The following is a 72,089-nucleotide window of genomic DNA, read 5'->3' as shown; positions in this document are numbered from 1 at the left end:
AAGTACCACTTCTAGTTCGTAAAATAAAACAAAGTATTGCCACGTTGCTGCCAAATAGAGTATGAATGAACTACAATATTATATCATGGGATGGGCCTAAACATTCCAATGTTCTATGGGTTGTACCTTCGAAATTATTAGTCATTAAAACTTTAAAAATAACTTCCCTTTACGTTGAACTCGACTCACAAACGCGGGCGTCAGCATTCTTGGCTCGACAATGCAGCTGTAGTTGGAAAAGGAGAAGATTAGTAGACCGGAAGTCTAAAACATAAAGTAATTGGGCTTGAACTCTCGAGGAGCGAACTGCAACTCGCCTAAAACAAAATCGCGACGGTATTAGCCATTTATCGAGACAACTTATAATTACGACAACGTGGTCTCGTCAGAAGGACATCGCCATAAATATTATTCAAGTTGATTTGCCAAATAAAACACATTCAAGGTAGTTATTTTACAAGTTATAATTTTACTTTACATTACATTCCAATTTAGATGTCTCGCATGAAAGGGCTAACTTATGATACAAAAATATAAATTTTTACTTACGGACAAGGCGCGCGAGATGTTATTCAGCAGTAGGAAAGGCTACAAAATTCCCAAGAGAAAATACGCGTGCCAATTAAGTTATCAATCCGCCAAGAATTTAGTTCCCAGAACATCGGATGTAACTTATACTAACCAGTAACAAGTAACTGGGTTGCGAAAACAAGTACTATATACAGTACAACACAAATAAAATATCTTCTCCCTTTGGAACAAGCTGCATTTTATGGTTCAAAATAATTAACATTTATGAATCGAGACTTATATATTTACATACTCCCTAAACTTTTTTTCATTAATTTCCCAACACTCATGAACTTAAACTGACACGAATCACACTGGTAAGTATTTAATACACTACTACCACGAACCACGAGTAGGCACTAAAACATGACTATCAAAATTTATTCAGCTAGACACAAAATCCCAAAATATAAATAAAAAGGTAAAATCTAGTTTTTCTAATTTTTTTCTGAAATTAATATAAGTGCATACATTTTATATATTTTCACATTGTTACTTATGATCCCTCAATTAAAATAATTATTTACCTTAAACTGTTCAAAACCTTCCATGGTATGAATGTTTATTGTTATTTATCTTTGACAAATGTACTTAAGAATAGTGAACCACCTATATTATAGTTGAAGCTTTCAGTGCGATTTCCTTTGTAAGTGAGACAATTAAAAAAAAAAACATTTCTTAGCTACTTGCTCACTCGGAAACCTTGATTACGTCAATGCACTAGTAATTGAAATTTTGTATTACATCGATACAATAACAGAAGCTGTCTCTCCAAAGTTACGTATTACTAATATTATCTGTATTCGGATTTCTATGGAAAACTGTGTGTTTATTACACTGAGGGCCAATTCAAATCCAAAATAACAATATAACATCCAAATTACATCCAAACCAACCTCAACTGCATGAATATTAGTTCTATTATTTCTGTAAAACTGATATCAATCCATACTTTTATGAAATTAGTGATATGGTAAAATATCCAGTAGTTAGTAAACGTCAACTCTAAACCCCTGATAAATGAACATTAGTTAATATTACGTCAAAACCGTTGTAACTATCACCGATAGATCAGCTTTGTAAATCATGCAATGTTAAAACTGTAAAATATCCAGTAGTTAGTAAACGCCAACACTAAACCCCTGATAAATGAACGTTAGTTAATATTACGTCAAAACCGTTGTAATTATCACCGATAGATCAGCTTTGTAAATCAGGCATTGTTAAATCTGTAAAATATCCAGTAGTTAGTAAACGTCAAATCTAAACCCCTGATAAATGAACATTAATTAGTTTATATTACGTCAAAACCGTTGTAGTTATCACCGATAGATCAGCTTTGTAAATCAGGCATTGTTAAAAATTTAAAATATCCAGTAGTTAGTAAAACGTCAAATCTAAACCCCTGATAAATGAACATTAGTTTATATTACGTCAAAACCGTTGTAATTATCACCGATAGATCAGCTTTGTAAATCAGGCATTGTTAAAACTGTAAAATATCCAGTAGTTAGTAAACGTCAACTCTAAACCCCTGATAAATGAACATTAGTTTATATTACGTCAAAACCGTTGTAATTATCACCGATAGATCAGCTTTGTAAATCATGCATTGTTAAAACTGTAAAATATCCAGTAGTTAGTAAACGTCAACTCTAAACCCCTGATAAATGAACGTTAGTTTATATTACGTCAAAACCGTTGTAATTATCACCGATAGATCAGCTTTGTAAATCAGGCATTGTTAAAAATGTAAAATATCCAGTAGTTAGTAAACGTCAAATCTAAACCCCTGATAAATGAACATTAATTAGTTTATATTACGTCAAAACCGTTGTAGTTATCACCGATAGATCAGCTTTGTAAATCATGCATTGTTAAAATTTTAAAATATCCAGTAGTTAGTAAACGTAAACTCTAAACCCCTGATAAATGAGCATTAGTTTATATTACGTCAAAACCGTTGTAGTTATCACCGATAGATCAGCTTTGTAAATCATGCATTGTTAAAATTTTAAAATATCCAGTAGTTAGTAAACGTCAGCTCTAAACCCCTGATAAATGAACATTAGTTTATATTACGTCAAAACCGTTGTAATTATCACCGATAGATCAGCTTCGTAAATTATGCATTGTTATTGTTTCTGGTAATCTGATATACTTATACGTACAATACTATACATCAGATAATCCTTGTAATATCTTTGTGTCCGTGTTTCCCTTTGTACAACAATGCTAGTATAGATATAAATATAAGATATACAAGTTGTGTAGGTATTGTTACCATAGTAACAGAACTACGGAAGAATGGAAGGGAACACAATAGATGTCCAGTATATTTCACTGTACCACTTACTATCACAATACTATCAGTGTGGTTACCGTGTCGAGTAGCTATACTGAGCTTTATTACCGAACATTTCTACTTTTGACGCAAACAGAACAATGCATCCATGTTTACCGTATGTTTAGTGCCACGCTCTGCACAACATTGTGAGTATTTCACTACAACTATAAATCGTATATATGTGTATCGCGTATAAATCCCTTATTATTTCATTCTTGTAACGACAGTTGTTAATAAAGACAAAATATATTCTCCACAAAAATTCTAATTAACTATAATTTTATCAATATTTTTCTAATATTGCTGTATAGACTTAATATTGAGTCTCATTTTTAACAAATAGTGCTTTAATATATCACATTCATGTCATTTTATATTTTTGTAAAAGACGTTCCCCATAATTTTTGTTTCATATTAGAGAGATATAGGAGCCCTAACATGGCTTATGCAGCTTTTAACAAAAACGTCTCTAACTGATAGGCAGAGCTTTGATAACGCTTAGTTATCACCTGTAAGACTAATATTAATTACAGCTTCTTTAAAAAAATATTTATATTTTTTCCGAAATTTACATGTCTAAAACATCTGAGTTCACTTTCCAGGAATCAGTATTTCACCAATTCCACCAATAAGGTTTGACCAATTGTGATTTATTACAAATATTGTTTACTACTAAATTACAATGATTTATAATATTTCTTAAGCTTTTAATAACGGTTTGATTTTTTATTGTTGTTGTAACGACGTCCCTATCTATTACTACACAAATATCCATAATGGGGGATGTTGGTTTTAAACTTCTACCTCCATGGTTAGGTGAATGGAGTGAAACATGCTGTTTATGTGGAACACAATCTCGATCATCGCCTTTCTGTCTCATTGTTTCATGTCATACCGCGATACCACAGGAAATTCCAAAGTTGATCTTCTTGTTCTCTCCTAGTGCTATGTGATGTGTGTTTGTGCTTTTCAATTTTGTGCAAACACCTGGGTTATTTTTTCTAGTCTAAACTTCAAGCGGTTTTTTAGTATAATTCCTTTATTTTCATTGGCAGTCCATTGCCACACGTTTTAAGTTTCACGTATATGTTTTGGAATTGTATTTGTTACCCGTGATGAAGAGGGTAGATTTCAATTTTAGAAACGTAGTGCTATTCATTTTGTAACATATAACAATGTCAAATGTCCAACATCCTATAATCCATAAAACCTTCCATCATCAATAAAAAAAATAAAATCAAAATACATTTTTCCTGAACTACTTGTAGAAAAATGTATATTTATATTATATACTACTTAATCCTAAACTTGCATAGAAAGAGATACGTTAAGGAGGATGACGAGTTATGTGCAGATTTCCTGGTCCAATTTTCAGAAATAGTTTCTGTTGTGGATTAGCATACAAGAATGATATTAACCACCGTATTCCAACAAGAAAATATTAACCGTGGTAAATGATTATAGCTGCCGATTTCTAGATTAAATTTCTTTTTATAAGTGAGTGATTTCTCATAGGAAAACTCTTTTTAATATCTGTAGGATAAAATGTTTCTTTTTGTTACTTGAACGTTGGTGAACATATCAGATAATTATTGGCGTAAATGGAGTATTGATTGACTGTATTGTAAAGTATTTAGCTGTAAACTATAAACCTATTGTTGTCAGACGTGCTACTATACAAAACTCTATCACTTAGGACAAAACAATGACAAGTTATAAAAGTTATAACTCTTTCTAGAGTAGTTCACAAGAAAGTAGTCCGATGGTGGATGGTGCGTCTGAATCCCCCCTATACACCCCGCGCCCAAGTCTGTTGCCAGTTTTTTAGTGGTTTGGAAAGTTACATATCCGTCTCAACTCTGTTACAATAAACAAATATCATACGCTGTTGCCTTAAACAGTAACATTTGACGATATCAGTATACATATAAAATAAAATTTATATTCGTATACAATTGTGTATGCTAATACATAGTTTACGTAAGTTTGATTTCATTTTATGGTTTGCAAACAGCATACAATTCAAACAAATAGTACATGAAGAGGCAGTTATAATGTGAACAGCTGGTCAATAGCAGTATGGCAATACCGTCTCAATTATTATCGGACTATTTTTGTGCGAGCTACTATAATAAGAGTTACGAGTTGATCTATTTTGCCATAAAGTATGCATAGTAGTAGAAAACAAAACTATAATGTCCATGTTAGAACTACATAATGTACCTATAGAGTCAATGAATATTCCATCAAAATCAAACCGATCATGTCACGAGAATTATATGTTATGTTTACCAACCTGTGGTAGAAAACATTAGTTAATGTAGTACCTATATCTAGTGAATTCAGGAACTGCGATTGTAAAGCATATTAAATAGATTAATCGGCACCGTGATCAACTTTCTGGTTTAACATTGTTGATGTCTTAGAATATACTAACGTTTTATATATGCTACTAAACTAAGCAAATTCACAAAATATCTTTATGTTTGTCGGTAAGGTATTAAAATATAAAAAATACGGTTACGCAACAGTCTTTTATAAGTTTTAACCTGCAGTTTGCCAATCGCCTGCATGTTTGATCCTTATATTCAAATGTTATATCGCTTCTCCGTAATTGTCAAACAAATAAGAACTTTCATGATATAATGGCTTACAAAATAGATCTTAAATACAGAACTCCTACTCCTAAGAATCTTTAGACAAGGTTATCGCTGAAATTTCGAGATTTATTTAGCAGAACTTTAGATTTTTTAGTGTAGGATTATGTTATATAAGTAGTGAGAGGATCCGTAATATAATCACTATCACAATGGTTATTATTACAAATTGTAAAACAAATTAAAGCTAGTAAGTAATTGTAAGTAGTATTTCAAGCTAGAGTATTTATATATTGGCCAGCTTGGTTAAACTCTGAACTAAAAGCATTAATGAAGCTACACTTCAGAAAGTTAATATAGGTTATAAAATGGGACGCGAGAGTTACAAGATTGCATTACGTCTAATTGCCTCTTGTCACACACTCAACCACATCTCATTTACTGAGAGCAGCTCAGCTCAGGTGAATTCCCAGCTTCTGAGATACTGCGTCAAATTTCATCAGTTCATATCTGCTTCCATTAATATTACGTGTAATGAAAGGTTGTCTCCTGATTCAATACAATAATGTACGAATATAACAGTACGGTTCATTGAAATATACGGGTATAGAATATGTTAAAACTCCCAGTAAAACTCGTTTACTCTGCATAGTAGGTACAATAGCATATGCTTGTTATGTACTGTCGTTCTACAACTTTAAATATTAGAAGATTGTTGCCAATTGGTATTGTGATTTATCTTTACGTTATCCTTCATTATTACTTACTTCAGTTTACTGTGAGTACTTAATATAAAAGCACTCAAACACGTTATCCTATATGTACTCAATATGAAACATTTTACTCTTTGCTTTTTTCGAAAAGCAACAGTTCTCTAAGTATTGTTACAAATATATTTAATGCAAACATATCAAGAATTAACCCCTGAAGAACTGGTTTGCCAAAAATAACTGTACATTTGAATCTATTTGAGCTTAAAATTAATTATGTTTTATTTACAACAGAATATTTCACAACAAACTTGAACATTCTCTGGAAATTTTAGTATTAGTTGTAAAAAGCTTATAAAATATATCCACATATATAGGTGTGTATATATTTGGCTGGCACTTTATTTTACTTAAAGTCATGCAAGCCATAATATTAAAACGTTTTAATATTACGGCCCGGATTAAACCTATGTAACAGTATGTAATTCACTGTTATATTAGACGACGGGTCAGATGAATAATTTTAGGATATTATTAAAGCTCTAATTAATTTAACTTAATTCAGTTTATTAATTAACCATGAACTTAAGATAAATTATCTTACTTAATCTGGTGTAAAGAAATACTGCTTGCCTGGTAAATATGAATGTTAAATGGTTAATGACTCAGCAACTGTTTCGAGCCGGCTGCAGGTGAGTTTTGGTTAAGGCGTGAATGAATGAGGGGTTCGGTTACATTGCTAGGAGCTTGTATGCTTGAGATTATAATCATTCAATAATTAAAAATATACATATCCTGAAGTTACTATGCAGCTACATAATTATAAAAGATGTAACAGTAGAATGTACCTCAATGTATTCTTAGCGAATACAAAGTTATACTGTTTTGTAATAAAATATGTAAAGGAATTTATCTACGCAGAGTATTACAGAGGCTTTGGAATACCAGCATCACAACCTTCGTGATACTATGAGCCTTTAGGCAACTATCTTAATACAAAAAATAAGCACCGCTGATTGAATATATTATAAAAGTTCTAGGTTTGATACACTAAAAATATTTTAAGTTTAAAAATCAGTGTTAAATGTTTTAATTTACTATTAATATACTAATAAAGTTTCTAGGTTTGATGTACTAAAAATATTATAAGTTTAAAAATCAGTGTAAAATGTTTAATTTAGTATTTATTACGGTATTTACTAAACAGTATTATTGTATATTGATATTGCTAAATCATGGAGGGGGTTATGCTTTAATTTTGTGCATATAAAAATATAGGATAAGTTAAATCGTGGTATTTTAACTGAGTATATTGAGTAGGAAGAACCTTTTATATTTTCTTTAGATGATCAGTGAACCGAAGAGCGGCAAACGAAGCAGTAATCCGTAACATGATGATGGTTGGCGGGGGGGGGGAAGCTTGTTTGATGGTGGGAGGAGGTGAGTAGGAAGGTAAACTGAGGTAACTAGTAGCACAGAATGGAAATTTCTCATATAATACTGTTGTTGGTAATTTTTGAGGCCATACGCATGAGTGAATTATGCATTCCGAAACACAAAATTACTACTTTATGGACTCTATAAGAAAACGTATATTCTTTTTACATTCCGCTTGCTCTATGTTTCTATTTCTTTTACAACATAACAATAAACAAATTTACTGAGCCGACATTTGGTATTTTTAGTAATTTTTCTGGTGTTTCTACGATTAGTCTGAGACTAGGTTTACTTTCATCATTCCTTAATAAAAACAGGCAGTACTGTTTATGGTAAAACATGTATTATTGCATTATAAAGTTGTATTTGTTGTTACAAGGTTACTATCGTTCAATGTATTTAAATATATTAAGCAAGAAATTAATTTCCTTTTCAAATCAGAAATACAATACATATATTTTATAGCAATACTGACCGTACGAGATATAAATTATATATATATATATATAAACAAATTTACAACATAATTAGGATTAATGTCTAAGTGTTGCAAAGAAAATTTATTAAATAAGAAATATCCATATCCGATCTCGTATTAAAAGATTCATTTTCACGAGTATATAACGTTTTAAAATGGAGATTGAAACAGTTCTTAAATTTTAATTACTTTAAATGTACCGTTCTTACGTCAGAGATTATAAAAGAAACTACAATTCCTATTAAAATTGTAAGTAGTGAGAAATGTGCCATGTTTATTTTATATCATATTGAAATTAATGTTTATAATAATAAACAGTAAACAATATCCCTAAAGATCTGCAGTAATCGCTCTACTACAAGTATTATAGTTACATAATAATTTTGGCCTTTAAATTTTTTAACTCTTGATTGTCATTAAATTCTGTTTGAAAATTTTAAAACATTGTATTCTCACCAAATAATTGTATCGATGTATGAAATCGTTAAATTAGGATACGTCGTGTAAGTAACTGTCAGTTCGTTGTTATAAGGATTTGGATTACTACCGGATGCAAAATAATACGAGTAATAACAACAACGTGTATTTAGATATTGTTTTTTTATCACTTTATGAAGAATGTGTCCGAAATAGAACTGTCCATAATGTTGTTTTTTATACTATCTAGGGAATAAAAATGGCATTGGCACATTTTTCTTAAAAATGTGTTTAAAACATATTTAAAGCTACTTTCTACGAAAAACTTTAAACAAAATTCAACAAATTTCGTTAATAATTTTAAAGTGCCTTTTCGGAACAAACAGTATATATTTAGAACTTTAAGGATTAAAAGAATATCTTACTTTGTATTCATTTGTGATTGTTACTCTAACGTAACTTACGTAACTGTATTAATATTTTAGTAAAGACAACAATTACATCTTAGCTTAATACCGCTTTTGACTTGAACCAATTGGATTTTTGAACTCCATTTTCTGTATATAAACATAGCAAATGTTTTTTTTAATTACGTGGCAATGTTTGTAGAAGGTTAAACATTATATACTACCGAATAATGTAACTAGTCATAACAAAGGTATGTGACATCAAATGGCAAGCCGCTACACAAATTGAATGTCGACCATGCGTTGAATATAATGAAGGTTGATTCCAAACATGAGAGGGTGTGAGTTAGGGAAATTCCTCGCGTTACTACGTAGGCCTACATTCCTGGCTACTGGGGAACTGCCGGGGGCGGACTGTATCTATATAACCAGCCAAGCTCTCTCCAGCATACATAACTCTCTGTGTCCACAGTATAACACACAAAATAAATACAGAAATTTGTGCGTATTTTGCTATATTTAATTGGATCAATGTTTTATTTATTGTTGTGCAATATTTGAAAAATATTATTCACCTATAAATAATTCACTATCAATTATAAACAATAATTTTATTTCATATACATAAAATACGTTTAATGAACTAATTTTTATTTAACTAGTAACTGCGGACTAGCGTATGCATCGCATATTATAAGTTATTTCTGATCAGACTGATTATTGCTGTAAGACGTTATTTTTAATTATTTATCTTATATATTTCCTTTAAGTTTTTTTTTACATGCCTACAACTGAATTTTAAACAAAAAAATTTAACAAAAAGATATGTATTAGGAAAGTACAAAATATGCGAATTTTTTATTAAATGCACAGTTGGAATTCAATAAAGGCCAAAAATAAACTATTAACATTAACTATTTTTGAAGTGTAAGAATCATCCACTGTCTATGCTTACTGTAACTGCTTAAATAATGATATAAAATTGTACCTTGTAGATATGATATGAAGCTAAAGGAATTTAAACGATTAATCAGTACATTGACGAAATGTCATGTCCTCAATATACATATACAGAATTTCATCTCTTAATTTGTCTATAAATGAAATTTTATCCCTTGGTTTGTACACTCATAGAATTTCGTGAATTATGTAATTTGTACGTTCTGATAAGCTGTAATAAGTAATTTCTACTCGTGCACTTTACAGAAAGGAACGTTTTTTAGAGGAGTTCCCAATGATATGATTTAAAGGTTTTTAAATATTCAGTGGATGCTTCAGACTCAATTAAAGCAATGGTTTGATAAAACGTAAATAAAAGAAAACACGAACATATCTGCAAACAGATTATAGACTAGATCTACATAAAGAGTAGTAAAATATTTCAACGCAACAGAGGTACTGTAATGTAACATTGAAATACGGCTAGTGTTGTACTAATGTGTTTAAATTAAATTCCATCGTTAGACAACCATGCATTTTATTGTAAAGTCACAGTAAGTTAACTGTAATTGTTCTCGCTGTTAATCATGAACATATGTTTTCACATAATTATGACTCAATTTGAAAGAAACACTGGGAAAATCGGGATTAGTGGGTGTACATTATGCTTGTAGAAAATACATTTTTGTAAAAATAAATAAAACAAGTACTATAGAAGCAACATAGAGATAATTTAATATAATTAGTCCACAGGGCCAATAGAGTTAATCTATCACTTATCCTTTTGAAAGCAGTGATTTTGCTCAATTGAAAATTGTATATGGAGTCTTTATCCAACCACTTTGTGTCCACGTTGTAAAAATATTTGTTTTGTACGTATTTTAGTACAATTGTTCTTTCTGAGTTCAAAATTAACAGAATACTAATTCTGAGATTAGAGATAATAATGCAATACGAATTTTGCAACCAGAAAAGTTTAAAATCAATATGATAGTACAATGATAGTTGAAAATTTTTAAAGTTATATATACTGTATATATATATATATATATATATATATATATATATATATATATATATATATATATGTTGTTGGTAGTACCAGTTTTTTTCATTGCAAGTTATTGACTGATTCCAATAGTTTGCTTTAAAAAAGTACGTGTTGTATACAGAAATATCCTCATTTTATATTTATTTGAATATACTTAAAAAATTTTGTTCTTTCTTCATAAACTTATTGAATTAAAACAATATTATTACTAATAAAATAACTATATTAGAACTTCCAAATTATACTGTTAATCACTTTATTTATAGCACTTGAGCCTTTACAAATGTAATTGGCAAGCACGTACCTACAATGTAAATACAACGTTTAACGTTTAAATAGCAATACAAAACGGCGATGTTTCTTACTTGTAGGCTGTTGAACTAGGCTCTCATATTAATTCACATTATTATTGAAAGGTTACAGCTGTCATTCTACTGCCTGACAGTTAATTAGCTGACACACGTCAATATCCACATTAACGCGAGAGAATGTAGGCGAGCCTCTGGGCGGTTCTGGGCTCGACACTTCCATTTACATCAGCCGCTGATTGACTCCGGGCAGACTGTATTGCGCTGTCAGCTTTTTAATTAGACTAATAATGTAGAAAATGTAAAGTAAAGATGTCTTATTTTGCCAGGCGAAGTTTTAACACAACCTGGGGACCATCGGCTTAAAGGTGACTTCCGAACAACCACCAATGGCCGGGCAGGCGGGCTGCTTGCAAGGACAGGAGCGCTCAGCGGTCACCCATCAAAACAGCAGCCACGCTCGACGTTGCTCGATCCCGTTATCTTATGATAAACGTGGTACCCGCTACACTGCGCCATTGGCGATGATAAGGAGAGTTAAATGTCTTATTATATACAAAGTATTATGTCGATGATGATAGGTTTTACGTGTTTAAGACGAGTTACATACTAGTGTATATGTAACTAAATCAACAATACACAAATTATATTTGACCCATAAGATTTCAAAATAGAATTACGACAGAATAAAGTGTATTTAACATTGCATGTAAAGTTGTGAGGTCTATATTCAGAAGTAGTGTATTCTGGAAAGAACTGACTAATGGTGTTGAAACTGCTAAAATAACTGCTCGTATGCTCCTTAAATAGTTGAGTAACAACAAAGTTCCTAGTCTTGATAGAGTTAACAGACGTCAGTCAAGCACTGTAAACTTCAAGTCTCAGAATGGTTGCCTAATTTAGTTCATCACTAATTTACTCTTTCCAAAGCTATTTCTGGCTTTGTGTCAATTTCTGTACACCACGACATCGTCCAAATGAAAGGTTGCTGTTTTCCTTAAATAATTTTGTTTCTTTTCGTAGCAATTGCAATTTATAAGTATATTTTTATAATAATTATTTCAAATGCTAAATTTAACTGTGTTTAAAGACTAAAAGGAACTAGTCTATAATTTAAAAACAGTTACAGTGTATACTATTATCACTAATATTAATTTATTTGTTATTGGTGCAATACGATAGAAATTATTTGATGTTATTATTAATTATTATCGTTTTTTTTTCATATATAAACTAAAATAAAACTTAAGTTTTAAGTAGACATATATTTATTTGAATTATTTGAATCAATATAAAAGGATAAAAGGGACGATTTGTTTCTGTTTTACTATCCTCTTTTAACTGTGACCGGCCGTGCTATAGGTATTGATATAAAGATTGTCAGCATAATTTGTAATAGCCTTTGTTGGTAGACTATTTCCAAAAAACTCGGACTGCAGGATAGGTTTCTTCTATTGAACACAACCACAACTGATTATGTAATTAGTCCTAACTACCATGTAAACATTTGGAAAACTTGCATTCGCAATATTGAACTGGCGTTTGGAAAGGATCTTACAAATTTGCATCCCTACTGTTACTCTTTTCAAGTTGACCTTCCAAATACTGTGTTTGTTTTGGAGAATGTAAGTTTGTATCTAATCTCTGCCAAACCATTATTGTTTACTTTACCGCTGGATGTCAGTATTCATTCATGTACCAACCTATCTGGAAATCTGAATTATCCATTATGTTTACAAGTAGATTTCAAGGATGAAGGATATTCAAATATTTAATGTCCTACGTTCTATTTGGTTAATATGGAGTCTACCGATGTTTTGGTGAACATGAACAAAGCTGTACGAGTACATCGTGAGCCCCCGTTTTCCATCCCTCCCACCGTGATTACGATATTTTAAAACACGATGTTATTAGCATTGGATTAAACCAGTATGTATGAGTAAATTATCGTACCAACACTTTATATAGTGTATAGCATATTCTTTATCAGGCATAAGGTCCCCTCTGATATATTCTGATATACTGCTAATAAATTTAACATTTACCATGAACTTTTACGTACTGTAATATCTTTATACTTAATTAATTACATAGTATATATTATAAAGATTTTCTATGACCGTATTACTTATAATACCAGACTTTTATGATACTTATTTAGTTATGTCAGATATTATATTTATTTAATATATAAAAGAAAATTAAAATTAAAAGTATGACAAGTTAGACTATATGAATTTAACAAGTCCTATGCGTAATCCGTCACGAAATTTGCCAACGTGCAGGTATAGCATATGGTATTCAATAATTGTTTAAACATTTATTCATCTGATAATCTATTTGTATTTTTTGAGATTATGATCACTGGTATATTTACTAAATTCCAAGAAGGTTATTTTTATTTTTATTCTGCAAATATGGTTATATACATTTACGCATGTTGATGTTAACGGTATACTCGGGCAGGGCCTAGTAACTAGGCCCTGATACTCGGGTGATATAACTTTGAATACACGATGTGACAAGCAATGTAGTATCACTTATAAACTTTTTTTGGAGAATTATGCCTAAATTCTCTAGAACTTAAAAAGTTAAGGTAACCGTGCTAGTATACAATAATACTCTAGTTTGCTCCTCTATGCCTAAGATGCTTAGTTTTATTATCATGAGAGGTGTCATTCCGGAGGAAAAATGTGGTATTTGTTTCTGGTAACTACGTATTGCAAAATAAAGAAGAGTTCCCCTGCTCCATATAAATACTCAATAAAGAATATATAGACCTGCAGACTATTTCCTACTTCCCAATAAATGGTACGTAAAATTAATCTCTATCTATATAAAACTACCTCTTGTTATTAGCTTTTTTTATTATCTAAATACGTTGAAAAATTACCTGATAAATTTGTATTTTCAAAATAGGAAAGATTTGAAACAAATTCATATTTTTTGTGACCAATAAAACAAATACATTATTTAAAAAAAGGTTATGTGGCACATGTTAGACCCTTTGTCAATGTCAATTTTGTATCAGTTTATAATTTGAATTAGTTGAAGAACAAGGAGCAATTGTATTTTTTTTATACAAGTTAATAATTAGATACGTCACCTTGGTACTTTCGTTATCTACCCACGATTATCCATACATGCCTAAAGCATTTTATCAGAAAGAAGTACATTTAAATAATACGGTTCATTGAGATGCAGAAACCTCTATCACTCTAGAGCTGATCATTGAACTGAGCAGTACTAAACGAAGCATAAAATATGAAGTTTGTTAAAGTCTAAGTTCAGGATAAAAGGTGAACAGAGGTAGTCTACTTGTAGTTTATATGTAATTTATTACATAAAGTTCCATTGGTAGGTGCTACTTATAAAGTAAAGAAACGCACAATACATTCTATTGGTGGTGCGTAGTGTATGATTAAGTTTAAACCAGTCTTTAGTATTATTTATACACATAGGCCTGACCTATTCGCGTCCGTTTGTTAATGTTTGTTATCAAACGGCTGTGTTAGGAGATTAAGTTGACGTAATTATAAACGATGTCCTTTTTTGGACCCCGTATGCTCTTTTTGTAGCCTGTTCGACATTACTGACTCAGCGGTAGGGAAGCCAATCACTCGAGGGACTGAATAAATGTAATTTATATTTTGTCTCTATGTCATGTTCAAGGGTGAAATGAGTTGAATTTCACATGCTACCACAGCGAAGCCTGTTACCCGACACTTGGTGTGCAATCCTACCCTGTGACATACTGTAACATAATTATGGTACTGTTTCACTCGTTTACCGATACAAAGTGCCCAACTACAACTAATAGAGCAGCAATAGAGTTTGGGCCCAACACTTTCTCACAGACTGTTTAGTAATCAAAGGTTTAACTCAGCTGAGTAAAATGAAAACTCTAGAGACACTATACACTTAACCTACTCTTGGAGGTCATTTCACCCTATGTTGAAGTATTTTAATGTACGTGGGTCTGTAAGCACTTTGTAGACTCGAATTTAAATGTTTGCATTATTTATTACTTTGTTTGTAAAATTTGTGCACAATTTACAACCTTCTTTCTACGCCCAAAGAGAAGATTCTTAATTATATCAAACAATTTGTTAGTCGAGATTGTTGTGTTTTGTAAATTGTTTTAAATCAATCGATTTGTGATCAGATGAAAGGTAAATAACTGGAAGGATGGCTTATAATAGTGTAAACAATATTGTCGGAGAAATTAATGAAGCAGGAGGACAGGAGGCACCCTCAGGTCATCTAAATGTCATGTTTAGACCCTTAACAATGTTTGGATACTGATCTATTAGTAGGAAATCGATATTTGGTACTGTGTACAGTGAGAGATTGTTTGGTTTACAATCTTGTTTCCCCACCTCTCTCAACCATATTATTACTTTGGCTTAGTGGAAAATCACTATTCAAAACATTTCAATTTATTTTCGTTTTTGTGGTTGTAATACATTTTAATTCTTCTGTTACTTTATTACCATATATCTAGTATAGAAAATAATAGTTACAATATTCAGTTAAATATTGATATATAAAAGAAATAATTTTAATGTCCACGTTTTTACACAAACTTACTTTAATACTAAGACAATAAGAAGTTTAAGGCACTGGAACAGAGGTTAAGCAAAAAATGTGATGCCATTAAGGGGATTTCCAAAATTATCAAATTACATTAACGGTAACAGATAGCAAAAAAACTTATAGGATCAAACGATGTAAAAGGATCATCTATAATTTTGTACAAGTATAAATGTTTTGTAGGACACCTACTGAGACATATGTGAAAAACCAAAAAAGTACCTTTGAGCCCCCTTTTCCATCATTAATTACTCCTACTGGCTACAAAAGCCTACAATAAAAAAGTGTTCAAGGTTCTTGACCCTCATGGAAAGAAGGTCACGTTAAAAGTCTTGTAACGTATCATTTTAAAGGTCTTTGTTAGTCAATAACAAATACACTAAAATAATTGAAATCGACCCTACCAGAAATGGCAGCCCCAAGCATAATTTGCATCTCTTAATTAATTTGCAGATCTTACTTAAAACCTTGCGGCAATCCTTCAAAATATGAAGTGAAAGGCTACAAGAACAATAACTGTTTAACTTTAGAAAGAGCCTTCTTGAAGAATTGACTTTTTCAGCTAATTTTGTTATAGTTTCATATTTATAAAGTTATTAACACGACAATAAAAGTAGTAAAAAGTTAACTTTGTAATAAAATAATTACTGGAAACAGAATTCTTTTAGTAAATATTACTTAAATTAAGAGATAATCACTTCTATACCTCATATTACGTGTTCAAGTTGCTCTTTGTGGACCTCCAAGCAGTAATACAGTCTTTGTTCAAACATAATCCACACATTTTAAAATCTTTAATTTCTTCCTCTTCTATATCCAGTGTCTTTTCGTTTTCTTAAATGTTAAATTCTGGCTTTGAGCTGTATACCACTGATTTCAGATGGTCTGACAAAAAACATCTAGTGGGTTTAGGTCAGGTGACCGGGCTGGCCACTCAATACCCTCCAGCCAATCCAATGATTAGAGAACAACTCTTGCATAATCGAAGGGGCTCCATCTTCTTCGAAAAATACATCATCTATATTAAAAAATCATTACCATCTGGCGTTATAGTTGTTTCTATTATCTATTACGTTGTTTAGAGCTGGAATTAACTGAGTATTTAGCATGTTGTAGTTTATGCCATTAAAGTTGCCATCAAGAACAAAAGGATTCTATGATAAATTGCCAATCATAGGTATGGCCTTCCTGGTACCAGTGAGGGTTTCATTGTGCCCAATATCTACGGTATGTCAACAAAATTGTCCATTAAGATAAAATGATGATTCGTCAGTAAAAAGAATATTAAAAGAAGATAGTGTCTTTGATTCAAACCTCTGCATCAGGATGTCACAAAATTCTAGCCTTGTATGAAAATAATCATCTTCCTTCAGTTCTTATACTAGTATGGTTTTGAAAGGGTGGAACTTATGCAACTTGTGCAAGTTGTGGTTATGCGCAGCACTTATAGCTTACTCTTGTGGGGTGGTAAAAACTTTCTGCTAAAACGCCTGCTTCAACAGCTTCAGCTGTATTGGGTTGCTTACTTCTGGGCTCATTTGCAACACATCCTGTTCACTGAAACTTCTGAAATAATTTATTGACTGCTGTCCTGCTAAATAGTATGGCCAAGGTGTCTTTCATCAAAAGCTTCCTTAGCACCACTGAAAGTTCTCACTTCTCCATAGAGTAGGGCGTGTTCTACACGTTTTTATTTCAAATGAAACAACCATGTTTTAATTATCCAAGAAACTTATTTACTAAAAGTGTAGAAACCACGTTGAATAAAAACTACTACTAATCTCAGATGGAACTCACTATTTGATAACCGGATAAGCCAGACCTTTCAAGTGAACTGTTAGAAATTTGAGAAAACCTGTCTTAAACTGATTAGATAAGAGCATTGCATAAGATAAGAATTAGATAAACGACAAGGTTATGGGTTTTTTCAACTACTCCTCCCCTAACACCACAATCCTTATCAGCAATTGCCCAAATAAATGTTGTATGCATTGATTTTTAATTGCTTATCAGTTACAACGTTATGAATCACAATAAATCTCAGTTAATTTGCGCTGCCATTTATTTTAAAGTGGTCCGATTCCAACCATCTAAGTGTATTTGTTATTGACTAAGCAAGACCTTTGAAATGATATTTTACAAGCCTATAAGTGCTTGTTGAGTTACTATACACCCTCCTTTCCTCTGAGGGTAAATATTTGAAAAATATCATTATTAGTATAGCGCTTTGTAGCTAGTAAGAGTGCTGCAAACAGATTTCACATATCTGAAATAACAAAAAGGTTTAAGGAGAATGCAACTTACTTTTCAGTCACCCTGTATAGTGGACTGGTAGAAACATCATTAATACTTTTCATAGTTAGAATAGGATTATTCCTTGTTACATCTAAGTAATATTCTGAAAGTAGTTAAATCAAATTAGGCTTTGAATTTCATGGTATTTATGATTAATTATATTTACTCATGCGGCAAACAACCATAATTCTTTGTAAAGGGTGCGGAAGTGTAATGACGCACTGTATCAACACCGGGGTCAGGACTCAGGGGTGTGGCGTTATCTGGACTAAACATATGCCATGAGTAAATACAGCCTGTTCCTAAATATTACGCAGGTACTATACATTTAGTGGTGTTTTAAGGCCATAAAAATGCTAATATAATAGGGGACTGGGCAGACAAGATAACTCTTAACAGATATACTCTTAAGACAACATAAATGCCTCTTAAATTTGTGGGGAAGAAAAAAAAGAATATAAAAATGTACTCAATAAAATATAAAGAAGAAATTAATTAAATTATACAAGATGTTCAAATACATCAACGATCATATTTACATGTGAGAAACTTCAGCTCATGACTAGTCCAAGTATCAAAACATAACCTTAGTAAAAACAGCATATCTTTCGAGATAACGAGTTATCGACACTATTCTTTAAATGTCAAAAACTGCTGCTGTAACCAAAATTCATGGTAAATAGTAGTTAATCTAGAGTGTTACTGTAGATTAATATCTTATGTACTACTATGAGTTCTCTCATAATTTTTCATAAATCTCTTCTGTATCTATAGACAGTATAGAATGAAATTAGTATATTACTGAAAAACTTATTAATTTCTGTTATAAATCATGTTATAGTCACAATAAGGTCAAAAAAATAAATGGAAAAAAGAAAAAAATCTGCACCCTGAGGACTAAGTGTGTTAGATTTACATTATAGTACCATAATATTAACCATTACAAAAGTTCAAAATTCCAAGGGTTTTTAATTTTGCTACCAATAAAATTGCTGTAAAGGCAATAACGGACTTATTTATGTTACAGCAAGTAAATCGTGGTAGGCGTATACGATACCACCAGTTTTCTTTTCGTTTAGTTTTACAATGAATGTTCACAAATAAAAATGCTAAATATTCATGCAGGAAAATGCTCAGAGTAGCATTGTGACTTTGAAGTCGAAACAAATAGTCAACTTGACATGTACAATGTCATATAAGCGTTATTGACGGAGAAGGTTTTTACAATAGAGAAAGGCACCATCTACGATTTGACGAAGGGTACTTTACAATTATAATACCCACAAATAATAATTACATAAATTTTTATGTCCCAGTAATAAATATTAATACACAAGATACATTGTAATAATTTAATAACTGCATTGTACAAATTTCCAAAGATATTATCGTGTATTTAATAAAGTAAGTACAGTTATTAAAAATAAGTATAAGACATTAAAGCAACTATTCTTTCATCCACGTTAATTAACTAAATACAAAGGTTAGTTATTTGAAATAATTTCTTAGCATGGCATCAATACTTCTTTTTTTCGAGAAATATTCTTTTAATTTTTCTTACTTCATTACTTTGTCGTAAGTCCGCAAATTTACCCGTATATTATTATAAATTAACTCTTATTCTGTTTAATATGTCATATATTGGCTTTTGTTGTCAAATTATTGGCTGAGCCTTAATAAACCTCCTACGGGTTGAAGAAATTATATCTTGAGAATAATTTAGTTTACGTAATTTAGTTTACGTAGTCCAAATGTTTGTGGAATTTTTTAAGAATGATTTCATTTACAGATTTTAAATTTTGCATGAAGCTTCATTTCTAGGTAAGCAGGTATGAGTTTGATGATTGTAGTCCATGTTTAACTTCATTGAAGCAGGCTTAAACATTTTCTCATGTCTGCCTAGAAACTTTCAAGATTTCTCTGTATAATTGTCTGTCTGTCTGCAGGACATCTCAAGAATGAAATTATTTACAAATGAACTTTTGCATAAGTCCATAAGCATAAGTCCAACAAAACTTGTTACGTGACATGTGGTGTGTGGTGTACTCATACTTTCTTCGGTGAGTAAATGTATAGATTTATGAGTCCTATATGTTAAGCATAAGCATTTTATGAATGCTGGAATGTTATTATTAACTAAAGAACTTAGATATATTCTTAGTTTCAATTTACTTAGATTAACTGGTTGGTGAGGTTGGATCAAACACGAATCTCGTTATTTCAGTAAAACAAGAAGATAAACTGGATCTAATCACAAAAGTCCATTTTCTTCCTCCGTCAGTAATAAATGTGGAGATGGAGATATTGTGGTTCAATAAATAACAACAGTCAGAAACACCTGGGGCAGTGAGGGTCTGCAGTCCCCGGGGTGGCACAGCGAGGGGAGCTGAGACTTCGCCCGGTTCTCAGGTCAAACATCCTCACCGCTGCTATATATTTGTCAGAGGTATTTTCTTGACAATAATACCGTACTTTGTTGTAAATAATTTACATACATGATCACAAAAAAATATACAGGTATAAAAAAGTAAGAATGAACTTTTTAATTTGATGATAAACTATTCCGATGATGGTATTTCGTTAAAAAATTTACCGACTAAAAGTTCATGCTTACCGGATAAACCTACGCTTACTCTAGAAATCCCTGTTAATATTATCTATTTATTTATGATTAATAAAGGAATCACTGAACCTTTTTACACAATCAATTTTAATAAGACACATTATTGGCAATTTAATGTCCTCAAATCTCTTCCTGCAATGTTTATAATGGAGTGGTATCGCGTACGATGTTAGGTTACTTTTATGAATATTTTTATTACAGAGTAATATAATTTTTACATTATGCTAAATATTCTGAAGGAGAATCTGATATAATTACTGTATAATGTGTTTTTACTGGTTCAAGTTTAATTTTGTTAGTATGAATTAAAAAAACATTCCACTACTTCCATATAACGAGAAATACCAATAAATCCTAATCATTACACCGCATTAGTGATAATTTGTATCATTATACTAGCAGTTGGCCGAGTTGTCGAATGCAAGGTGCTGTTACAAACCGGAACGTCAAAGGCATATCCTTTCTTAATTGCATATCGAACACTCTTAAGATAAGTAGAATAAGAGGCCATAGAGATGCTAAGAGTAAAGCCGTTTTTATAACCATTGATAAAATAACTGTCATATACAACATTCAATGATGTTTTCATGATATCTTTATCGATTTCAGTAATACCTTAATTATTTTAGGCCAGTATTGAGATTACTTAAGTCCGAGTCAGAAGATTTCTTACGTAAAGTACTTGGAGTTAATTTAATGTGATGGAGCTTTGATAATTATGAATCCAAAGAAGGCATATGTCATGTACGTACTATATTTTAATGTTCATATAAATATTTCAACACAAATTCACAAACTACCTTTTGCGTGATTGAAGCACAGACATTTACACATATCATAGTTACGATGTACGATGCACTTTTCGTAGGCCATCTCGTTGTCACATTATTCTCGGTATTCGTTCTTTGAAATAAAAAATATCTTTTAACGTGATAATATTAAATTTATATCCTTGCTTTCCAAAGTGTGTTACTTATATCTTATATACTTATATCTGGTCCTGCTTCTTTGGAACTAAATTTTTACATTTACGTATTGATATTTTTTTATCAGTATTGTGTCCCTCATCAGTGCAAAGTAGACTCTCTGCGCCTCAATACTTTTCTCAGTTCTCTCAGTTGTGCTTTATGTCTCCCGCATTGCTTTATGATTTAATTTCCAGCGGCCACAACCCAGGGCCGTACTCAGCCTTGGCGGGCCCGTCATGTCCCCACACCGCGCTTCCGTCGACATGGTCCCTTCAACCACACGTGAGGCCGAGGCTCTGCCCCGGTCTGAAATAAACCGGTCTGAGTACACGGGCCTGGCCACAACCTCGCTTTGTTCGCTTGTTTCTTTACATTAGGAAACATTCACGGAATGAATGGTTTGCAGTGACAAATTAGTGCCGGAATGACACGATTTTAAAAGATTTCACTTTGTATTGGGTTAATTTTACAAAGGGTGCTACAAGAAATATTTTTCCACGCAGAATGTTGTCTATGAGGAGAATTTGCAGTATTAGCCAATGTTCTATCATTCTAATAATTCTGTAACATTATAAACTAATTATGAAATATAATTCAAATCAATTTTTTTATTTAAAGGCAAGTTACAGTTATATAATCCATTCTATTACTTAGCTGCCATACACTCTCCATATATATCCCTGTTGGGCATGGATCACGTAAAATACTACTTTTAAGGCGAAAGTTGTATATATCGCACACTTCCAATAAAACCTTATAAACTGTAATGCTATTCTTAAAAGCTTTTTGCAGGTCTTGTCATTACCAGCGTATCGTACCGCCAGCGATACAACCCCCGCTGGTTGACTGTATTTAATGTGACGTAATTCAACTGTAAATGTTGTTGTAACGTTCCCTTGTCATTACCAGCGTATCTGCCGCCAGCGATACAACCCCCGCTTGTTGACTGTATTTAATGTGGAGTTCAACTGTAAATGTTGCTGTAACGATCCCTTGTCATTACCAGCGTATCTGCCGCTAGCGATACAACCCCCTCTTGCCATGCTGTACCGTTCGTCATTACCAGTATCTGCCGCCAGCGATACAAGTTGACTGTATTAATGTGGAGTTCTGTAAATGTTGCTGTACCGTTCCCTTGTCATTACCAGCGTATCTGCCGCCAGCGATACAACCCCCTCTTGTTGACTGTATGTAATGTGGAGTTCAACTGTAAATGTTGCTGTAACGTTCCCTTGTCATTACCAGCGTATCTGCCGCCAGCGATACAACCCCTCTTGTTGACTGTATTTAATGTGGAGTTCAACTGTAAATGTTGCTGTACCGTTCCCTTGTCATTACCAGCGTATCTGCCGCCAGCGATACAACCCCCTCTTATTGACTGTATTTAATGTGGAGTTCAACTGTAAATGTTGCTGTACCGTTCCCTTGTCATTACCAGAGTATCTGCCGCCAGCGATACAACCCCCTCTTATTGACTGTATGTAATGTGGAGTTCAACTGTAAGTGTTGCTGTAACCGTTCCCTTGTCATTACCAGCGTATCTGCCGCCAGCGATACAACCCCCTCTTATTGACTGTATGTAATGTGGAGTTCAACTGTAAATGTTGCTGTAACGATCCCTTGTCATTACCAGCGTATCTGCCGCCAGCGATACAACCCCCGCTTGTTGACTGTATGTAATGTGGAGTTCAACTGTAAATGTTGCTGTAACCGTTCCCTTGTCATTACCAGCGTATCTGCCGCCAGCGATACAACCCCCGCTTGTTGACTGTATTTAATGTGGAGTTCAACTGTAAATGTTGCTGTACCGTTCCCTTGTCATTACCAGAGTATCTGCCGCCAGCGATACAACCCCCGCTTATTGACTGTATTTAATGTGGAGTTCAACTGTAAATGTTGCTGTACCGTTCCCTTGTCATTACCAGAGTATCTGTCGCCAGCGATACAACCCCCGCTTATTGACTGTATTAACTGTGGAGTTCAACTGTAAGTGTTGCTGTACCGTTCCCTTGTCATTACCACAGTATCTGCCGCCAGCGATACAACCCCCGCTTATTGACTGTATTAACTGTGGAGTTCAACTGTAAGTGTTGCTGTACCGTTCCCTTGCTAAGAATGGATCGAAAAAGCTTTAAAATTACTCCGAAAGTCTCTTGAAAACTCATTCATACGTATGTGGTAAAAATTACACAGGAAACTTCTTACTATAACATAAAAAATTTCCCAGACTATATACATTTTTGTCAAATTATTAGAACAAGGTATTTCTACGGCAAATATTAAGAAAAAAATATTTCATAGAATCAGACGGCGACTTAAAATTTAGACTTGAAACTGCAGTCTAAGCTGGCTGCGCACATTTTAAGTTATAAGCAGATATTTCACTGGTCTGTCATACCCTGAGCTATATCGTCAGTATAAGCGAGGAGCCATGAGGTGGCGGGGGTGTAGGGAGGGGTAGGTAAGATGGTCGGTCCTCACTGACGAACATGACTTTATAAAGAAAAAGCAGGTTCGTTCTTGAGGATAAGCCATGGTTCAAATCCAGCCAACGGTCCGCTGAAAGATACAAAACACAAGCCCTTCCTTGAATCCAAAACTGGGGCCAGTCATAAACCACTTGTTGCTAAGACTTTTACTCTACGGTATAAAATAAAAATATGAAAATATTTTAATAGAATTAGGAACAGTATTTTTACTAAATCAGCGAGCTAATTAGTTTAAAAAATGCGTAAACATAGGTCTCTACGAAGGAATACTACACAAGATCATAAGCTTAGAAGTTTTCATCACTAGAGACAATAATGGACATTATGCAGGAATGGAGGTTTTTACTTAGTGTACCAACATTTTATGTATTAGTACGATGCATTTCGAGATTAATATCAGTGAGTTCTAATCCGTTAATAATAAAAGGTTAATCCCTTACTCTCATATCTATGATTTTATCGACTTTATCCTGTTCTTTTGGACAAAAAATTCAAGAATTCATAAAATAAAGACTAATTAATTACCAAATAATTCTGGAATATTTAGTATAGTTTCAGAATTATTATTTTTTCGCATTTGAAATTATTGAGTTATTCAATTATTTTTTAACATATACCATCTAAATCTTATTTTTCCAAATAGTTTAAAACGGTGTTTTTATGTCTTGTATGTAATTAACACTACACGCCAAGACCTAATAATATAGTACATATGCTTATAATACATTTTGTCCACTTTTTTAGGATACTGTATCATTTCCAGTGCATTTACTATATCATATCGCTAGTACCACCTGGAGTAACAATATACTACCCAAGTATACAGTCAGGCATTTCCAAGTCCAATTCATGTTATTTAAGACATGATACATTATTACCTAGATACATTAATTTCATAGCTCTCCCTGAATAAATACTAATAACACTTAGACGTAGATTTTTAATTTAACCTATTTACAACTAAAAAGAGAGCAATAAAAAGTCGTCTGTCAAAGTGTTAGACTTCAGACGCTCCACTAAATGTAAAATTAAATAGATCTATACTTAACATTCGTACTCAATCCTTCCCATTCATTGCTCCATTGCTTTATGTGTACAACTCGGTGAGTCCACCTTGATTTTCGATTGTGTCAGAAACGTCGTAGTGCACTCTATTAAGCACCTGACGAGACAATGAGAACACCAACTCATCTGGATTAAATTTTTTTGTAGTCTATGTGTCTCTGATTTCGAAACGTTTGTAAATAGTTCGTTTTGTGCTTCTTCAGATGGATGTTGATTGCAGATTCCAGGAGTCAAGTCTATCTCAGCGTGAGACTTCAGACGCTGTACCAAATGGAAGCTGAAATGGAGCTACAATATACAGACAAAAACATCACCTTTTAAGTAATAAAAATTAACTAGATTCATGTAATCATTAGTATAGATAAGTTAGATTTTATTACTTAGAAGATACGTTGAATCAACATATTTGGAATCCAACGTTTTTCCCATTTTTTGTACCTGCAAAACATCAACAAAACTACAAATAAAAATAAAAACATCTAAGAAAGATATGCACTTTGTAAATTTCAAGTACAGATAATAAGGACTTGTCTCAAATTACTTAACTTAAGCCTAAAAGATATAGTGAGAGACACTGTTTACCTCATTAAATGTCCTACAGATTCTAAAATCTCGTAAGGAATGGAAAATGCGCCTAATCACTTAAAAAACAATATATAACTATATAAAAAATTTACTATAGATTCCAATTTATATATCAAAATTGTTTAACGGCTTTAATGTTATACTGGAATTTAAGCAATGATTTTTATTTTGCACATTATATTGGCTTAGCGGCAAATGTAGGTCCAATACCTGACCAATTCCATAACAAACTACAGGCTCTCTACTCAGTACTGAAGCTTAGTAACATCCAGGAGGTTTATAATCATCAAGGGGCTTACATCGTCTCTCATCAGTGACACATAAATACAAAGCCGCTTTAACTTCCATACTAGCAAATCATTTGGTTCCGAAAGCTTAATACATTGAAGATGTGAGTTTTGTGACTGGGTAAGGAAGTAAATATTTACGTTGTGAACTGTGTGCCTGTCTGTTAACAGCGAAATGTAAACTTAAAAGTTAATTAGTGACGTCAACAAAACTTGACTTCTCCAACATCAAGCTGAGGTTGGGAAATGTCAATCTTTGTTTAGTTTTCCATGACATTAGATCCTACAATCAATTATTGCTCGAATAAGTCATTGAGCATATATTAGGACCAGATATTTCACGTAAATAACCATTATTATGTTCCCCAGCTATTTGGTTATGAATACATTTAAACTACTACTGAACGTAAGCATTTAGCTCTCAGTAAAAGCCAGAATTATAGTATCTTTATACATTCTTTTCTGATACAAACATATTCTATGAGTGAACGAATAATAAGACAATACATTAAATGAAAGAATGAGAAATATTTGCAGATTATACTATCTGTAAGCTTGCTTGACACAAGTACAATGTCATGTGTATTAAATGATTACTGTTATGAAATCTGGTAAGAAAATCTCGAGTGAGTAACGTAGGTAAAGGTAAAACTTTGATATATGTATAAAGTGTATATTATACGTATATAAAACTTGTAATTTTTTTAGGATAGGCAATCATACCAAATAATTAATAAACTCTGTAAAATCTCTTTTTGCACGTCTATTTTAGAGGGAATACTAAATTACATTTGCAACTTTTATGCATTTTATATTTACATCTGACTTAATAAGGATTGTTAGTGAAAAATAATCTATTATAATTTCTATACAAAAAACATTAATTTACTTTTAGCCATGATAGATTTGGATGTGTTAATATCATGTTAACGGAATACTCATCCGAAATGAAGTCATTTTTCATTTCATTTCATTTTTTTACTCGTTTCGTTTTATAAACACTTAGTTTATCATTTTTCAAGTTTTAATTTTTCATCTCAAATAGAATTAAACAAAGTATTATAATTAAGTACTTCTATATAATGACATTAATACTGGAATATATGAAATCTGTGAAACTATTTCTAAGGAACTTCCTTATAAAAGCAGTAATTAGTAGTAATTAATAGATTAGCAGGTGTTTTTTCAGTGTTATATTCTTTTTTACTGTATGTGTCTAAATGTAATTATATCGGTATATGAATAAAACATTAGTAAATTCAGGCTTTGTTTATGAGCGTCCATTTGAATTTTCCATTTAATTCGTAATCAATTCTATGGAATAATGGAATGAGTCTTTAAAAATTAAAATAAGTTTACCAATCAAAATGAATGTCCTTACATTTTTGAAGGGATTACAAAAGAGATGAGCTGAATCTGCATTTTCGTTGTAAGATTCGTTGTAGATAACTTTCGAGGTTGTAAAGGGTTATTTGTAAATGTTTATGCCAAAGTTGGAATTAAACAGTATAACATTGTTGTACAAAATATTAACGCACTATCGAAGCAAATGTAGGCAATTTGATAGTAAAAAATTCTGAGATTGACTGAGAGAAAGAGGAGGAAGGTATGTTAGTGAAAAAAAGCATTGTTCGTCTTTTAGAGAGAACTTACAAGGATTATAAAACCCATTTCATATAGGTTTGTAAACTGCTCTGTACAATAAAATAAATAAAAGTAGAGTTTATACCATAAAACTAAGCAGATATTTCATTACAACCATACAGTAAAACTATACAACAATTTTGAAAAGACATTAAAACAATAATTATTAACCAATGATAATGCTGAATAACTAAGAATTCATAGTAAACCTGTGGTTTTAGTAGGGTTTATGGTGTTGGAGTTACATTTAACTAATTTAATAATATTTTAATTACTGCTCATAATCTCAATATATAAAAGAATACTTTGTATAACTATTTCTTCATATATGCTAATACAATACAATCATTGTAAGTGAATCAAGAAATCCAGTAAAATTAATTCTTATAACCTTTAAGATAAAGATATATTGGTCTCATATATAAATTCTAGCAATTCATTATCTCAGTAAAATATTTATTTTTTTGGCTTAATGAAAGAAAATTGCACAGTTATACAGCATTAGGTTTATAGATGATAACCAGATTGGCAACAAACAAGCCATAGAATAAATAAATAAAATAAATAACAAAATTATAATATGCTAAATCAAATGACATGTTTCAGTTACCATCATGTGTATATTTTTGTTCTGAGTGTTTCATTAGTCTAATAAAATGCAATACTAATTTAGTGTAACCTTTAAAATCCATGGCATAGATATATAAAACAACGAACGCGTAAATATTTTTGGGAAGAGATAGTTGTGGAAATAATCAAGACAAGAATGGGAGAGAGGCGCGTGGTGACGTCATTTAATATATTATTGTAAAAGTGAGTAAACGTAATAACAATAACAATAAAAAACATAGATGTACTTAGATGAAATTTTATTTCGATTTTATTTTGAAATTATTTCGTTAACGTAATTTAACACCGAAACTACTTCAATGCAGTACTATTGTTACGAAATGTAATCTTAGTGCGTTGTACATTGCCACTGAAACCTGATAAGTGAATGACATAATAGTTACAGAACACGTTATCAGTAATGTCTAATATATAATGAGCTACATTTTTGTTTTAACACTCTTATTAATTTTAAATTTAACTCCAACATCTATTTACTGATAAATCAACCCTTTAAAGAGGATACCAAGACAATAGTTGCGAGATAAACCTAATAACCTTTTTACATCACACTTTAAATAAATAAGATCAAATATAAAAAATCAAAAAATACATTAAAACCTAATTTTGTTTCCGAGTTTAAGCCCGTTATATCATAATCCAGGTTATACACCATACTACATTTTGTATACTAAACAATACTGATATCTATAATGAACAATAATACTGGAAAGAAAATACACAAGTTAAAATTGTCGATAAATGGCTAAACAACCTGGACCAGTTGTTAATGGAATAAACGATGAACACAAATACTGACACTCACAGACAGTGGTGGTCAAATAACACAATTCGCAAAAAAACGGAATGTTACATAGGCGGCTAAACACGTCAGAAACGCCAGTGTGGGTCGAAACATGCCGCAAAGCTTCCAAACCTATTCTTGTAGTGTGTCTTTTTGTTAACCATGATGGTTATGGTTTAAAGCCAAGTACATTATTAAAAACAACAACCAGTTCATGCAAACTTCCTACTTTAAACTAAAAAGATCTTTATTTCTATTATATAACTTATAATCAATTGTATCAAGAGAAAACGTGTTAAAAACATTATTTTGCTTCAGTACTTCTTAACTGATATACAATTATATGTATGTCTCGTAATGTTCACCAAAAAAAGTAAATCCGGTTATCTGTAGTAAATGTGTTACATTAATTTTCAGACTTTCTGATACTAAATTTTGTTACTGCATGGACATAACGAGACTTTTTGAAGGAACTGTAAAACTTTGTAAATTTTGTCAAAAATATTTAATTTTCATCTTTAGAATAAAGTGAAATTGATTATTTCACTTTCACATATTTCCTGAAACAGCTTAACAACTATCGAACATTTTAGTTTATCCACTTACATATCTACAGAGCGAAAATTTATTAAAAAGTAAGAGAGAGTCTATTTTTTCCAGGAACTACTTCGCTCTTTTTGTGTTAATCATATTCAATGTTTTACCACCTTAGACACATAAATGTAGAAGTGGAGTTAATTTACTTCCACGAAACCTAAAATGTATATCAGAATTTTGAAAACTCAATTCAAACTAACACAATCAATTGAGACTGTGGTTTGTACAAACAACTAACGAAAGGTTTTCAGGAAAATACGAGATACGTAATAGGAAAGCGCACCTGAGGCTACAAAGAGACATCCCCTTAATCCAAAAGGGGAACTGGTGAGATCAGGGAGTGGATTGTAATCGCCTTTAGGTCAAAAGTCTCTTATATTAGGGTTTGCTACAACGTGCTTCACTACCACTTAACTCACCTCAAAATCATTTTATTAAAAAGTACAGCTTTACTACCAATAATATGAAAACATTTAATTACAGCAATGCCCTGAGATTAGAGTGACGATAATGCTAAGTATATAATACTAGGTAGTCAGTCAGTAATAATAAGTTAGTGGTATATGTGTAAACAGGTCAGTAATTACGTAAATAAGAAGAGCTTTAAATTAGTAACGTTAGTAAAATATTTTATTATATAAACTAACAATGAACGGGTTTGTTTGTATTATTATATCCTAAATCCGGATATACTTTGGATTGGATAAACGTTTGTGTCGAATGTCTATTACGTTATTGTCATGCCGGTAAGAACTGTTAACACAAGATCTGTTAACAGTTAGCAATTAACATCTTTAGATCTTTTAATATTTGAAAAATTAAAATTTTAATACTCGGAAACAAATCTGTCATAAGGTTTTGTTATACAGCGTGGCAGGAATATCGAAAGGTTTTAATTGCTTTAAAAATATATCGACGCTGTGTAATAACAGGAAAAATTACATGTAACTAATGATTACCTCAATAAGTCCCTGTGAGGCAATAAATAAATATTCTCTGGTGCCACAGTTGAACAAATCCGGAGTTTTACATATTTACATAGTTTTAACACGATATAGCTGTGAATCATAAATGACAGTTTAACGTGAATTTTTTTATTGACAGACATTTAAAATTACACAAAATAAACATGTTCACAATTCAGAGCATATTAGCGCTCTATCATTTGGTTAGCTGACTTGAGTTTCAAATATTATCTCTTATTTAAAACCAATTACCGTCATAAATAATGTCTTCTATATAGTTTTAGAATGGAGCCTTTTAAGCAGTAGTATTTTGCTCATACCTATTATCGTGGATGAAGAAAGTAGCTTACTCAAGCAGTAAGTCAATTGAGCAGGGTGCCACATGGTTTAATCATTGGATTTCAGTTAGCAAATAGCGTTAGTGTAAATCCTTCCTGGTTTTTGAGCTTTTGAGAAAATAGTTATTATAAAAAAAATATTCAATTTACAGGTTAAAAATTCACGATATAAGGATACTATTAAATAGACGTCATTTTTACTATCAATCTCTACTCATTCCCATCCATTACGATTTATAGGAAAGTTAACTATTCTAGTTACAGTATTTAATAATGGAACAATGACTATAAGAGGTAGATGTCAATGGTTAACTACGTGTATTTATAACTACATAGCTCTTGTACATTAGTTTAAGGAAGCTTTATTGAATCGATTATTAATTAATTTATAACATATTTTGAGAATTGTAACAGTACGCAATGAAATACATACATGTACAGTAGATATTTTAAAAATATTGTTTTTAGCTGGTCTTTTACGAAAATGTTGATATCTGATATATGCGATTTAGCAGTTAGTATCGGATTATATTTCATCGGACGCTAGACTATATGCTTGCTAACAGGTTTCGCTAAAGTTGTAAGTAAACCTAGATCACAATGTACTCTAAAGGGATGCAGCAGAAAAAAATACATATACAAGAGTAATTAACCATTGTCTTTAGTGAAATCGAAATGTACAAAATTTCAACTCAATAGCATAGTTTTTTCACTAGATACCAATAATAATTAAACGACTTCGCTAACGCCTAAGTCCACACCTAGAAGGGATATATCCTTCTGAAATACGGGATTTACCTACTTCCAGCCTAATGACATAAATATATAAGCTACATCATTGATCACTATATTTGTATATATAAATGACGTGTAATGCAAAACTTCTACTATATACCTCAATTAGTAATAGAGATAAAATCCAGCTTCAATTCACTAACGTTCTGAAAATTATTATTTTAATGTAAGAATCGGTAATATTAGATTATTATAAAAGTTCAACATATTGTGATAATAATTAAATAAATAAACTAATTTACCAAACACACACACACACACACACACAAACGCACACATCAAATCACGTTTGTTTCATGTGTTCCTTATTTTAACCATATTATAATTCAATTTTGTTTAAAGTAGGTACAGTTATGTAATAAAATATTACAGTCATAGCAATAACAACTTAAATTACTTGGTAGCGTATAACGGCATCATTTACTATCCCCATGGTATCGTTACTTTAGGAAAACTTTTCATAATTAACGGCCTTTATATATCCCTTGAAGGATTTCCCGTATTAGTCTATTCATATTTTGTCATATATTACATAAGATACGATAAAGCGAAATACAAATAGTCCTATGTAAATGATTCCTTTTGTAGTTATAAATACTACAGTTCTTAAAGCATCTGGTTATATGGTTACAGTTATTACTGATGTCATATGATTTGTAAACGAAAAGTTAGGTTGGTATAAAACTTTCTGTATTCGCCTCTCGTAACTACATATTGGGTTGAAACTGCTGCCATAAACACAGCACGATTAGCTCCTCCTCCATATCCAAGGATACTTTATACCAGGGTGTGTATCGCTTTTCCAAGTGGTCTATCAGGTCAGAAAGGTTGCCTAAAGTGTACTTTAGAAGTACCTACTTATCATTACATTGGCCTCTCAAAACTAAATATTGGGTTTATAACTGCTAACATAAACACATCACGCTTATCTCCGCCTCCCTATCCAAATAAACACAGTGCGCTTATCTCTGTCTCCCTAACCAAAGTTACTTTATGCCAAGTTGAGTACTACCTCTCGTAACTTAATATTGGGTTAAACTGTTACCATAAACACAGTGCGCTTAGCTCCGCCTCCCTATCCCATAATAATTTGTGCCAAGTTGAGTACCTCCTCTTGTAACTAAATATTGGGTTGAAACTGTTACCATAAACACAGTGCGCTTAGCTGCGCCTCCCTATCCCGGAATAATTTTTGCCAAGTTGAGTACCTCCTCTTGTAACTAAATATTGGGTTGAAACTTTTACCATAAATTCAGTGCGCTTAGCTCCGCCTCCCTATCCCGGAATAATTTATGCCAAGTTGAGTACCACCTCTTGTAACTAAATATTGGGTGGAAACTGTTACCATAAACACAGTGCGCTTAGCTGCGCCTCCATATCCAAGGATACTTTATACCAGGGTGTGTATCGCTTTTCCAAGTGGCCTATTAGGTCATAAAGTTTGCCTAAAGTGTACTTTAGAAGTACCTACTTATCATTACATTCGCCTTTCAAAACTAAATATTGGGTTTATAACTGCTAGCATAAACACATCACGTTTATCTCCGCTTCCCTATCCAAATAAACACAATGCGCTTATCTCTGTCTCCTTAACCAAAGTTACTTTATGCCAAGTTGAGTACCTCCTCTTGTAACTAAATATTGGGTTGAAACTGTTATCATAAACACAGTGCGCTTAGCTGCGCCTCCCTATCCCGGAATAATTTATGCCAAGTTGAGTACCTCCTCTTGTAACTAAATATTTGGTGGAAACTGTTACCATAAACACAGTGCGCTTAGCTCCGCCTCCCTATCCCGGAATAGTTTTATGCCAAGTTGAGTACTACCTCTCGTAACTTAATATTGGGTTGAAACTGTTATCATAAAAACAGTGCGCTTAGCTGCGCCTCCCTATCCCGGAATAATGTTTGCCAAGTTGAGTACCTCCTCTTGTAACTTTATATTGGGTTGAAACTGTTACCATAAATTCAGTGCGCTTAGCTCCGCCTCCCTATCCCGGAATAATTTTTGCCAAGTGGAGTACTACCTCTCGTAACTTAATATTGGGTTGAAATTGTTAACATAAACACAGTGCGCTTAGCTCTGCCTCCCTATCCCGGAATAGTTTATGCCAAGTTGAGTACCACCTCTTGTAACTAAATATTGGTTTGAAACTGCTCTAGGAATCGAGTTCAAGGCAGAAAGCGAGACAGAGTTCGGTTTATCACGGGAGGCGTCACTTTCTACTCATAGCAGACTACATTTCGGTCCGGAGAGCTACTTACCATGTATTTCGATTGTATTATATTATTTTGATCACTTTTTATACAAAGGTAGTAGAGGTGGTTTTACAGTTTCAGACCTCCAAATTAACTCATAAATAAAATATCATTATTCATGTGATATAAAAAACACAGATATTTGCTTTTGTTATCTAAACTACACTACACTACACTAAACTCCCGGTCAATTAAATAATGAGGCTGCTAATTTTAAATATGTTATAAATAGATTTTTACAAGTCTCAACCTTGTATTTTACATTTAATCATTTTATTATAACAGAAGCTGACGCTAACCGAGTTCACTTGCATCTGAAAAATTCAAATACTGTGAAAGATCTCAATTATCCAGTGAGAAAAATTGTTTACTTTCAAGTGGCAAAAGATATCGTTTGTCTATTTTAAGGCTAATATTCTAAGAACATGCAAACACTTGTCTAAGTACTATATAAACCAGTAAAATCCATATTACCGCACCGTTATTAAGTTATGAGCTATATATAAGTTTCAAGACTCTTGGTCTTCGGAATGTGAGTTTCAAATAATAATTCTAAGACGATAAAATATTTTTACTAAACAGATGACAAGAAAGTGAGTTAATTTAAGATGGTCAAAACCGCAAGACCACAAGTTGCTCTAACGTGAGGATTTGTTGATGTGTTCTAAGTGCCCAAACCGCTGATAGGATGAGTAGTTAAGCTATAACCAGTTTACTCTGTTCACCACAACAATAGACCACTCGTGTGAGTGTTGCACTAAATCATGGACAGTTCCAGAGTAGTTGGTCTGGCAATGAATGTCTGAACAGCTTCGGTCCATCTCGACACTATAACCCTTGCATAAGTCTGGTATTCATGAATATTTATGTTTCATTTAAGAATACTGCAACTTTCATGTATTTCAATTCAGCCATAATTAAATTAGTTTTTTTTAATTAGTATAATCGTTGTAAATTTTTACCTGTTGTTCTTTTTGAATAAATTTTGCAGGCACACTACCTTGATTAATATAATAAGATTTTTTTAAATCTTTACATGAAAGCAGGCACAAAGACTAGTCTTTAAAACACTTAGGGTTTCATAAATGAAATTTATCATAGGTACTCTGATGATATCAGTGTTCTAAAAATTCAGTTTCTTTAATATTATAATTTTCATTTTGCATTATTTTATCTCATGTGACTTGTGAAAATAAATACGCTCTGAACCGAGAGAGTAACGTTGTACAGCTTTTCGATGCGTTCACTTTCTGCCTTTTGGGATATTTAGTCAATGTCACCGGTATTTAGTCAAAATATTGCTATATTCAATGGTTACACTACACAATTTATTGAAAATATGCCAAAAAAGCGTTGAAAAGAATGACTAGAAAAGATAAGAAAAAATTAAGGCCACCTCAAGACACAAAACAAGAATTTATTTGCATAACATACAGCACTTGTTCGAACCAAATATGCAAATTTTAAAAAACCATACAAATAAAACTGTCACTTACAGAACAAGCAACAAACTACCGTAGAGAGGTAGATAGAGTTATAGGATTTGCTAGGATATATACAGTGCAATTACAATATAATAGTTTCACACAAGTCCATGTATGAATATTATCATTTAGTTTTGTGTATAAGACGTATCGTACTATTTAACTGACTTTAAATACATATTCAAAATACTACTACACTATAATGTCTATGTGACATTACAGGTACTTGGATAGCTAATTTAGGGATTCATGTAGCTTTTATATCTATTGCTTGTTTCGAGGTAAATGAGTCTCTAAAATTTGCGTTCAATGGTGTTGTGTGATATTGTTAAAATAAACTGTTCGTATATCTTGCAATTTGATGTAATATTATTAATCAATTTATAATTTTCTCTCGCCGAAATTAAATAGTTACATCGAGTGTCAATCAAAACTCTGGTAAGTTTAACAAAGACGTAATATATCATAGTCTGAATATTCTTAAACATTAAGTTTAGACAGCTTCCTGAAGTGCTGACGTTGTCGTTAGAGTTCAAAAGCAACAATAACAAACTTTGGACAAACTTTACTGTGAGGTATGACATTCTCTAAGGACTGAAGTACGAACTGAAACAGTTTCATCATTCTTAAATTGTATACTTTTCAATTTTAAACCAACTTCTGAATCACTCTAATGCTAGGGACAACAACGACAATCGTTGTTTGTTTGTTAAATTTATACCCAAACTCGAGTATGTAATTATATTCGTGGATCTTAATACCTGCTAAAAAATAAAATAAAACCACTTGATTTGAAAATAACGGACTTTATTATAGTGAAATAAAACCAAGATTTAAACACTGTCCAATAACAACTCTTAATGAAATAAATAAATAGAAATTAAAAGTCACTTGTAATAAATTTAGTCAAATCAAATAATTAAAATAAAATTACCTTTTACGCATTTTTTATTATTAAGCTTCTACTTAAACTTCTACTCTCCTCAACTTACTAGTTCTCTACTTCAATATCTTTCTTCCAATAATAAATCGATAAATTGGAACTTTACAGAGTGAGTATATACATTTATATAATATATATTTCAATAAAGTTCCTTTAGAGCACCTATGGACAAAAACAACAAATTACAAAAGGCTTCGAAAATCCTACGTGATTTAGAACAGATTTTAAAATGGGCAAACTAGAACAAATCACTCAATTTGCACATTGCCTCTGGGATCAATGGGAGACTATTTTCCAAGGGTGATTTCAGTAAAACAAAATTATGCCCCATTGTTTACTTTACTAATTAATACGTTGCAAATTATATCTGACTATTACGTACTGCATTCCTATGAAGTTCCAACCATATTCTTAATTAAGATAATGAAAGGTCAACAATCAATTAATATAGTGGTTTGACCTTTTCTGTTCATTCTTCTATTTTTCCGTTATTATTGAAATTCCTGCTTTCAATGTACCATAAGGCATTAACTTCTCGGTTACAATGATTAAATTAGCATCCAAATTTCACCATCCTCACAAGTATCTTTTATTTTCAGCTATTATATGATGGAATCTGTAGAAATTTAATATTTATATGTTGTTTACGTATGGTGATTGAACCAGACAAGTTTTTTATTTTCCCGTTTTTTTATTATTTTTTGCATCTGACATTGTCTCACGAGATTTACAAGGGAAATTTTGAGATTTTCCTTTGTTTTGGATCCATAATCCTCATGTTACTCTTTGACTTTCAAAAATATTTTAGTGTCAAAACTTTGGTCACATTCTTATTCTATAGGCACTTAAATATTTATAATTTGTAAAGAACTGTTTCATAAATGGAAAAAAGTTATAAAATCCAGGGATCTAGCAAAATATGTCTAGATTGTTCGCCTGACTCTCCACGTGATACCTCAAGAACGAAGCGATCCATAGAGTTAAAGTTTTGCATGAAGCCTTTTTTTATATACACAGAGATGATGTTGTATAACATTTCTTAGCGTTTATCTGAGCCTCAAAAAACTCAAACTCAATCCCTTAGGGGAATAAAGCTCTCTATACATAGCTGAATTAAATTTAAACTTGTAGAAAAATTAATTAAATTTTATAATTCACAAACACAATGACTATAAGTGAATTCATACGAATGTACTAAATAAAGTCATACGAAAGGGTTTTATATAGTATACAACTACTTGTTATAAAGGTAGGAGAAAAACACTATTTCAATACTCTGAATATATGGCATGACTATTTACAAGGCTTTAGGTAAATTTAGATGAGTAATGTTATGAATTACTTCATAAATATAACATAAGGAAAGGTTTAAAAATGTATCTTGATCATAGTAGACAATTGTGTGATTAGAAATTGAATCCAGCTACCCTATTATTATTATTATTATATTATTATTTTATTATATATACAACTCTTATAATATGTGTAAAGCAATGAATGAAGGTAAAATATGAAAAGAATCAATTATATTTCCAATTTAATTTTTTCCAATCAAATTAGTGTATTTTCCTTTTAAATATTTAAGTTTTGTTATCACTTATTTCATTGGCCTATGAGCACGGGCAGAATAAGGTTTAAAAAGATATCGGCCAGTCCCTTTTTTTTAAAGAAAGAAAAAGATATGCTTACTTGTAAATTGTTGACTATATTTCCGGAATGAATGCATTGTTTGCTTAATTAATCGGTAAATTGTATAACTAATTGGAAACTTCACAACATGGCAAAAATGAATTGTATTAAACACAAAATCTTGTTTAATTTAAGGTTAAGTCTGTTAGTTAATTTAACTGTTTTCATTATTTAAACGTTTATAAAATTATTGAAACGGAATGTTAAACGTGTTCATAAAATGTGTATACAAATTATATTAGTATACCTCAAAAGAAGTATTCACTTAGTAGTGGAAAAAGACTGCAGAACAATATATAACATGGATTTAACTATTCATTCCATTTTAAAACTTGATATTTTATTTAGCATTTTTACTTTACTCGAAAATATTGTTCCATTTAACATTATTAATTAATGAATAAGTTAACGAAATAATAAATTAGGTGTTTGTCATGCTATAGTATAAAATTTAATTCATAATAATAATCCCACTTATTTATTTTTAATTTATCCAATATTATAAATCTTTTTATTACATTAGATTGAATTTAATTTTAACATATAAAAATACCATCATTTCAAATCGTATTTGATAGTCTATGGTTCAGACTTATCACTTATCTAAATGTTTTAACGCATTGGGTTATGTGTATGATAACAGTATGATTTAAAACCAGTTTAAATAGCAACATTATAAGAATAATAGTTTAAACACAACAGTTATGGCATAATGTTTAAACCTAATAGCGTTTCTATGAATCTCATGTTCATTTATTGCTATTGGTTTTGTCCGTAGTGTTTTCTAATAGGAAAGTAACAGTTAAGCAGAGTGAAATTTTTTTTATATTGAAGTATCTTGTTAATGTCCGACATGTTTGTTAATCTAATATACTCTTATATTGAAGAATGTTGTTATTTCTTAACGACTCAATTGCGTAAATGATTCGTCAATGTCTTACTATCAACCACTCAAAGATATAATGTCTTGTAATCGGTACTAAACAATAAAAACAAGAAGTTATTGATTTGCCATCATGCTGTTCAAGTTGATCTTGTTTATTGCTATTGGTGAGTAGTCTGAAAAAATTTCCGAATGATTTTTACAGTAAAAACATCTTAATACGGGTTTCGTTTTTAGTATTATCCAAACCTAATTTTTCCACAAGTATATGTGTTAAGATTACATTTTCACCCCTTTTGAATAGATTTCATTTAAATTCATAGAAATAATCATAATTATGGTCGACTATATAGGATGTACATTCCTTAGTTTTTGCTTTATTTTGGCAATTAATTAATGGTTCACAAATTGCAAGATGCTTTAATATACGGCCAGTTAGAATTAATTGTAGATTTTTAACTAATAGACCATTTTCACTATGACGCCTCTTTAGTGGCTAAAGTATTTTCCACGAAAACTAAATCATAACCATATAAATATTTTAGGCATAGTTTATCACTTGAAACAGTATTTTTACTACATATAGTATAAAAATCCAGTAGAGCCATATATTTAAAATCGCTAAAATATATAATAATTATTCATCACATTGTTAATACAAAATTGCAAATATATTGTAAAATTTATACAAACAAGTGTCTCATTGAATGTTTAAAGTGAAGGATATGGCAAGGATAGATATATTAACATACTATTTTTATTAAAACAGTAAAAATACAAGATGTTATCAACTGTTAAAGACTCTAAAAATCTTGTAACTTCTAGTTTATTTGATCTCTAGCACTGAGAACTGTTAAAAATGTAAATGCCTGCAATATTTCTACATTTAATGAATGATACGCGCTATAGAACCTTTTTAAGATATGCAAAATTAGTATTTAATGTCCAAGTTTATTAAGACAATATAGGAAATTACGGTAGTTGTCGTTATAGATATTAAAAACAACTATATAAAATTGCCCTATAAAAAAATTTGTATTGTATTGTAAATTCACTCTCAACATTCACAATCACGTTATTCATGTATAATTTGAGTGCAAAAATACAGTAAAAGTTGTTTAAAGTTCTTACACCGCACCAGTCTGAACATTCACATGCTAAAGATAGAGATTTCCTCTGAGGTAGCCCTGAGCCGGTGAGATTCCTCGATGATTTGCACTTGATGGCCAGGTAGGAGGCTTCTTCTAACAAGGCATACGCCAAGTGTGCTCGGTTTTGTAATCAGCATATTACTGAGATCGTCCATGCATATCCGTGTGATGCAATCAAGAATATACGCCTTATCAAGCACTAGTTAACGTAGTTGCACATAACCTTGGGGGTCTGTCAGCTGGATATTGGACATGAAATAAAACTATATTTAATTCACCTTAGTCCAGTGAATTCCCTGATACATGCTCATAACCTTATTGGAGAAATTCTCCTAACCTTAGATTTTATAATAAATCTCGGTCTTATAAAATGCGCGTGATCTTATCGGCGCACTTTAAGTTGAAGCATGTCGTAGTTTTGTTTAACTTTTTTAAGAATATTTTTTATTTTTGTGTTGATTTTAACAAACATAAAGTTGTGATAATGTACTACACATTAAGAAAACTAAGGCAGTGTTAGAGAAGGTAACGTAGGTGAATGTTGCGACATGTTGTGAGCTCCTATGTTATTACAGGCGTTGATAGAGTTCATCACTGTCTCGGCTATGAACTCGTTACAAGATACTCTGAAACACAAGATAAACATTCTCGGCTTGGTATATTTCATGGGCATGTAACAACGATTCAGAAACATCCTTATTTGGTAAGTGTTACTGCTTATGTTGTTCTGAAATTTTTAAGTTATATCAGTACGGTTGTAAAATTTAATTTAAGATTATATCTTGCTGCAGTCAGTGACTTGTACTAACGTGGACTATAAGCTTTTAAAGATATCCCTTGACCAAAATCAAAATGATTTCATATAAGCCTTTTTAATGTTTCTAAAAATGTATACGCATGAGTAAAACGGAAAAAATGTATGAAAATATGATAAAACTCGCTACACAATCCGTTATGCGTACAGCGTACAGTAAAGGAAACAGGATTTTTACGGACATTTGTCATTGTTCAGTGAAACAAAAAATCAGTAACACTACGTTTCGAGATCTGCAATCTGATCTTTTTTTCAGGTAAATAACTAACCTAACACATAATGACATACCAGAGCGTTGATGATTTGTTTATTTTAAACTAGTTTGTAATTATGTTTGATGATAGTTATTTACCTGAAGAAGCGATCAGATTGTAGATCTCGAAACGTAGTGTTACTAATTATTTTGTTTCACTGAACATTGATAAATGTCCAAAAATCCTGTTTTTTCCAAATCCATCCATCATCAAAAATGAATTTCAAACGAATGGCTCAATCAGCAGTTTTCTGAATTATGTATCTTCTAAAAGCTTTTGAGATTTTGAAATGGTATTAACTCAAACATAATTTTATTATAAGTTATATGTTCTTATTAGTAATATGTTACATGGTTAAGTTATATGTAATTTACAGAGAGGTGAATGTGCAGTTAGGTGGTTACAGCTTTCTTCTTTATTTTCACACACACACACACACACACACACACACACACACACACACACACACACACACACACACACACACACACACACATGTATATATATATATATATATATATATATATATATAAAATATTGGATTGAGATGTACAAACTGTATATCAGACAAATAACAAAGAAATTCCATTTTCAAAAAAAAGTATCCAACACTTTTTGATGTCTCGCAGCATACATGTTTACTTATGTCTGAATTTACTCAGCGTACAATAATATATTAGCTCTTAGGATCTGAGAGTTTGAAGCTAAAAAATGTGTAACGCTGACGGCTAGTACGGGTCACTGTTCGTTAAGTTCAGTGTTTTATTTGGTTCTTTAAATCTAGTATGGTTTCAGGTTATAAAGTTGCGGTTAGTATATTTCCTTCCCTTAAAATCATACTTCACTGCTATTTTTATAACGGATGGCAAAGTTTGTTGGGCTTAGTAATTGCTTTACAGCCCTCCGGCTTATTTTGCACCCTCTTCCAGGTTGTAGCTGTATCAAATCCCAGGCCTTTAGTAAACCATGAGACTTACTGTACAATGCTTACCTGCTTATGCTTAGGCACTTTTCGGTGTGCTAAGATAACTAAGGGACCTTGAGCGTTTCCTCTGTAACGCTGGGCATATAAATAGGACGTGCTCAGCTCTTTCATCAGGCTATTCACATTTACTGAACAAGGTTTCTGGAATATGGATCAGGTAGGTTTGGAACATCCAATGTCCTGTAATAAATCCAACTATTTTGCGGATCTTCTTTCTACTCATTCTACGAAAATTTGCTGCAATGTTCCTTGGTTTCCCATCGAGCAATCGCTTTATTTGGACTTTCTGTCAGTTATTTCCACATTTTGGTGTTTGTAAACGCCCACTGGGCAACCGATCTCCGTGCTAAGCTGCAGGAAAGTCTACACGTTGGTTCAGGACCAATAAGAGGACAAATGACTCCTAAGTTAGCGCAATTATCTTCCCCCCTCATGTTCTGTGATTCCTCTGTGCCCAGGCACCCACGTTAGAATAACTTTATTGGTTTTCGCCAGTCAGTATATGACCATATTATATTCTTTGAGATGCAGCCATGGTTGGTAAAGGCCTGCAGAGCAGTCTTGCTACCCAAGTTAATATAAAGGTTTTTCATTTATAACCCCTTTCCACTAGTAGCAGGGATAATTACCAGACTAACTGAGATACAATTTTATAACTCTAAATGATTTAAACGTCTAACATAAATTAAACTAAAATAAATGTTTTTATTCTTATACATAACCTTTTTTGTTTTGCGTTTTTCATTGTCAGTAAAAACAGTCATTGCATTTGTTAGGGATTCTTATCTATTTAGATGTATCGTTAAGTTTTAGTTCATTGCTTGCAAACATAATATAGTGTTTGGTGCTGTACAGGTGGCAATCCTGAATAATGGATCTTTCTACTGCGCTGGCACGATCGTCAATGATCACTGGATCGTCACTTCTGCTGACTGTGCTAATAAGTATGTAATTTATAGTTTTATTATCTCAACTGCAATATAAGTTTTGCAACACTTAGCAAAGGTTGTTATTTTCTCTGATATTTTAGGTTTATTCAGGATCTGTTCATGCCTGCCTCTTTTACGTTTAACATAAAATAACTTATTTCATGATGTATATATTTTTTTCATTAAATATATTTTTTTTTTTTTGATTAAACTTCTAGACTTATGATTTACTACTACACCTATTCACACAAAATACCCTATCTTTTACACAAAAACATTTAATACGGTAGCAACCACAGTAATATTTATATATATATTATATATAATTATATATATATATATATATATATATATATATAATATATACTACAAAATGCTATATGTTTTAGTTTTGATGGGACAACGACAATAGTGGCAGGTAGCAGTGACGGCTTGACGGGTTCGTCCTTCATTATAAACAGTGTAGTGCTGCACCCCAACTACGGTTCCTCGATACTGGACTACGATTACGCGTGTGTTCAAATTGTTGGAAAGTTCAAGTGGTCTAAGAAAACTAAAGCTATACACCTTCCAAAGAAGGAGCCTAAAGTTAATACCACAATGACGGTTGCAGGATGGGGTGATGATGTAAGAAAATATTTTATGTTCAACAATATAAAAAAAATATTATTGTTTGCATATAAATGTAAAAGAAGGAAATTTAGCATTATCGATACATTCCAATATTTTGCGCATGTGTATTATAAAGTTATTTAATGTTTTGTATTTTACATTCTATGTTTGTATTGTGCTTATAAACTATTCTTTTGTAAAGCCGTCAATTTGGTCATTTTGTACAATATTTTTCCATAATATCCGTTTTATTTATTTAAATATTAAAAGGCCAGAAGAAAATAGATTACGGGGTTTTGTATATTTCCAACGTTATATTTAACAAGAATAGGAAACATATAACAATAATGGTAATATATAAGGACGGTACATGTCCAAAATCTGATTATCCTTTCAATTCAACAGTATGCAATAAATATTTGAAACAAAGAATTTAGAAGAGAGTTGGGATATTAGTTGATTTTTTGTTTTTCAACTCTATAATTATCTATGCATTAATCTTTTTTCTAACAATAGACCAAATCCGAAGCACAATACGTGTAATGATATTAAAGTAAATCAGTTAAAGTAATAATTGATTGTTTTATTGTAATACCAAAGTTTATTCCAGAAAAAACATTATTCTTCAAATAACTCAATAGACTCAGGTTTATGAGAGTATACTTGGCTTGGAGGAGATGAACTGCAGGTTTCTTGAATGACTTTAAAAGACGGCCAGCGATCAGAAATGTGCAGTTTAAATTACAGTTTGTAACATTTCATATAAAACTATTTGCTTTACTTAATGACAACATTGCTGTATTTAATAACAGGGATATTAATGCATTTAATATTGGAAGAACCAAAACTTGTTTAAGAAATTAAAAATATTGATTGTAACAGGAGGTAGCCGGTAGAGTAGGAGAGAGAGCGCCTAACCCTCACCTGCTACAGGGAACTATGACCTGGGTAGACAAACAGATCTGCAACTCTACCTACAGTTGGGCCGGACTCACGTGGACGGACAGGATGGCTTGCGCTTACAACCGGGGCAAAACAACTCTCTGTTCGGTACGTACCAGCACTGTGATGGCCTAGCTCGGGGATGTTTGATCACTAAATAGGTTCTAGTTGTAATTTCAAAACTGCATTTATTTGATCTTTCTAGTTCTAAAATGGACTTGGAAGGAGTAATTACCTGTAATAAATCCATTGGTTAAAGAATACCCGTGTACTTACAAATTATAGAGTGTGTAAACATTGCATGTCTTGTAGTTTAGGAGGAGAGAGTTAATTTGTATTGTATAAGAACAAAAAATTATTATTATTTTTGGAATCAACAGATAACTCTCTCCTAGAGCCCAATCGTCAGTTGATCTATTATTTGTGATTGTTTCAATTGAGTAAGAGGAACACAAGGGGAAAAATAACAAACATCTCACATCCGGATTTAAATTTACTGGTTACGTAGGTGGGTTATGGTCAAAACTATGATTTGGGTATGTTAAAGCTTGAAATATATACAAGCTTTAAAAAATTAAATCGCGTATTTTTATGTCTTTTCATACTCTTCCATTTATTTTCAAGGTGACTGATATTATATTTCTTTCTTAAAGGAAATTCCTGTATTGATTTCACCGAAAAACTAGTTTCTTTGCTAACAATGCAAATATGTTCTCTCCTCCTGAGTCATTGAATATTGTAGCTGCTGTGAAAGAACAAATAAATTTCTACTTTATTGACATGAGCTCTGGAAATGCTGCAGGGGGACTGGGCAGATGCGTTTGTACACAAGGGGGTGTTCTACGGACAGTTCTTAGCGGGCGGCAGCGGATTTTGTAACTCCAACGCTCAACCTCTGATCCTCGCCGACATCTACCAGGTGGTCTCTTGGATCAAACAGATTACTGGGACTAAATAATCACTGTCTGCATGTTTAAAATATAGTTTTTATTATGCAAGGTTTTGTGTGTTAATATCTATATATACCTGGTCGATAAAATTCCTATACCTAATTCACTCAGAAAGGATAACTCTGTCATCTATACGTTTTGTATATATACAAAATTAACTGTAGTGACTGTGAAAGGTATTTTATTGGACAAACTGGCAGAGATTTTAATAAAAGGTATAAAGAACATATTCAAGCTTTGAAAACAAACAACATGTCTACAATAAAATCAAATTTCGCTGAACATTTATTAAAAACTGGACATGACTAGAAAAATATTGAAAAGAACATGGACATTTTGGATATCGAAAGGAAAGGAGAAAAATTAAACACGAAAGAAGAATTACATATTTATCTAAATTATAACAAAGATCCTCACAACATATAAAATAGCAATTTAAAAAATAAAACAAATCCTATATTTGAAAAAATATTAAACACGGAATACTAATCAAAATTACAACTGTGTCATATAAATTTAACATCTGTTTAAATAGTCGACAGGTGTATATTTATTTGTTTTGTTTATTATTTAGTTAAAGGTTAACGTTCACACTGAAGATGGTTTATACCGAAACACGTGTCTGAAATAAGAGAATTTTAAAAGGGTTTTACTTTCCGATTTATTATTCTAACATAAAGATAACCCTATAATGTGGAGTTCATAACATAATATATAAATTTATATCTATACATATATATATATATATATAATATATAGATTATATATATAGATTATATATATATACAAAATTCAATGATTTTTTATTTGCCCGTATCTGTCACATAATATGCGTTTAAATAATCAAAATAACATACGATCGGAAGACCAAATACCTGTCAAATAACTTTTATTTACTTAATTAGTATAAATGGCAATATCCGATTTAATTTCGATAAACATTGAATTACAAAAAGTACTTGCTCCACCTGGACTCGAACCTGGGTCTCTCACTAGCCGAGTGAGTGTGCTACCACTACTCCAATTAGACCTTACTTGGTACGATTAAATTGTTTTGTATTTGGTCGTATATGTCAAATATGTCTTTAAATAACCAAACATATGATCGGAATATTTGGTTATTTAAACGCGATTAGTGACCTAAACTCTATTATTTATTATTATGTACTTGCTATTCATTAAGAAATTACATGCCAAGCTGAGGAAATGTGATTTTTTTATCAGAGCTATAATTGTTTATTGTGGTATTATTGTTACGTATTAGAATAATATTTTTTCCTATTTATCAGTTATACTTATTGTTGTAATACAAAATAAGAAAACCCTTATTTTATGGGATATATATATTAAATACATAAAATTTCACATTAGTTATTCATGAACAAATGTTCATGTAACAAACATTCAGTATGTTATTTAATTATGTAAGTTGTACTAATAATAATCTGTTGTCACTGATGAAACTTCTTGTCAGTTGCTACTTGAATCTTTTATCAAACTCACTCATAGATACCACAGATTTGTTGTCGACTTCTGTCAAACACCAACATGGACACAAAGTGTGTTAGTCTGGTATTTTTCTTCATCTTGGGTAAGATATCGCTCCACTACTAAGCTGTTTAAAAATAATTCTTGGAAACTACCTTGTCTGTAACTGACCGTTTTCTGCATAAAATTAAAACAATATTGTTAATAACACTGCTTTTTAATTGAACTGTTGTATTTTTTGATAATTTTTACAATACAATAACAGATTTCATATGTAAAATGTGGATATTGGTGGAACCAAAGAACAACATAGTTTTATGAAACAATGAACAAGAGAACCTACAAACAGTAAATTCAACTTTTGCGATTAAATCACTGACCCAGAACCCTGTTTATAATTATTGTGTTTCAGAATGGTTTCATACATGTATAAATGATACAAATATTCTTTGTAGTAAATTGGTGAAGTAACTAGTAATTATAAAAATCCAATTGATATGTTGTTTTTGATCATTTGTACGAGAACTTCTGAAGATTATCACTGAGACAATTACAATACAAGCTTGAACACCTTTCATATGTAAGAAAGTAGATCGTTGCTATTGGTACTGAAACTATATATATATATATATATATATATATATATATATATATATATATACACATAAAGTTCTTTTTATATATAAGTTGTAGTTAAAATATTTTTAGTAGAATTCATTGTTATTCGTTACAATTACTACAATAGTAGTTTTATAAAATAAATTATCATACAGTCCAACTCTTATATTTTGGCCTATTCTTATTGCCATTAAATCAAAACAAAAAGAATGTTTTCAGAATTTAGCAGAACATTTATTACAAAATACCTAATTAAAAGTTCAAGTATTTTTCTGTATATATTGGTTGTTATTCATATACAAAAATTTCCTCAGCTGCAACTTCAGTCATTTGTAGAGCGAGATGTGAATTCATTAGCAAAACGTCTTCAACGCAAGAGAACGACGCTAAGCTTGGAATTTTTCATGGCCATAAAACAACTATTAAGAAACACCCTTACTTGGTAAGTAAGCAATAAAATTTATAACCCTTTCTCTATTGAATCATGTAAAATATCAATGTGCAAGTTTTCTCTCGTTTCCATGTTTAATATTTGAAAGTATGAATCTATAAACTGATGTTTTTGTTACTACCATGTTAGAAAATATTTTAAAATATTTCACTTCTAAAATACTTCGTCAATTCTGTTGCTAGGTGGCTCTGGTGACTGATGGAAGTCTGGACTGTGCTGGTGCTATTGTAGGCAGGTCTTGGGTGCTGACAGCCGGTATATGTGGAGAGAAGTATGTAAGTTAGTTTGGTAAAATAAACGGTCCAGTCATTAAATAATTGTTATAGAAAAAAATCTGTTTATAAAAAAAATTATAGCTGTTTCTATATATATATATATATATATATATATATATATATATATATATATATATATTTATTTATTTATTTATTTATAAATGATATAAATATATCATCATAAACGTTATTACTTTTCATTTAAAGTTTGTTACTGAAAGTGGTGATTTCCAGGATAACGATATTACTATTACTGTTGGAATACAATTCAATTTAAGAGCAAAACCCTTTTTATTTTCATATTATATTAACTGTGATTCAATTATAGGCAGGTTCCCACTTATACCACCTGAAATCATACGTTTTTGCCAGAATACTACTAAACGTTTAGTTTTTTAATGTTTTATCCCGCAATCAGTATTATCAATACTTATTTTAATGAGATGCGGCATTCATAATTTTGTCTAACTTCTAATATTCATCAAAATTGTCTTCAAATGATTTGGTTGTATATTTAATGTCCTTGTTTTTCTATTAAAACTTAATAATACAGAATAATCAATTACATACAGACTCTTCAATTATTAGCTTTAAACACGTAGTAAATCGTAATATTAACGATATCATGTCATTACTGCGTTTATTCTTTTTTTGAAACTTTATATTAATTTGTAAACAGCGTTGACCCCGCCCGGACCACTGTGGTTGCCGGCAGCAGTGATTACTCGACTGGGCAAGAGTACCAGATTCAGGAGGTCAAAGTTCACCCCAACTACTCCCAGCTCCTCGACTATGACTATGCGTGCGTGCAGGTGAAGGGGCGGTTCCGCTGGGGCAGGACAGTGAGGCCCGCCAGACTGCCTCAGCAGAAACCCACTATCAATACCACAATGGTCGTCGCCGGCTGGGGTCATACGGTCAGTGTATTTTGTGTACCTTGATATATCGTATTGTTAGCAATCCGGATATACAGAATCTATATATTACTATAGAAAATATTTTTAATTACAAAAAAATAAAACTAAAAGCCTAACTGAAATAAATTTACACAGCATGATTAGGCAACCATGCCTAAAAAAACCACAGGCAGGACCTAGCGCAAAACAAATTCTGTTGGCTGGTCCTTACTATTAACCTAAAACCATTCGTCAGAGATGTATATAAATGTTAAATAAACATTAGAAAACCATACACAGACCCTTATAATGGTGAATTTCAGTTTCTTTATTATGTTGCCTTACGTTTACATAACTGTTATTTACATGTCCAATATTCGTTTTTACGTGTACCAAGGTAGTAAAAATATAATAAGAGCATAAATTATAGTTCCATATATTTAATCCTTTCGTTACCCTCCCATTCCAACCTTCACCTATATAATCGGCTGAGAAATTACTTTATTAAGAAAAATGCATTTATTAATTTCAAGAAAATCCAGGTTCTGAACTTAAAAAGCGCAAGTTGACTTTCTGCTCCAATTAGTGAGATAGATTTGGATTGACTTTAAATTTTATATATGTATGAAGTTGTTATAATTTTATAAAGTCATAATATACTTTAAAGAACACATTCAATTGAAGGTGCAAAAATTAATAATTTTACAAAAATGGTGACATTGATGAGGTGTTAAAATAAGAATTAAGCACCAATATATAAGGGCTATGTTTTGGAAGTACGCTATTCAAACCACATGAATGAATTACTGCAAACATTAGTACGTAAAAAGTATAAAAAGTTTGTTTATAATACTTAAAGAAAGATGAATTTTTCCTCTATTGGTGAGATACAGTTCATCCACTAAGAGCATAGTGGTGGAGCTGCCTATGTGTACACTATACTTTAGATAGGAGCTGACTTGTATGTTTTTGTATATCTTTGTGTGACGATCGTGTTTTAATTTATCTGTGCTTTTATTTAGAAGCCGGATGAAGTTGAGGGTTTCAACAGAGGTCTACGAGAGGGCAAGATGTACTGGTTCAACACAACTGTCTGTAACTTCTCCTTCTACAATCTGACATGGTCTGACCGCATGTCATGTGCATACAATCCGGGCAAGACCACTCTGTGTACAGTAAGTTCTTTAATTGTAAAACATTTCAACTTTTATTACATTACAACACTAGGTCTTGGGTTTTACAGAGACCAGCTGTTAAATGTGTATTATGGTTCAATAGAAAGCTGTGAAGTTCAACACTCTAATTGACGATATCATTAGTACCATACATACATAGCAAAATTACGCATTAAATAAACAAATTTTACTCCTTTAATTTTTTTCCATCCATTTTCCTACAAAACTGTTTACGTCATCTTGTGTAACTTTAATAGCGTATACAAAGTTTTAGTCCAAATAATACATAACTATATCTAGCTTTAAGCCTTCCGAAATATTCTTGTTTCAAAAAGCTTTCTATGCAAGAACTATTTTAACACACTTTTATTCTACTAATTACCATCTTATATTTAAGAACTTGTAATTTACTGCTACGAAAATGAAATACGTTGGTAAAATATACGTAATTACAGGGATACTGAAAAGTCTTGAAATTGTCTAATATCTTCTGTTCTCGTAAGCGTACAAACATTAAACTCTGTATGTTGACATAGGGCATATAAAATTTAACTTTGTAAAAAAATAAATGTAGCTTTTCACCACCTAAGGAGAATGCCCAGTAAGGAGTCTTAAATATAAGCATAGGTCGGAGTGTATACCGTTTTAAAGGTCTTAACTAGTAGAACATCATACCGAAAAAGAGAAGTCAAAAAGTGGCGGCTCTCGAAAATTTCAATATTGATCTTGTATGCAAGCTCAAGAATGGCTTAATTTTATTGAAGTGATATCAGATGAAGCTACAAAACCTCACATGTGATTACTGACAAATATACTTAATTTAAGGTTTATTCAGTGTCCTGCTATTCTTCTATGGGGACGGTCCACTAGGAGTTAGTAAAAACTTTTTAATGTAAGTATAGATTGATATGCACATAATTTTAAAGGGCTAATCAAGCAAAGACGTATTCCACAAATAGCACCTCAAAAGTCTTGTGCGTGACAAAATGATGGCGATTCAAATATTTTAAAAGTAAACTGTAAATTCAGCAGAATATTCAAGAAGTTGCTTTAATTACTTTAATTTTACATTCACAATTTTTTGTTGTAAGTAACAATAGCTACACAAAATCATCTACGTAGATTACTGTAGATGTTTATAGATAATAAACATAGATAATTAATAAATATAGATAATTATAGATTTAATAAATAATTTGTGTCAGCGTTTTATCATCAGCTGCGATATTGCCAAGAAGCCGAGGGGAACAATAAAAAATAATATTCTTATAATTATCAATATAAATAAGGAACAAATACCAGTAGTCAATATTGGTTAGAAGTAGAAACATAATAATATGTTAATACACGTAGAACGTACAGGAAATAAATCTTAGCGTTTATATATGCCTTAAATGAAATAAAATGCTATATACAACAAAAATACAAAATCGTATAGGCAAAATATACGCTTCATTGTGACTTTTTTACTCCTATGGTTTATGCTTTTTTATGGTTTATCCTAATTAAATGCTTTTTCTTGAATTGCGTTTAAGCGTTAAAGATATAATTTATTTGTATTTTACACAGAATGACTGGGGAGATCCATTTATCAACAAAGGCGTGGTGTACGGAATCTTCATCGCTGTTTCATCAACAGGATATTGCACCAAACATGCGTTTCCTGTCATCCTTGCAGACGTATTTGCTGTGACATCTTGGATAAACAATACTACCAACGTTGAAAACCCATTAGCAAATTATAATGTTAAAACAAACCTTATTTGCTTATTATTATAAACAAATGTTAATGTGACAATCGTAAAAGAGAAATAAAGAATAAAAATCAGCATTTAGATATAAACACAAACACTCATGAACTAAAATTGATGTTTTTATATTTCAAATGATTTAAAATAATTTGGTTCCTTAGTCCTTGCAATTATTAGGATTTACAGGTTTCGGGATGTTAAATTTTGAAAGCCTTTTAATGCCACAATTTTGAAATGCAAAGTGTGGTACTATGTATTATATTTTTTTACTATCACTATAATCAGCTTACTATAAATGCCAAGTTTTATGTTATTTGTTCTAATGGAATCTGATATATGAATTTGTTAATAAAAACACATATGGGCAGACTCGGGCTATTGGGGGTTTCCACCGGGGATCCCATCTCCGCCCCTGATTACAGGCTCATGGCCTCCTTATACAGTTCCTCGAGCCGACATTGTCTTCCATCTTTTCCGCTGTTAGCGTAGGTTCTTCTTCGCCTCTCCCATTTCCTTATCTTCAAGATTGCCACCTTATGCAATACAACTCCCCCACTTGAATGGAAAGGCTTATCGCCTTCCTTTGATCCTTACCGTGCCCCCCTCCCTACAGTACCCTTTGTAGAACAGATCATCGGGACGTTTAGACAACAAAAATGTTCTCCTCACCAGTAACCTCTTACTCGGGATGACCATTCCCGTCACACTCAATAAGGTACAAAATAACGGAAGCTAAATCCCCCTCCCTCTGTGGTCTCTAACCTGCAGATACCTTACCCAGACCGTGGTGAGCCTGGGATAGGGTACCGAAAGACCAGTTCTAGAGGCATACATGCAGACGTAGGCCATAAGATACAGGGCAAAATGAGCCAAAACCCACCTTTCTATGTAGACTCTGACGATCAGATACGTTCCAAAGTGCTACAATATATGGTACTTGTAGCAAGTTTTTACGGTATAGTCCCAGAGTTACAGGATGCACCCATGAGTGTGACCATCTGCAGAGTGGTACTGAATAGAGCTCTAGGAACAAGCCAGAGCAGCATCCCCATCGGGGAACCAACCTCGTTAACAAGTTCACCGGGGACATTAATGCCTCTCGAGGACCGAGGTCACGCCGACTTATGTGCTTTTGCGATGCAGCCACCAGCACATCGTAAGGCCATATTGAGAGACAGACACTAACAATAAAGAATAAAGATTGGACACATGTTAATAATAACCTTTTTTGCTATAGCTAATCCTGAAGTGGTGTCAACATCTCGCGAAAGATCCTGTATATATACACTTATATATACTTATATATATTCAATTACTCTATATCCTATTAGACCGTTTCTGTTACGTATGTGTTAAAATAAGCAATCTAACCTATGATCGGAAGGCCAAATACCTGTCAAACGACTTTTACATTGAAGATTTGTATAGTACGTTATAAAATACACATATTAGTACTAGTTTAAATGTTATACGAAAGAGAGGTACTTAAAAAATAGTAGAGTAGAAGTTGCTATTTTAACTGTAAGCCGCAGCTCGCAAAAAGTCACAATAAACACAGTTTTTATGCAATATTAGTGCCCGGCTTACCTCGCCTTACACTCACGCACACCACCTCTTACTGATCCGTTCCTTGTCACACTGGTGTTGCTTGACACAAAACAGATTACTTCAAATGCAGTTCTTTCAGAATACCTTTCAATAGCTATTTTATATCTAAAATTTAATTCTTAGAAATTATTCAAATTCGTGCCTAATTGTGTTTACGTATCAAAGTCATGCATCAGCTGCTTTCGAACCATGGGTTCTAAATATCGAAAACTTACATGTGACGATGACAATTCCTGTAACTATAAGGATTATCATTTAATACATTGATGTTATCAAGTAAATTATTATTAAAAATGACTATACTAACTGTTACGATTTTAATCAACAAATTTTGAAAACAGGATGATTTTCGCTTTCATAGAATATTATTATATGTATTTCAATATCAAAAACTACAAAAACAACCAGTCCTTATGGGTTTTGAATCCCATGGGTTAGTGAATAAAACTCTAAAGCCTAAAATAAGATGGTCGTTAAAGTACTTGTGACTAATGTATTTATACCTGCCATAAATTTAACGAGGGAATACTCCCGTTAGAATGTTGGCAGTAATGGCTATTGTAGTTGAGGCTATTGTTGAGTTGTAACTGGAATGTGGGGGTCCCGTAACTAATGCACCGACTTGCCGCTGGCCTAACCATTTTCACAAGGGAATACCCAAACTTGCGGGCAGATGTTTTCATTGTTGTTGGTCTGCTTTGTTGACTTGATGCTGTAATGAGGGATTTTTATGAATTATTTATGTAACGTCCTTTTGTAGAACATATTTAGTTTACTGCATTTTCACTATAGTTTAAATTTTTATATTTATGATTGATTTAACCTTTGATACCAGAACCCTCTACAGGTTATGACCATTGAACACAAACCATGAGTTATTGCACATCTGCATACGAGTATCAATATACTTAAATCTATATAGAGGAATAACCTAAATAATGTTTGCAAATCACAAGAATCCATCGAGACATGATGTAAGTGAGAGTTATAATGAGGCAGACTGAAGCGACAAGAAGGTCACCTGTGGACTAGATATTAATGCATAGTAACAAAAGTCGCGTGCCCATGATGTGTATGTACGCCCCAAGGCCGCACTATACACCAGGCCGGAGCCATCCACCTGTGACGTCACAGTAGAAGCCGTACCGGCTTGGAGCAGGCCGTTACATTCAATGCAAAATACGCAACTTACAACCTGTCATTTGACAGCTTAAAATCTGGAGTAAAATTATGTATGTTATATCAAATTAAAGCTTACATCATCCTCTTTAAATCTGTGGCAATATTGTCTTATTTTCGGCATGTATTAAAAATAAATAAAATTGATTTGAAAGACATGTACTAAAATTAAAACATTTTCACTTCATGCTGTTTATAAAGCTACTTGATGGCTTAAACTATCAAAAGACTTATTAATTTGTTTCAATATTGGGAAGTTGGGGTATAAATGAAGATTAAAAGTGAGTTCAAAAACTTATTTTAATTTATAAAAGTATGCTTATTTAGAGTAGGTATTCACAAGTTGCAAAGGAAAAAAATGACATATTAGTAAAACAGTGTATGTAGGTATCATCAATATTACAAAGAATTATAAATACCAAATAAACATAAAACAATACTTGTTACTTGTTAGAATAAAATTTTACAAATTCAATTTTGTTTAGTGTTTTGTACACTTTAGTTTGAACTTAACTTAGAAACTTTTCTCTTTTTGTTAAGATTTTGTTTTTAAACTACAATTCTTTTCAGACTGTTTTCTTTTCATTGAATCAGTTGCTGATCTGGAGTAATTATTCAAAAGAATATTACAAAATGAAAAAATGAATTGTACTGTAAGTTTACTTTTTTCTACATTACAACTGTTACACTTTTCATTCTCATTTAAGGCCAAAAATTCTAAGATAGTCTGTTTTTATACTGCTCTCTGATTATTTCTCAGAAGAAATTTACTTTCATATCTATCAGATAAACAAACTTTAAAAGATATAACAATAACCTGCATAATGAAATCAGAGGGGTATTTCAAGGCACCCCTATCAATTAAGTTAAAGTAAACATTATCCTTCCGTAAAGGACCGATAGAACAATTTGAGTCAGAACCAAGGGTTAACAATTCTTTGCACGATTTACATGATATATTCTTTAAAATAATATGGCTTACATAACCACCAATATATACTAAACTTAGCATATCATTCTCTGTAACTACAAACTTCATTCAGATCTACTTGAAACTCGTCAAAAACTGGATTAACAATTTCTTTTTCACATTTCTCTAAATCATCGTTCTGAGAGAGAATATATCTGATATACATATTTCAGAATGTTTTGCAGAGTATAATTTAATGAGACTTAATATTTTTCAACTTTTTTTCAGATTGTATTACCTGATTTTACTGAAATGTTTATAGGCAGGCCCCACTCATTTGCCTAAATTGGCCAAAACGTGTGCTTCCAAACTATCTGTTTTAAATTTTTCCTAGTAAGATGTAGGACAATTTTAGGTTCTTAGTTAAGAATTCGACTAATTTCTAACAGAGTTTTTGTCGTATGTAACAAAGCTTCTTGAGTTTCTTTAGATAATTTTACATTCCTACTACCTACTTTTTCTCCTTGAATCTCTATCTCATTCCACTAGTTAAGTGAACACCATGAACAAAATTTTTCTAAATATAAACTGGTTTTGTCTGTCATTGAGTTAATTGGCTTGTTATATTCATCATTAAATCTTACCCATTTATAAGCTTGTTTTACATCACAACTTTCCACCACTTTAAAATGATGTCCATGAAATAAGCAGTACTAGAGTTTATATCGGTATTTTTTAGAGCTGCAAATGTTTTTTTTCGTCAAATAATTTACAACAAAGTAAAACAATTTTGGCCTTTCTATCGAAGTGGGATAGAGAACTTTCAGAGACAAAGCAGGTGCTAATTTTTACATTTTCATTTTGTTCTTTCTTGTGTAACATTTTCAAGTCAGATACACATGCAGTTTGTTAATATTATAATTGTCGAAAATTTGGAAACGTAAAATGTCTGTTTGCTATCACATTGATTCAGCCAATTGTTCCTTATACATTTAAATAAATGGACTGGATCAAAAAGAGTATATATATATTGTGACTCACAGTATGGGTTAGAAAATTTAAACATCAACTGGCCATTACAAAATCGCACAAACATATTTCTGTTACTTTATTGTTATCGGATATTAAACATGTTATTCTAAAACCTAAGTCAGTGAGTAAATTTATAACTTGATTAGTTAGGCTGAACAAAGTATCTGTATTCAAGTTTTTGACAGGAAACAGACCTACGATTTTCCTTATATTTTGACAAAATAGAAGTTATCATAAAAACTTGTATAGTACTTCGCAAGTTCAAGCTTATCGTCGTTTAGAACCAACCCCTCTATTTTACCTGCACAGTATTTAACTTGTGGTTTTACATAAATTTCATCAAGTAAAAGACAGCATACTTTTTCACTATCATTAAAAGGCTTGCTTTCTTACATAAGTAATTAATGTGCCCAGATTCTAATCCAATGTTGTTCAGCCCTAACTTAAGCGTGTACTTAGGCCTACTAAGATATTTTGGGTGTGGCATAGTGAATATCTTTGCCACTCGTATGTAATTATAAGCAGCAGGATAAGCAAACAATACAGTAGCAAACCACAGAAGAGTATTTATTACAATAGCTAACTTTTTTCCTTAAAAGTCAGATATAATCTGTTTCCTTAAAAAACATCAGTCTCGTTGTGGTTTTTGTGTTGTCAGCATGTTCTGTAATTAAAATGTCAATTGAGTTATTTATTATTTTAATGTGTTCTTCTGTTGTGCTATTTTCTGTAACAAAATCAACATTTTCTTCAAATACACAATTCAACAGAAACGTAAGTTTTTCCCAAGAGTTTTAAAATATTTAAACCACCTAAAATTCTTGCAACCTTAGGATGAGTATTTATCACAATATTATTACAATAAACAAGTGCAAGAAAAGACATTCACTAATACTGATAACACTTAGATAACTTTCAAGTTACCCTTGCTTTTTATAGACACATTGAAAAATTGTACACTATCCTTAGATTGATATTAAAAATACATCGTTTTTTAATAAATCACAACTTTTGTCATATTTATTTATTATTTCATTAATACTAATAATAATATCTAAAGCTGCCAATTTTTCTTTTTTTCCCTCTTGACGTTTCAAAAATTTCATTTTCTCTTGTTTCCGGGGTTTTTCTTAGCTGGGGCAAGTTTACTGACAAATACGAAGGCTGATTCTTAAAAATAGTTGGCAACAGCATCCGCGTAAGTTTTACTCGGTCTCTTTTTACTGTCAATACACTTCCGTCCGGCCTAGTTACTGAGTCTTCTCTTACAAGATAACGTTTCATCAAAGTGTTTGATGCATACTAACCGAGCTCTTACTTGGTACAAAGTCTTTTCTATGAATGGAACGAAGCCATTGTTGCCTAAACTTAACATCATTAGGGAATTTAAAAACTGCAATCCTACCGTCATCTTTGTAATTGCTGTCACATCCAGGTACACAGCAGGAAGTAGGCATATTTAATATTCACAGTTGTGTAATAAAATCTAACGATACGATCAATTTAGATATTTTGATACATTTTTACCTTCATACTTACACACTGTCAACTTAATAAGCACTAGGTGTATGTGGTTTAACAAGCGAAATAATACAACAGTTTGCGACACTACACATATCATCCAAACTAGCAATAAATAACCACAGTCAGTTAATCACGTGCAAGCGCAGGGTGGAATGGTTGGTGTTGCCTTGAGCTACTCAGCCCCCCAGTGCGCCGTGCGGCTTGTTTCAGCTGATGCGGTGGCCGGCCACTGGGCGATGACGTGGCGCGCTAAGTGGAGGGGGTGACTCCGGCCTGGTGTATAGTGCGGCCTTGGTACGCCCCGCATAGTATGGTTAACGTCACTTTTTTACGATTCTTGTATGTAAATGATCTTATAATGCCTAATATATTGTCCAATTTAAATATCTCTTGAATGATTAATTGAAATGAATACTACAAAATACATAAATATTATTACAATAATAGTAAAGCTACTATATACTAAATGTTTGTGTAAAACATTGAAGCTACCATATTGAGAGTCAAATCACTTACTCTCTCTAACAAAACATTTTTGTACAGCACTTAATGTTGAAAGTTTAACAGTTTTGTCGTGACTGCATTTTGAAAACAGGTAATACTAGTTTATTGTATGAAGCTTCAAATTTATTTCTCATACTATAAGACGGATACACAATATTTTTTGAATGGTAATATACGTATTCATTATATAAATAACACTAGTTTTATAAAACCTTCCTCGTTTTTTAATTATTTATTTTTACATTTTCAGTTAAGCTATGATAATTTGTATGCAATACTGAAACAATTAATACAATTGCTTTGGATCTCGGAAGTCAGAGTGTATAACAGTTTTCAGGTGGCACAAGGAAGGGGCATGAATATTTATAATTCCATTGAGTTCACGGTGCTAAGTCTGATTTATGAGATCTCTTTCACTAGAGATATAATATTGAGAGAATTAGTATTTTTAATTAATAGTAATTTGCAATAGTACATTTTTAGCTCACTAATTCCTCCTACATTGACCAGTTATTTTACTAGCACTTAAACCCTATACCATGTATAAATGGTATATATATATATATATATATATATATATATATATATATATATATATATATAAATCTTTAATAAGAAATATCGAGATAACAAATTACAAACAACAAACAAACAATAAACTAATTATATATTTCGGCTTGAACTTTCTTTAGTAGATAAAAACAAAACAGTATAATTAGAGCTATAATAATGTAATAAACATACAACATCATCACAGAAGGTTAAAATAAACTTATGTTTAACTTAGTTAAATATTTTTATATTAATATAATATATATATATATAAAACAGATGGCATAATGGAAGGTTTCTGAATGGGTTATTGAGAGAACAAATTACATATATGTTGTGTAGACAGTTAAGTGTTCAAAAACCAGACCTAAAGTTTTGAAGAGTTTAGACTCAGTTCATGTTGTTTCTCCTCAGTTTTGGGGACTAAACGAAAAAGATAATATTTTTTTTCTTGAATTTTTATCAAGTTAAATTTAACTATTGCATTATTTAGGTAACTTTCGGCTAATCTTTCATTCAAGTAAGTTTAATTCCACCAATAAAATGTTGATATATTACATTCACTTATTATTCATTTTCAGTAAAACTTCTGCTATTCTGTCAAGTTACTCAAAGGAGCATGTTTTCTCCCCTACTTGATCTTTCCCTATATACGTCTGGTTGAAATATTATACTTCTTAGGCAGAAATATCAGAAATTGTAGACCTCTAAATTTAACAAGTACCAATATTAACGATTAGTAAGACAACCGCGAACATATAAACACTATAACGGCTCGGTAGTGGTAAACTAAGTCCCACTTAGACGTGAAAGGATCCGCGCCTTACTATCCATTTAGGCATCAAACTTTTAGTAGCCGTAATGGGTTTGATAATGTCAACCATGCAAACAGTTTTCATAGTTTTGGTCACATTTGTTTGACGTCTCAACTTAAGCTAACACCGAAGTTGGTACACTTTTCATCTTCACTTACCAGAATTCATTTCATCGTATCATTATTTCGTTAGTGATAAACTAGTCTCATGCATCACCTAACTTTTAACTAAATATTAGAGTGTATACAGTATTAAAGTTCTTTTTAATAGCAGGAATATTTCGTAAAATTTATTTTGTACACATATAACTATAACTTATACTTGATTTTTTTATTGGACCCTACAAACTTTTTACGGTACAACATGATATTCTAATATTTAAAAGTTGAATAGTGAATACTCAGACTCAAAACCCCAACAAAGATTACCAGAGGAATAATAAAGCATAGGAGTGTACAAATTACTTGTAAAATTCACAGATTGTCATACGATTTATGTAGGTCAGACCGAACAGAGATTTCTTAACAGATAATAAAGAACAATAAAAACACACAGAACTATTTTAAATCATAAATTAAAATGATAAATATAGAAAAATAAATAAGGAAATGGAAATCATAGAAAAGGCCAAAAAAATAAAAGATTAAATAATATAGATCAATATAAAGCTTACAAAAGCAAAGGACTATTACAATCGTTAGTTCTGAATTAGCAAAATAATTTCTAAGGGACCACGGTCTATTATTCTGTAATTTAATAGATGAAGAACATAACATATTTAATAATGTTATGGAAACGTGCAATCAAAAAGTAGTTTATTTGCATACAAGACAATAGTAAGTTAGGTTATTACAAGGCATTTTAATGGATTTTATGTTTGTGTACATGTTAGTTTTATTTAAAATTTATTTTAACATTATTGAGCCAGCAGATTAATAAATGTTTCGTACTTTTCTACAACCTGATTGATAATGATGTTTTGACATCGGAATTGGTCTCCAGCATAAAACATAGAAATAAACTGAAAAATCGGATTAGTTCTAATATTTTATTTCTGATTATTTTATGATACCATGTATATTTTAAAAGTGTACGTTACAATTTGGCAAAAGGTGATTGATATACATTTTAAATTGGATAATGAAAATCCAATAGTAATATCTTTCAAACATATTGTTAGTCTTTACTTGAGTGATAGTGATAGAAAATACAAATTGGTCCAAAACAAAACCAAAACGGCAGTATATTTTCCACCATTTTCAAAAATTAAAGTGGTAACTGCAGCTTGTGTTTTCATCCACACCGTAGCAGCGGCGCGGCGATTGAAACACTTATTGTAAGTGTAAGTATGACAACAGGTTTATTATACTGCAGACTTTTGATTAAATAAATTAATGTTTTGACATTTTAATGATTATTTCATCAAATGAAATGCTTTGGGGAGCAAACTAACTACAACACCAAGGAATAAAAAACTTTAGCAGATATTGTTTTATAGGTCTATTCATGGAGTTCTTGTTATGACAAAAACAAGGAAGTTACCATAGTAATAAAATGTATAAATGTGTTGAAAACAAATTATAATTACCTAAGATTGTACATAAAATTCAAAATGGCAAATTTTCTAATTTTTATTTGCTACTAGGAAAAATTTATGAAGACAGACGAAAAACTATTTTCTTGCTTATTAGGCAAAAAGGATGACTTAGAAGGAATCCGTCACCTCAACATTTTACTGCAACAATCAACGCAAACTACTAAGTTCAATAACTACCACAAGAAACCGGGTAAATGTGGACTGGAGTCAACTTGTCCTATACACCAATACAATGAGCAAACTTAAAGTTTCTCCTTTATTACTAAAAGATCAAAAATCAGTATTAGAACACTGTGTATGACACATATATACATATCATAAAGTGCCATAGTTAATAAAATATATGGCTAATCACTACTTAGTCTAAATAAATTGTGATCAGTATTTAGAAACTGGATTGTCTTCAATTTTACATTGAAATACTTCTACCATATGCAGTGTAAATTAAAAGTATGCATACACTCTGTGTTGTTTTTCATAAATAAAGATGGAGAGATGGAACTCGTGACACCATTGTAGGAAATAGAAGTGAACTTATTGGTCACTGTTACAACTTTGCCTATTTCTCCAAAATAGGATTTGGAGGAGCGACTCAAAATGTAAAGACCTATTAAGTGACATCTCATTTGAAAGGTCTTGATCAAACAAGTAGAACAGTCTACTTTCTATCTTAACCAAGTACAATTCCAAGTACAAGCTCATTGAAATTAATTAAAAATAATTGGGGGAAAACATGAACATCCACGTTCAGAAGATAAATAATTTCCATAGACAATCACTTTCCTTACAAGCTCACACTTGTTTTACGATTACGACCTGCTACAGGGAAGGCCTCTTTTATCATATCAGTTATGAGGAAGTCCGGTGGCATGTTCGGTTTCTGGTTGGAATTGACAAAGTTAAGACGTGTTTTTGTGATACTTTACGTTGAAATGGAGTGTTTAAGTGAACAAGAGCGTATTATGATTCTGATGATGCAAGGCTACGGAGACGAGGTGAGATCTTATGATGAAGTAAGGAATTATTTAATGACTCATTCCACGTAAATTATAAAATATTAAATTAAGTGAACTAAAAAAGACAAGTATGTTTGTTGAGTCATTCAAGCTGTAATAAAATACTACGAAATATTATGCTATGATTTCATAAATAATAGAGTATTGTACTATAAACAAGGTTAGGTAATGAACAGTGGTCGATTATGGACTTGACCTTATTACAATTCATTACTTAACATTCACCCACTTGCACCGCTGTACTTGATTAGTGGTCGGGTGGGTCAAAGTGCACAGTTCATCTTCTTCCCTATCGACGAGTGATAATGTACTAGCTTACGCTTTCAGTCACCTAACCTGAGAAATATTTGTCCTTCACTCAGTAATTACAAAAATAAACAATATTTTACTTAAAAAGAGTTCTTTTCCTAGACATTGATAAAATACTTCATCGTTTTTATAAACAATTCAGTGGTGGTACAATCAGGTATCATCATAGAACACGACTACCCTGGATTATCCCTTGCTGATTGGATTGATGCAAAAGTTACACAAAACTAGTAAGGGAAACATTAGCTCAACCTGTATATTACTGAATCAGATAGTACCTACTTGTAAACTAGTAATTGAATATTTTTGCCTACGTATTTGAGGGGACATAGTTTACAAAACGCCGAGTTCAGTACATTGTGTAAGGATTACCACCTTGCAAGGTCTGGCTGTTAGCTTATGTAAATTGGCGGTTGAATTTGACTATACGAAGTCTGATCTGGGAAACTCCAATTAAGCTTGGCTGTGAATTATTTGGCTTGGCTATCGCGAGAGGATTTATTATTGGGTTCGATCGGCAATAAAGCACACTCACATGAACTAACACATATTTTATTTATATCAAAACTCAATTACTTTTTGTTCATTTCAATAACATCATAGATTAGAAATATACATAGTACATAAAAAATTTAGTATATTAATCATGGGTAAAATTTGACACTGGTTTCTATATTACAAGTTATATTTCATTGATTCTAATGACAAGTTTAATATTTAAACATTATATTCCAAGTTATTTTATTTTATACTCATTGAATTCACAAACCAAGAAAAGGGCAAAATTTTCTCTTAAGATATTTAAACATTTACATAATTTTTACGTAATTAAAATTAATGTATTACGTTCCCAAATCTAGAAAATTTACGTATATTGTTCGAAACTTCAAAAATATTCATCAATAGCAAACTACTGATTTGATCTATACACATAATAATTCAAACGATTGTCTTTAGGTACAAGTGCCATGAAAATTTAAATGAAAAAATATTAAGATGATTTATTTATACCCACGGCAATACCATTTTAACATTCGAATATTTAAAATATACTTATATAATAGCAGCGTGATTGACAAAACCCTGATATTATCTAACGATACGTTCCTATAAATTAATACAAAGTTTCTCAACTTGCATACTTTTACTGAGCACTGACACAAGACACTATAACACCTAAAGTACTTTATGCCACACAATGTCACACTCACACGCATACACTTTCGTTATCGTCTTCAATGTCGCCATGCAGCCCGTTTTAAGGAGTTCTTCCGCCATATTTCCTGGACCACGCATCTTGCGAATCTCCACGTAGTGATTGGAGATTTTTTTGTATTAGCATGTTTGGTGTGAAATTGTTGAAAGCGATCTGTTATCAATTCCTGTTGTTTAGCAACGATGCCTGAGCGGATGGATTGATTGATTGATTTATTTATTTATTTCCAAAATTTATGTACAGAGTAAAATAGAATACATAACAAATATCTTATAGGAAATTATCCCCACATGGGCATCAGCCTGATGATCTCAGCTTATATCTGGCGGATGTTTGTTTCGCTTTGTATTATGAGACTTAGTCATTAATTGTTATTTATTAATAATTACATCAATCAAAAAATCAATCAATGTTTATTGCGAAGACATGATTTATATGTATAACAAAAGTCAATTCAAGATCAGAGCTAAATTTTTGTATAATCTTACCACTTCAGGATCACACTCAAACATACAATTCAACATTCATGAATCCATCATCCATTTGCCAATTTTTCACCTACAGCGCCGAAGTCAATGTCCTTCCATATCCTCTACAATTGCTTACCAGGCCGTTTCCCTAGCCTCTCTTTGAAACATTCATAAAATTACTCTGTAAAAGTACCTCCACATGACACGATCCTACTAAATCGCTACTTAATTGTTAGGTAATTGCAATCATAATAAATTTGACTGCCTTGTACAAGAAGTATGTCACACAATGCTGAACTTTACGTACTTTGCGTAAGAGTGCATCAGGAGGAGGAAAATGAATTAAGAATGGACTGGTTAGGAATAGCCTAAACGGAAACTGCAATATAGATGGACTAGATTGAAGAATGCATAGCTAGAATGTTATTGGTAGAAGAAGTCATTAATGAAAAAAAGTTTACTGTCTTCAAAATATACATCTTAATGAGATCATTGTAGACCTTTATAAAATATGCTTATTGGTTGGTCAGAGATAGTGAAATCACTACTGAAAAAGTGGTTGTGGAGCATTGGCGTACTTTTTTTTGTCAATCATTGCATTTTTATGTGTCGTCCTTCCTATATAACTAAGAAATGTGAGGAGCGTCTTACACCCCTGTAATATCATAAATAAACGCCATCGTCTAAATTTCACTTCTAAGAATGTCATAGTCTAAAACTTTATCTAGTCGGAAGTAAGGTTGAACAGGATAATATCTAACTTCACGTTGCAATTCAAAAATTCACAAATCCAAATGACAGTCTGAGTCAATCTGCCATGGCTAATTTTTAACAGAGTATGTATGGGTCTTGGGTTTGCGTCCACTTATCCCACGTCTTTGAGATGAATGAATTGAGAGGGATTAGTATCTTACAGTCATTCTTTTTAGCTCCTAATTTTAAATCAACAATCTGTCTCTCACACGATAATTTTTGTTTAAGTTACAGGCAATGTTAAAAAGATTCAATGTTGAGAGGATTACAAGCCAATTTTTGTGTGTGAAACGAAAAGGAGTTTAATAAAATATTTATATTCTTCATTGAAAATATAAATCAATATCTAAGGTCAAAACGTAATTCTATTTTGAGCCGATATATTTCAATTCAGTTGGTACACATTTTTAACTTACATATTATTAACGAATCACAACTTTATTTTTGGGTACAAGATGGTTCCTTAGTACAAGAAGAAACATGCACTAGTCAGAATCATACTTTCGTTTGCAGAATATAAATTACTCATACTTTGTTTATCAAATTTTTTTCATCAGCATATTTACTTCATAAAGCTATATATAACACATGAAACAGACCTGACAGATCATTGTATATATATATATATATTCACCCGGCAAGCAAGAGATCCGGGTTCGACTCTCGGCGGAGCAAGTACTTTTTGTGATTCAATGTTTATTGAAATTAAATAAGGCTATTGCCATTTATACAATTTAACGTAAATAAAAGTCATTTGACAGGTATTTGGTCTTCCGATCATATGTTAGTTTGCTTATTTAAACGCATATGTGACAGATACGGCCAAATACAAAATAATTGAATCGGAAAAAGTGAGCTCTTTGTGGTGTAATGGTAGCACATTCACCCGGCAAGTTAGAGATCCGGGTTCGACTCTCGGCGGAGCAAGTACTTTTTGTGATTCAATGTTTATTGAAATTAAATAAGGCTATTGCCATTTATACAATTTAACGTAAATAAAAGTCATTATTGACAGGTATTTGGTCTTCCGATCATATGTTAGTTTGCTTATTTAAACGCATATGGGACAGATACGTCCAAATACAAAATAATTGAACCGGAAAAAATTATATATATATATATACTTTACAAATATTCTACACACAGCTGATTGGAATCTTGTTGTTTATGGTATTTATTTGTTAAAATGTTTTAGTTATGTCTTTTGTTCTTGGTTTGAGTTCTGTTTATATGTTTTAATTCAGTGTGGTTCTGATGAAGGGTTCTGTGAACTCGAAAATTAAACATGAGCACTGAATTTTGGTTTCTGTTTGTTTTTGTGTACACTTTAAAGTACTTAGAAGAGTATTGAAGCCGATTGGCATTACAGAAGTAATGACAGTCTGAGGTTAGGTTAGGTTAGGTTAGGTTAGGTTAGGTTGGTTAGGTTAGGTTAGGTTAGGTTAGGTTAGGTTAGGTTAAGTTAGGTTAGGTTAGGTTAGGTTAGGTTAGGTTAGGTTAGGTTAGGTTAGGTTAGGTTAGGTTAGGTTAGGTTAGGTTAGTTTTATATATATATATATATATATATATATATATATATATATATATGTATGTATGTATGTGTGTATGTATATATATTTAGACCAGTCATTTATTTTGTTTTCTTACAGTGTTCAATAAATAAACAATTACTTAGCCTACCACAGAAAGGAACAATATTTCAATTAAAATTACTACTATATGTTTGATAATAACTTAGAGTTATTGTTATTTCCTTGGAAACAACCACGCCGAGTTCATTAACTTGATTAGTTTTCTATATCAGTGACAGGCAGTAAGTTGTCAATTATTATTAAATTCACTTTTCAATACTTCAAATTGATACGTTATGTTAGTAATACTCATATTTCCGTCAAAATAAATAACATAAACCGTTCGTTTCGTAGACTTTGTTGACATGGGAGTAATTTAATGTCATGTTCGATATTTATTCTGGTGTCTTAATTTTTGTGATTCAATGTTTATTGAAATTAAATAAGGCTATTGCCATTTATACAATTTAACGTAAATAAAAGTCATTTGACAGGTATTTGGTCTTCCGATCATATGTTAGTTTGCTTATTTAAACGCATATGGGACAGATACGGCCAAATACAAAATAATTGAACCGGAAAAAATTATATATATATATATACTTTACAAATATTCTACACACAGCTGATTGGAATCTTGTTGTTTATGGTATTTATTTGTTAAAATGTTTTAGTTTTGTCTTTTGTTCTTGGTTTGAGTTCTGTTTATATGTTTTAATTCAGTGTGGTTCTGATGAAGGGTTCTGTGAACTCGAAAATTAAACATGAGCACTGAATTTTGGTTTCTGTTTGTTTTTGTGTACACTTTAAAGTACTTAGAAGAGTATTGAAGCCGATTGGCATTACAGAAGAATTAATTTTTATAGAAATAGTTGTATTCCTATAAAGCAAGTTTGTTTATCTAATTTATGGATTAAATAAGATATTGCTGTGATTATATTATTAAGGTATAACTCTAAATTCTACTCTCACTAAAAATAAAAAACATTTACAACTCTTTGTGTTTGTGTGTGTGTGTGATTTATTCAGCGTTCAGATTCAGTTAAACTATCATATTAAAGTAGTGTTTAAATAATTTATACGTAGCTTTCTTCTTTAGCTAGATTTGAATTAATTTAATAGATAATAGTGGAATTAAATTATTTGCAATATGATGATATTTTAAGTTAGATAAGTTATTAAAAATGTACTGAGTGATCGGTCTGTATACCCTGTATTTAAATACTGAAAAAGGAGTTTCTTTTAGAAAAGAATTGTAAATGACGGCTTGTGGTTCAGTTGTGGCATTATTTAACTGAAGAAGTTATTCAACATATTCCACATTAATAAAGAACAAACTACGAAACTGTATGAGAGAACTCTTACATTTTTACCCTTAACTTATAGCTATTTAAGTTTCGTATATTCCAACGCAGATTTTAACTGTAACGATTAGTGTGTACTTAAAACAATAACTAGACAAAAGTAAAACATACTACTCAAAAACATATGGAAATTAGGGAATTCTCAAATCATTGTATGAAGGCTTAGCTCCTAAAAAAACTTGATACAAATATACTTAAAATAAACTTGATTTAGTATTGGAATCAAATTTAAACTAAAAATTATCACCTTCATCATAAACTAAAGTTACAAGACCCTTTAAAAGAATATCACAGTTTCTTAAAAATGGGGGAATTGTAAAATCTAACGGAAATGAAATAAATAACCTAAGGGAATGAATTGAAGTGGATTACAAATATAAATATATATATCATTAACAAATGGCTAATTGTAGCATTATTGATGGATTGTAACAGTTCCCGGCAAACTGACATCTAATGACAGTATGAAAGGTACACAATAATGCTATACCCTACGGTAAAATACAATGGTGTAGTCAGCCCGAACCTGATAGCGATGTAGCGTGCTGTCAGCAATCACAGGCAGGCTTATCGATCCGCTAATGTTGGTAACGATGTATTTTATCTTTGTCGCTAAATAACTCATGTCCTTGTCACATGGCAGAGTTGTCTTCCAAGTTCTTGTATCATTTAACATTTTTCAATTTCCTTTTAATAAACTTAATATATATATATATATATATATATATATGTGTGTGTGTGTGTATATATATATATATATACACAAGGTTCTTACATTATATATGTATATATATACTGAATGTAAGAACATCTTTCTGTTGAGCACAAATAGGCCCATTATTGTTTAGAACTACTGTATATATAAGTACTATTATTAATATAAATATCAGTTGAATCGTCATATTCAAAAAAGTATTTGGATATGTACTGAAAGACACAGTTACGTAGACGTAAAAAAGGAACTACATAAATTGTTTCTTTAAACGTAACCTTTGAAACAAAGCCTATACTTTTATCAATATTTAGGGAATGTAATATGTTAACAAATAATGTATTCGTCATAAGGCAGTTCTATTATATTTTAATCAAAGATATTAGTAAAATCTTTCACTTTGATTGTTAAAAAAGGACTAAATTTTTCAACGATTATGAAATCCAACTAATATTTTGATTACCATGCAGCACAATGTTTATTTCTGAGAGAGTTATTGTTGGTAGTGAATATGTTATGCCTAAACTTTTTTGATGTTACCTTTCTTGACACCAAAATGTACAATGTTTATTATATAAGAGTTGTTCTCCACTACTGTATGATGTGGTTGTTCATGTAACGATTTTAATATGCATTACAATGAAATGAAAATTTATACTTTGACTTAGTTCAGTGAGTCTAAATCTCTTTGTTACCTACCTTAAAAAATTGTATCTTAAAATGAAACTGTTACTAAACAAATGTTTTTCTTTAAACTAGTGAAATTTTAATGCACACTCGTATTTCAAGTTAAATTAATTTCTTCTTTGCTTTGGACAGAGTATATTAAAGAAAATAATATTTGCCTTAACCTTAGAATTGTAAGGTGGGGTGTATTGCACCCCAGCAGTGTTTGTTTGTTTCAGCACTCAGAGTAGGAATAAGTGGGGGGAATCTCGTGGCCTTGTAAATTCAGTTGGGCTGTTGACCTAGACGTGGGCAGACGAGCAGAGTTGTCATCGCTACCTGCAGGTAGTTATTATGTGTTTTATAAAAGCTTGCATGCAGTGGGGTGTATGACACCCCACCTTACCATTTATTTTTACTGTCAGCAATCTTACTTGCACTGTATTACTTTAGATTCTCAGTTAAGTGTTTATGAATTAAGCTATATTGTAATCATCTTACTATCGCAAACTAACCTAAAACACTTCCTTTTCTATTCTAAGTGTCTAACTTTCAGAACCTAACCTAAAAAGCCTTGATTTACAATCTTTTTTGCGTTCCAGGTTAGACGATGGAAAGTCTAAATGAAGATGAGATTGCTCGGCTACTCTGGGTGGATAACGAAGACGAACACGGAGAAAGACATGATGCTAACATCATACCGCAGGTCATGGAAGAAGAACTCGAAGAAAGTGACGTGCAGCCAGCTGACGCAGTTGCTATCAGGATGGATGAGGAAGTTGAACTAGGCCCTCTTGTTCTTGGCAAGGACAATAAAACTGCTTGGAGTGTAGTAGCTCCTACTAAAAGAGGTAGGCCCTTAGCTAGAAACATTTTAATTATAAAGCCTGGTTCGAAGAATGGGGCAGAACGAGCAGAATCTCCACTTGAAGCATGGAATTTACTTTTTACTCAGGAAATGTTGAACTTGATTGTTTTGCATACTAATCAAAAAATTGAAAGAAAGTCTGCCCACTACTCTATCGGTAACTATTTTGTAAATCCAACAACTTGTCCAGAAATCAAAGCTTTGATTGGTTTGTATTACCTGGCTGGCGTGCTACGTGGGTCAGGTTTAAATGTCGAAGATTTATGTTCACCAATCTATGGCAACAACCTACTCGTATTTAGAGCAACTATGTCTATGAAAAGGTTTTTTTCTAACTGACTGTTTGCGTTTTGACGACAAAAGGACCAGGCTAGAGAGAGTAAGAAACGACAATTTTACACATATAAGAACTCTTTGGAACTCTTTTATTGAAAATTCTAAGAGATTATATTCACCATCAGCTCATGTAACCATAGACGAGCAACTTGTTTCATGTAGAGTAAGATGCCCATTTCTTTTGCACATGCCCAACAAGCCAGGGAAGTATGGTATTAAATTTGTCATGATGAACGATGCAAAAACTTACTATATGTGTGATGCCATTCCTTATGTTGGTGAAGTTACTGACAAACTTCCAAATGAGCTGGTTCCTGAGTATTATGTACGAAAATTAAGTGAATCCATCTCAGGAACAAAGCGCAACATCACTTGTGACAATTGGTTCACAACTGTTCCATTGGTGGACCGCATGTTGGAAAGAGAGCTGACGATGATTGGAACTTTGAGGAAGAACAAGCCTCAAATCCCACCATGTCTGTTTCAAGAAAGGGCAGTTAACAAGTCTGTTTTTTTTTTTTTTTTTTTTGACGCAAACAAGACACTGGTATCATTCAGCCCAAAAAGGAAGAAAAATGTTGTTTTGGTGTCATTTATGCACCACGATGATACTATTGATG

The 72,089-nt window shown here is 31.7% G+C and overlaps 2 protein-coding genes across 2 annotated transcripts; both read left to right on the top strand.

Annotated features, from left to right (window-relative positions):
- The first annotated feature begins 39,208 nt into the window (after positions 1–39,208).
- LOC124362710 (trypsin-7-like) lies at positions 39,209–45,865 on the top strand. The gene is made up of 6 exons (XM_046817470.1): positions 39,209–39,343; positions 40,903–41,030; positions 43,236–43,324; positions 43,699–43,936; positions 44,804–44,971; positions 45,666–45,865. Exons 1-6 carry the CDS (start codon positions 39,310–39,312, stop codon positions 45,819–45,821), a joined length of 813 nt encoding a protein of 270 aa, XP_046673426.1. The 5' UTR covers positions 39,209–39,309; the 3' UTR covers positions 45,822–45,865.
- Positions 45,866–47,285: 1,420 nt separating this feature from the next.
- Positions 47,286–52,565, top strand: LOC124362636 (trypsin-7-like). Its single transcript, XM_046817354.1, has 6 exons — positions 47,286–47,404; positions 48,234–48,361; positions 48,553–48,641; positions 49,325–49,562; positions 50,564–50,716; positions 52,286–52,565. Exons 1-6 carry the CDS (start codon positions 47,362–47,364, stop codon positions 52,493–52,495), a joined length of 861 nt encoding a protein of 286 aa, XP_046673310.1. The 5' UTR covers positions 47,286–47,361; the 3' UTR covers positions 52,496–52,565.
- The last annotated feature ends 19,524 nt before the right edge of the window (positions 52,566–72,089 follow it).

This window comes from Homalodisca vitripennis, chromosome 1 (genome assembly GCF_021130785.1).
Source record: "Homalodisca vitripennis isolate AUS2020 chromosome 1, UT_GWSS_2.1, whole genome shotgun sequence".
In the NCBI taxonomy this organism is placed as follows: domain Eukaryota; kingdom Metazoa; phylum Arthropoda; class Insecta; order Hemiptera; family Cicadellidae; genus Homalodisca; species Homalodisca vitripennis.
This window is presented reverse-complemented; position numbering and strand designations above follow the sequence as displayed.

Excerpts from the sequence above, each read along its gene's own strand:
- LOC124362710 (XM_046817470.1), top strand. The coding sequence starts at position 39,310 with ATGCTGTTCAAGTTGATCTTGTTTATTGCTATTG. Across the intron at positions 41,031-43,235 it reads TTCAGAAACATCCTTATTTG|GTGGCAATCCTGAATAATGG; the intron begins GTAAGTGTTACT and ends GGTGCTGTACAG. Across the intron at positions 43,325-43,698 it reads TCTGCTGACTGTGCTAATAA|TTTTGATGGGACAACGACAA; the intron begins GTATGTAATTTA and ends TATATGTTTTAG.
- LOC124362636 (XM_046817354.1), top strand. The coding sequence starts at position 47,362 with ATGGACACAAAGTGTGTTAGTCTGGTATTTTTCTTCATCTTGG. Across the intron at positions 47,405-48,233 it reads GGTATTTTTCTTCATCTTGG|CTGCAACTTCAGTCATTTGT; the intron begins GTAAGATATCGC and ends AAATTTCCTCAG. Across the intron at positions 50,717-52,285 it reads GCAAGACCACTCTGTGTACA|AATGACTGGGGAGATCCATT; the intron begins GTAAGTTCTTTA and ends TATTTTACACAG.